At 50.2% G+C, this 70000-nt stretch overlaps 1 protein-coding gene across 1 annotated transcript; it reads left to right on the forward strand.

The window, feature by feature from the left end:
• Positions 1–11127: 11127 nt before the first annotated feature.
• On the forward strand, positions 11128–46602 carry CLPTM1 (CLPTM1 regulator of GABA type A receptor forward trafficking). The gene is made up of 13 exons (XM_048501721.1): positions 11128–11244; positions 18010–18128; positions 25037–25160; positions 25766–25924; positions 27950–28067; positions 31742–31827; positions 36216–36336; positions 38140–38384; positions 39279–39372; positions 39638–39828; positions 43148–43283; positions 43451–43618; positions 45752–46602. The coding sequence occupies exons 1-13, from the start codon at positions 11185–11187 to the stop codon at positions 46045–46047; spliced, it is 1917 nt and encodes a 638-aa protein (XP_048357678.1). The 5' UTR covers positions 11128–11184; the 3' UTR covers positions 46048–46602.
• Positions 46603–70000: the final 23398 nt, after the last annotated feature.

A 70000-nucleotide genomic window follows, 5' to 3' on the forward strand; every position in this document is an offset into this window, starting at 1 on the left:
GAAAGACGGTTTCATCAGCAGACAGTGACGCGTGCTCTAACAAACGATGCCAAGAAACATCACCTGCGGGTTTCTGCAGATCGAGTGCTTGCTACAGGCACAAGAAGCGGACAGCCCCACCCTCCGATCAGCTGCCCACTCTACCCTATAACCCCAATTCAGTGCACTCCTCCCAATAAACACCTCTTCCTTTTCCTTCCCCAGGCCATTTGGACTCCAGCTGATTCCTTCCAGAACCAGAGATCCACCCTCTCATGGATTCCCCACTTCCTACGATCAAAAAGCCACCCTGCTCATCTAGATTTCCAAGCTGTCTCCCAACACACGCTGGATTCCCGCGCCCAAGGGCAGGTGAACTGAGACGGCCCTCTTTCCGCGTTCCTGTCATATAAGTGAATTATTAATATATGCTAGCCGTACTCTCTGCTTTAAATAAATACCAGACGTATAGCAGTTCACACCAGTAAGAACTAATTCGCGAAAGATCCACACTCATGAAACATTTTGCTAGCCTGCGGATATCTATAGTTGTGTCTTTTGTAACCAGGACGGAAGGGAGCATACGAGATTTTTAGTCCGGTTCGGCAATCGGTTACCGGCTAGGGTTCTCTGCAAACTTTAATTTTAAACTTTAAAACCGTCCCACCTTCTTGGAATAGGTTTTAATTGGAGTTTCTGGACGCCTCTTGTTTATTTATTTATTTATTGTTATTCGCTGTTTTATATGAGTTTTTAAGAAGTTTTATTGATGATTAATAGGATGGAGCCTATGTATTGTATTGTGTATGATTTGCTCCTGCTTAATGTTTTCTTGAATTATGTTGTTCACCGCCCAGAGCCCTTCGGGGATCGGGCGGTATAGAAATTGAAGATATAAATAAAATTAAATTAAAATAAAATAATTATGGACAACAAGGCTATTCTTAAACACGTCTTCCTATAGAGGAAGTCTTCTTTTTCCCCCGAACAGGGCTTTCTTCAAAGAAAGGATCCTTAGAACTGCAACCCCAAACAAGTCACTTTCATAAAACAAGTAGCAACTGGTGTGACAAGCTCCCCCCCCCAAATCAAAGAAACAGCAAAATTCGACACATCTGGTGAGAGGCTTTTGACAAATCAAATAAAAATTAAATCAAGTGGGGGAGAGGGGGAATGGGCCTGACGACTCAGCCTCTCAAAAACATACCCCTCATTTTTAAAAATCCCGCACAGCTCCTCCATCTCCCCGATCTAGACCAGTGATGGTGAACCTATGGGACGGGTGCCAGAGGTGGCACTCGGAGCCCTCTCTGTGGGCACGTGCACACAGAGTTCGTCATTTGGGGGGGTGGAAAATCAACCCCCCCCACACACACACATCTAGGCTGGCCTGGGCCGCTGAGGACGATGGGCCTGGTGCCTGTGCTCCGGGTGGCTGCTGCCCGAGGCGGGCACAGAGGAGGCAGAGATGCTAGAGGGGCACAGAGTAGTGCGCGCGGGATTTGCTGGAGGCTAGAGCAGGCTGGCCCCTGCTTGAGCAGGTGGGGCGGAGAAAGAGGGAGCCAACCGGTTTTTTTCTAAACCAAAACCTCAGCATTCAGGTTAAATTGCCGGGTTGGCACTTTGAGATAAATAAGTGGGTTTGGGGTTGCAATTTGGGCACTCGGTCTCGAAAAGGTTCGCCATCACTGATCTAGACCAGGGGTAGGGAACCTGCGGCTCTCCAGATGTTCAGGAACTACAATTCCCATCAGCCCCTACCAGCATGGCCAATTGGCCATGCTGACAGAGGCTGATGGGAATTGTAGTTCCCGAACATCTGGAGAGCCGCAGGTTCCCTACCCCTGATCTAGACAAACGGTGTCCCTAACACACGTAAGCCCAGCCCAGCCTGGCCCTGCGCCCTTGATCCACGAACGCGTGAAAGTGCCTCGTGCCAAATCAGGTCATAAAGGGCAGCCTTGTTTACGTGGACTGGCAGCCGTTCTCCAGGGTCCCAGGTGAGACCCGTGCATGACCTGCCATCTGGTCCTCTTCACTGGACATGCCTAGAAGTTAAGCTGGGACCTTCCGGCTGCTCTGCCACTCAGCCAAGCCCAACCCCTTACAAACGATCACCTCAGGCTGCTGCCTGAGTCAGACCACTGATCTCTCACAGCCAGTATTGCCTGCTCGGACCAGTAGCTGCTCCCCAGGATCTCAAACAGAGGACTTTCCCATCACCTGCTCCCTCGTCCTTTTTAATTGGAGATGCCTGGGGTTGAACTGCAGGCAAAGAGGATGCTCAACCACAGACGTGGGGGGGGCCTCTCCTCAAGCCGGACAGGAACCAGTCCCAGCGTGGGCTCCCACTGTCAAAGCATATTAAGGGGGTGGGGCAGAGCTGTACCCACAACAACCTGCGAGTTGCATTTCCCACCTGCGCTCTCATCCGGCCCTTCCAAATCGCCTGATTGCCAGAGGCTCTGGTGACACCAGCAGTCCCCAAACAGCTGCTGCCCCCTCGGCCCTCCAGGTCCCGTCCTTTGCCGCCCCCCCCCCCCATGAACACACACACCTGTTTCTTGATAGCAGGTCTGCTGCAGAGCGCTGCCTTTGGGAAAAACGCTTGCCTTGCAAAGCAAAGGGGCTCTTTGCCTTGGCTCCCCGCTCCCCCCCCCCTCACAAACACACACTTGGGCTACACAAGAAGGGGAGGTTTTCCTGTTAAAAATTTGCCTTGCAAAGCAGAGCTTGACAGAGTGCTTTGCCTTGATGTGCCCCCCCCCCTCCGCCGCCAAGAAGTATGCTGCTTTTCCTTAAAACAATACCTCTGTCTTGCAAAGCAGCCAGCCCACCTGGACCCTGCAACCGCCTCCCCGCCCCACCCCGCTCGGTCACCCTCCTCCTCAACCCCACGTGCACCCCCTGCCCCCCAAGTTGCACAAGGGGGAGAGGGCTGCTGATTGTCCTTTAAAACTCACCAGTAAGGATGGAAGGACTTTCTCCCTGCCAGCAGCCCCCCCCCCCCCCCCCCCCAAATGCCTCCCCGCCCCCTTGAGGTTTCCATCGTCCCGGGGGGGGGGGGGCAGAGCCACCCCCTTTGGGAGTCCCGGCCTCGCACCCCCACCGTACCCCACCCCACCCCACCCCTGCAGGTCGCCCGTCCTTACCCATGGCGGGAAGGCGCAGCATCTCCTCCTCCGGCTCCTTCTCCGCCCGCCGCTGCCCTCCGGGGCTCCGCATCGCTCCCCCTCCGCCGGCCCCCCCAGGCGCCGACTCGGCCCTGCTCCCCCCTCCCCGCGGGGCCCTTGGAATTCCCCTGCCCGGCCGGCGGCTGCTTCCTGATTGGCCGCCGGCCGGGATGAGCTCATGGCCCGTAGAACGGGAAAGCCCCCGGACCAGCCGGCGAGGGGCGGGGCCGGGCTGCCAAGGGGCGGGGCCCGGCCGGCTAGCCTCAACACACCCAGGAAGGGGGGGAAAAGAACCCGAGCCGCCTTGAGTCGGGCCAGAGAGGGGTCTGAGTGGGGGGGTCCAGAGCCGGCGGTTCCTTTTTGGGCTCCAGCTAACTCTCCCCTTCGCAGCTGGCCCCCTTCCCTGGCAATCTGCGCCTCCTGTCCTCAAAGGTAGACTGCTTCTGACAAGGAGGCTCTGTTGAGCTAAGAGCTACAGAATACCGGGCTGACCTCCAGCGCCCTTTTTGCTGAGACTCGTGGATGGGAATGGCGGTAGACTGCTTCGGAAAAGGAGGCTCTGGTGAGCTAAGATCTGCAGAACACTGCCAGAGGCTTTTTCTGCTGAGACCAGGGACGTAGGTATAGATTTTTTATGGAGGGGGGTTCGGGGTGGGGCATGGCCACGCCTCCCCAAGCCCCAGGGCATGGCCACGCCTCCCCACCCGCCCCAGGGCATGGCCACGCCTCCCCAAGCCCCGTCCCTGGCCTAGCGCTTATAAAAGCAGCTCTCCGAGGTCGGGGATGGCAGACTCCCCTGCCCTGCCCTGCCCCTCCCCTCTGGGCTGAGGCATAGAGGGAAAATGGAGCCTGGTGCAAAATCTGAGCCCCCCCCCCCCCCCGGCAGCCGCTGTGATGAAGGAATCCACCCCCAAACAGCATCACTTTCAATGGTGTTTAAACTAGATCCACCTTAAAGGGAGAATCTGGGGTCCCTAGTTAAACAACATTGAAAGTGATGCTGTTTAGGGTTGGATTATCCCCCACCCTGAAACAAAGCATCACTTTCAATGTGGCGTAGTGGTTAAGAGCAGGTGCATTCTAATCTGGAGGTACCAGGTTTGATTCCCTGCTCTGCCACTTGAGCTGTGGAGGCTTCTCTGGGGAATTCAGATTAGCCTGTGCACTCCCACACATACCAGCTGGGTGACCTTGGGCTAGTCACAGCTTTTCGGAGGTCTCTCAGCCCCACCCACCTCACAGGGTGTTTGTTGTGAGGGGGGAAGGGCAAGGAGATTGTCAGCCCCTTTGAGTCTCCTACAGGAGAGAAAGGGGGGATATAAATCCAAACTCTTCTTCTTTTTCTAAACTGAGGACCTCAGATTCTCCCTTTAAATCTGGGGAAATCTGGGGGGTGCCTGCTGTCAGGGGTGCAATGGTTAAGCTAGAAGCACCAAACTTTCCGGGTATCTTTAGGAGTCTCTCCTAATGATACCACCCAGGTTTGGTGAAGTTTGGTTCAGGGGGTCCAAAGTTATGGACCCTCAAAGGTGTAGCCCCATCTCCTAAGCTCCCATTGGAAACAATGGGGGATGGGGGTACCCCCTTTGGGAGTCCATAGCATTGGACTCCCTGGACCAAACTTCACAAAACCTAGGTGGTATCAATAAGAGACTCTCCCGATGATCCCTCCCAGGTTGGGTGAAGTTTGGTTCAGGATGTCCAAAGTTATGGACCCTCAAAGGTGTAGCCCCATCTCCTAAGCTCCCATTGGAAACAATGGGGGATGGGGGCACCCCCTTTGGGAGTCCATAGCATTGGACTCCCTGGACCAAACTTCACAAAACCTAGGTGGTATCAATAAGAGACTCTCCCGATGATCTTCCTCCCAGAGTTTAGGAAGTTTGAGCCAGGGATGTCCAAAGGTATGGACCCTCAAAGGTGTAGTCCCCATCTTCTATTAGTTCCCGTGGGAAACAATGGAGGATGGGGCACCCCCTTTGGGAGTCCATAACTTTGGACCCCCTGAACCAAACCTCACCAAACCCGGGCAGTATCATCAGGAGAGTCCCCCAAACAATCCCTGAAAGTTAGGTGCTGCTAGCCCAAACAATGCGCCCCCTGCAGGCCAAAAACCGAAAAAGCACTAAAACGTTTTAAAAACCCACAAGCAGGTGGGCGGAGCTTCGGACATGAATGGGGGGGGTTCAAACCCGAGGAAACCCCCCCCCCATTACCTACGTGCATGGCTGAGACTTATGGATGGGACTTGCGCCTGCCAGTACTCAGAGGTAGACTGCTTCTGAAAAGGCGTCTCTATTGAGGCCTGCAAAATACTGACCCATCCTCCTACTGGGTTCTTTTTGTTAGGACTTAAGGATGGAACTTGGGAAAGAAAACATGGATTTTTAAAAATATTATATATTATATATATTAAATATTATATATTTGCTCATATATTATATGAGCAAAAATGGAAAACTTCAGCTATTCCAACAATTGACAAATGTTGGGTGAAGCTTAAGAATTAGCAGGAATGGCTGAGTTGTCGTCATTAAAGAAAAAAAATTGAATACGTTTTTGGGCATATTAGACACCTGTGACAGAATATATAAATAAAAAATAATAAATGAACTGGTGACTAATGGTTTTGAAGGATAATGGACTTTTAACATTAAGAATGAATAGAGAAAAGTATGATGTTGTATCAGTTTACAATTGTTTGCAAAGATATAACTCTGTTTATGTTACTAAGGGCCAGGAGTAGTGGTTCGCACAACTTTGGCAGAGCCAGCTGTTCAAATGGTGCTTGTAAACAACCAGTTGTTAAATTATTTGAATCCCATCACCGGAACCGGTTGCTAAATCATTTGAATCCCACCACTGGCCAGGAGATATATATCTTTACAACTAATACTCAATGGAAGTCCCTAAGATAAATATGCCTATCGATATTTGTAATTTCTGTAATTCTCTTTTGTTGTCAAAGTATTTTTAGGTACAAATAAAAACCTTTAAAAAACAGAATACTGTCCAGTACTTTTGATAGGGGTCTAACAGCATGTTATTTAACCATCTGATGTTATTTGAGAATGTAGATCCAATATGTACATAGGTAGTCCTTAGAATATGAGCTCCTAAATAAGAGGAGACTGCTATTGGCAACCATTGTAAGACCAACATTTGACGGGAGACTTGTGTATACAATCCTTCCTAGCAGATATTATTTCTGCATTATTGTAATATATGTGTAGTAATTGTGTGTGTGTGTGTGTGTGTGTGTGCAGAATCTGACCTCTGAAAAAGACCTTTGGGTCAAACTGCATCAGGTCATTCTTTTTAACTATGTGCTATTATTGTGTTTTTTAATTGTATTATTGGAGACGCAGCTCCCTGGATTTCTATTTCCATTGAATTTCCCCAATTTTAAATGAACGTAAACGTCGGTAATATTTCAAAAAGTATAATAAAATTACTTTGTAAAAAACAGTGGTATAAAATTATTTTGTATATTCTGAAGGTTCTAATATTCCCTCAGCTTTTCCCAACCCTTTGATTCCGGGCTTATTTGATGGGTTGGGTTTGTGTTTCCCTTTGTTTTGAGTCTGTTATTTACCTCCAAGCCGTGAACGACTGCAACCATTCCACGCACTCAGCGGGCATTAAAAGGGCAAGATGTTTTTGATCCTGACAACATTGCTTTGAGCTGTCATGGCTAAACACCATCAATAGATTCAGAACCCAAAGCTCAATTTATCGAGGTCCCCTTCAGGCTCGGCACGTCCACACAGCTTTCTCTTTAGTCAGACCACTGGTGGGTCATAGCTAGGATTGTTTGCTCCAGTTGGTAGGAGTTTTCCCAGATCTTGGGGCCAGTTTTGTCACACCACCCCCCTACTACCTCATTGTTTTAGATGGAGATGTTTGAACCCAGGACCTCCTGCAGACCAGATAGACAATCCTCCACCAAGTCTTGGTCCCATTTTACAGCACAAAATTTCCATCCTGCATGTCAGTGGTGGGATCCAAAAATTTTAGTAATAGGTTCCCATGGTGGTGGGATTCAAACAGTGGCGTAGCGCCAATGGGGCTGGGCGGGGCACGACGGGGGCTTGGCCGGGCATTCCGGGGGAGGGGCATTAATAATTTCTCTGTTACTGTAAAAAACTCTTACTGTAAAAAAAAAGTTCCTAATTTCCAGCTGGTATCTTTCTGTCCATAATTTAAACTCATTATAGCAAGTCCTATCGTCTGCTGCCAACAGAAACAACTACTTCTCCTCTAATTGACTGCCTGTCAAATACTTAATACTTTCAAATACTTAATTTTGTTTCTAGAAATCAAAAGAAGGACAATTTCCTTAAACAAGGAACTTTACCATATTACTAAAACATGTTTTTAAAACAGCCCAACAGGGGGAATTATCCCCCGTTTTCTACCTTCACTAACCAGCCACATAGGAAACAACAGGACTTTATGATTTTTTGACCTAATGGAATTTCTAACGGAAAAGCAGACCCAATTAGTAACCCCCTCTCGGCACACACCAATAATTAGTAACCCACTCTCGGGAACTGGTGAGAACCTGCTGGATCCCACCTCTGCTGCATGTTTATTTATTTAATGTATTTATAGGCTGCCTTTTTCAGGGAGATTTAAAGTGGATTGCACGGTAAATTGGTAACAGTCCACACAAAGAGACATCTGTATAGGTCAAGCCAGTTAATAGGAGTAATCTAATGAGTAATCTAATGAGTAATCTATGAAGACTAGGATTACTAAAACCTGAATCAGCAGAGGCTATTTGGTGGGATACAGAGGGCAGATGTAATAAAGAGCAGTGGTATTACATCAGTAAAAAACAGTGAAAGGTCAAATGGGGTAATGCCAGCGTACTGCAGTGGACTCTAATCTGGACAATTTTATTCCCTGCTACTCCTCCACATGATAACCATTTTTAAATATTGGAAGGGATGTCATGTTGAAGATGGAGCAAGCTTGTTTTCTGCTGCTCCAGAGACTCGGACATGGAGTAGGGCAGTGATGGCGAACCTTTTCGAGACCAAGTGCCCAAATTGCAACCCAAAACCCACTTATTTATCGCAAAGTGCCAACATGGCAATTTAACCTGAATACTGAGGTTTTAGTTTAGAAAAAAAATGGTTGGCTCCGAGGCGTGCAGTTACTCTGGAGTAAGCTTGGTGGTAGTCAGTGGCTTTGCTTTGAAGCAACTGCGCAACTCTTCCAACAGGTGAATCACAACTCTAGGAGGATTTACTCAGAAGCAAGCCCCATTGCCAGCAACCGAGCTTACTCTCAGGTAAAGGATCACGCTTTAGTTCTTTGCATGAAAATCAGTGAGGTTTAACAGCACTTAACAAGGTTACCTACACTGCTTCCCCAAAACTAGGTCTTAGGTTTAATGTTAATAATCGAGCCCAGCAGCCCAGGCCAGCCTAGATGTGGGGGCGGGGGGGGCACTTTGTTTGCGTGTGCCCACAGAGAGGGCGCTGAGTGCCACCTCTGGCACCTGTGCCATAGGTTCGCCATCACTGGAGTAGGATGTAGGGTGGTGAGAACCCCAAAAGATTGCAAAAAGCTCCAAGTGGACCTTTATAAATTAGGTGAGTGAGCTAAGAAATGGCAAATGCAGTTCAATGTAGCAAAATGTAAAGTGATGCACATAGGGGCAAAAAATCCGAACTTCACATACACGCTACAGGGGTCAGTGCTATCAGTCACAGACCAGGAAAGGGATTTGGGCGTCTTAGTTGATAGTTCCATGGGAATGTCAACTCAATGCATGGCAGCTGTGAAAAAGGCAAACTCTATGCTGGGGATAATTAGGAAAGGAATTGATAATAAAACTGCAAAGATTGTCTTGCCTTTATATAAAGCAGTGGTGCGACCGCATTTGGAGTCCTGTGTTCAGTTCTGGTCGCCACATCTCAAAAAGGATATTGAGGAGATAGAAAAAGTGCAGAGAAGGGCAACGAGGATGATTGAGAGATCGGAGCATCTTCTTTATGAGGAGAGGCTGCAGTGTTTGGGACTCTTTAGTTTGGAGAGGAGACATCTGAGGGGGGTATATGATTGAAGTCTATAAAATTAAGCAGGGGGTAGAAAATGTTGACATACATACAGCCCGGCAATCCCACAGCCCCTCAGTGATTCCGGCCATGAAAACCTTCAACAATACAAATGAACGCACATACAATAACTATGCCAGGACTCAAATCTAACTATTCTACTGCACACCATCCAGGCCACTCTCCAAAAGTATCTTTATCGGCAAAGAAATATGCAGGTGTTCCAGATACACAGAACTCTTTGCAAACTCAAGGCCCATTCCATAAGAGTAAGAGAAAAAAGTTAAGGGGGGGACACTTCCTCTTTAACCCCCCTGAGTTGGGAGGCCCAAATATCCACTCAGGGCCAATTAGCACCTCTCAGCCTACTCTGCAGGGTTGTCATGAGAGGGGAAACCACAACCCTAAGCTTTTTAGAGAAAGGACTGAGGTCGCAGAGATCTCCATGGGGTTAAAACGCAATAGAAGGATTTTGATTGAAGGCAATATCCTTTTATTAGGCAGGACTGAGGTCGCAGAGCTCTCCATGGGGTTAAAATGCAATAGAAGGATTTTTGAATCATGTTAAAAAAAAACAAAAAACCCTCAAAACATTCTAGATCTTTGCACCAGCATTCATCATCCATTACTTTGCAGATGGGGAAAGGGGAGAAGAAAACCCCAAAGGGCCTTACCCTGCTCTCCTCTTTCTCCGGGTGGGGTGGGGGGGTCTCGCTGTTCGGGATGGAAAAGTTCTTCCCGGGTTGCTTCGTCCTCCTCCTGCTCCTCCGCCGGTTCGGTTCGGAGCTTCCGCATTTCCCCGGCTGGTTTCTTTGCATAGGATCTGGAGTTGGTTGCAATTCCTGGAAAGGAAGGAAGCAGAGGGTCGGGATTGACGGGGGTTGGGGGGTTGGAGGGGGCCAGCAAGCCAGGGATGACCGGAACACGCAACCCCTTCCCCTCCTTTTTTGGCACCGGAAGCTACAGCTTCCGAAAAAGAAACTGGCCCCCAGGAGCAAAGGCATGGTTTAAATCCGCACGGACCTCGCTATGGTAGCGGTGCGGGGACGGCAAAGGGGAAAGGTAGCTGGCATCTGTTTGCATCCCCAGGGCATCCAGGCTGTACGAAGAGCCCTGCAGTGCAGGATCAGACCCCACGTCAGTGGGCTGCACAGTGTGGGCAGTCCAGGCGCACCCCCCCTCCCTGGAAGCCCATAGGCCAGGGATCTTCAGCATCTGGGGGGACATCCCTCCAGATGTTCATGGACTACGATTCCCATCAGCCCCTACCAGCCATAGGCCAGGGGTGTCCAGTTAAAAGGCGAGGGCTGGATTAGCACTCAAGGGACGGATTTGACTACCAGGTTTTGGACCAAGACTTTAACCAGTATACCATCCCGGGTCTCAATGGGGATAGCACTGGTCTATCTTGCAGGGCTGTTGTAAAGATGCCCGAGACTGTGAACGTGACTTACATTGGACACTGATGGGGTGCAACCAGCAGCAGAGTTACACCCTTCCAAACCCATTAACGCCCAGGAATCTGCGGTGCAACTCTTTTTGGTGCAAGAGTAACACCAATCACTCCTGAAAACTTATTCCCCACAAAACCTTGTTGGTCTCTGAGTAGCTGCAGGGCTGGAATCTACCCGTACAAATAAGATCCATATAGAATCTTATATATGTTATCACTAGCATCATGATTACAGAAATTGAAGGGGCGGGACGGATTACTTCGATTTATTAATCCGAGGTAATAGCCGCGGAGTATTGCCAGCGTCCAGATGTAGGAGCGAAGGACACAATTGGACTTGCGCAGGTGCTCGTGAATTTACGGTAACCCGGAAGCCTCGCTCGAGGGAAGCGAGCGACAAAAGGGGCGGGGCGGACGAGTGGATCACGTGTACCGCCAAAGGGCGGGGGGGAAACGACGCGAGCGGCCCGGCAAGTCTCGCGAGAGTTCCGCTAGGCAACGGCGCAGCAAGATGGCGGCGCGGGAGACGGAGGTGGTGGCGGTGGTGGCTCCCGGAGCTGGCCCCGAACAGGTAGCGGACGGCCGGTTTGGCCCTTTCCCTTTCTCCCCGCGGGAACTGCCCCTCGGCGCCTTCCTCCCTATCCCCGCCAGGAGGCTGCCGGGTCTCCTGTCACCTTCCTGCCCCAGCCCCGGGGGCATTTCCCCTCATGCCCCAGCCCCGCCCCTCGGGCCGGTCACATGATCCCCGTCGCCGGCCCCTATTGGTCCCCAGCGCCGGCTCTCCCCCCAGGGTTGCTTTCTCATTGGGAATGCCGGCACTTCTGTACGAGGCACCCCCCTTTTTCCCGATCCGCCTCCTAGTAAGACCTAGGCAGGGGATTGGGTTCCTCCGCTGGAGCCTAACAGCAACCTTGTGAGGTCGTGCGCAGAAGCAGGGTCGTGCGCAGAAGTTCGGGGGGGGGGGAAGCAGGGCCCTGCCTACCTCGCAGGGTTGTTGTTTCAGGCTCCAACGGAGGAGCCCAATCCTTTGCCTAGGTCTTGCTAGGAGGCGGATCGGAAAAAAGAGGGGGGTGCCTCGTACAGAAGTGCGGCGATCTGCGTCAGGGCCATGATGCGTGGTGGAATCCTGCCTTGGGAGTCGGGGGCGGGGGGGCAGGATGCCTGCAGCGGGGCCGGGGAAACAGCACAGAAGAGAGCCGCCTGACCGAGAAAGTGGAGGGACGGAACACGGGGTACATGGGTGATGCCTGGGGGAATTCTGTAGGGGAGGGAGTTGGTTGCTTGAAAGGTTGATGCTGAGCAGGAGAATGAACCAGGGAAAGGACTCTCTGGAGCAGGGGTCTACAATCTGCGGCTCTCCAGGTGTTCATGGACTACAATTGGCCATGGTGGCAGGGACTGATGGGAATTGTAGTCCATGAACATCTGGAGAGCCGCAGGTCACAGACCCCTACAAGTCTGTAGGGTGAGCTAGTTCTTGCCCTGGTTAGGGGGCAGAATACTGCCACCTATTATGTGCCAGGACAGAGATGACCATCCTGGGAAGAGCCAGTAAAATATCAAGTGTCCAAAAAGGATACATCATTCGCCATTCTGAGTCCCTGAAAGGGGACCACAGGTTCCATGTAGCTTCTGTTTTTCTGCCTATTTGGTTGGTTATTTCTCTTCCTGTTCCTTTTTCTTTCTTGCTCTTTTCTGAGCTCCACTTCGTGCTCTTGTACCTCCCTTGCCATGCCACCTCAGTATCTCACACTTTTGTCTGGGATGGGACTGTGGGTGAGCAGTAGCGCACCTACTGTGCATGCAGAAAGTCCCAGGTTTGATCACCGGCATCTCCAGATCAGGTGGCAGACTGTGTGAAATACCTCTGCCGGAGTACCCGGGAAGCTACCCCAAAGCCCTGATCCTGAAGGAGCAGTGAACTAAATCAGCATATAGCAGTGATGGCGAACCTTTTTGAGACCGAGTGCCCAAATTGCAACCCAAACCCCACTTATTTATCGCAAAGTGCCAACCCGGCAATTTAACCTGAATGCTGAGGTTTTAGTTTAGAAAAAAAACGGTTGGCTCCTTCTTCCTCTGCCCCACTTGCTTGAGCAGGGGCCAGCCTGCTCGAGCCCCCAGCAAGTCCCCTGCGCACCGCTCTGTGCCTCTCTAGCATCTTTGCCTCCTCTGCACCCCCACCCCCACCTCAGGCAGCAGCCACCCGGAGCACAGGCACCAGGTCCGCCAGCCAAGTCCTCCCTGCTCACCGCGATGCACACACATTGTGCTCAGTGGCCCAGGCCAGTCAAGATGTGTGTGGGGGTGTGTGATTTTCTGCCCCCACATGATGAACTCTGTATGCGCGTGCCCACAGAGAGGGCTCTGCGTGCCACCGCTCTGAGTGCCACCCGTGCCATAGGTTCGCCATCACTGGCATATAGTGATTTCATGGGTTATTATTATTTATTAAATTTATTAGACCGCCGACCCCCGAAGGGCTCTGTGTGCTCAGTTAACTGATTCCTCTTGATGCTTCTTTGCTTCCTTTGTCTGCATTAGGGCACTGTCCAGCCCTCCCTTAAACACTACTTAACATTCTGTTCTCTCTCTTTCTGGGGAATGTAGCCTTTGGACTCCTGTTAACTAAAGTATTCCTCTTCCTCCTTCATGCGTATAAAATCTCCCTTTGGACACCTGCCTGTATCGTCTTCCTCTATTTCTGAAGTCCCCCTTTCTAGGTGTGCTTTTTTTTACGAGGGAAGTTAATGCATCTGCACAAAACTTTTTTTCTACTAAAAGACACACACACACACACACACAAAACTCCAGGATGCCTTTAATCTTGCAGCACTGCTATTTACTTTTGTCTGATCAATACACACCCACAACCTATGTTCCTGGGAGTGTTGCAGACACCCCAACCTCAGAACTTGGTTCATTCCACAAGAAATTGTTTTCTCAACTACTAAAGCAGACCAGTTTTTTCTGCAGGTGTTCAACTACCCTTTAGTTAGCAATTGCAGAACTGTGAATGGGGCAGTGGGGGTGGGATTGGTGTAGGGTGAGATGTAAATAAATTAAACAGTTGAAGGCTATAGTGGTGGCGATGGCACTCCAGATGTTCATGAACTACAATTCCCATCATCCCCTGCCAGCATGGCCAGTTGGCTAATGGGAATTGTAGTCCATGAACATCTGGAGTGCCATAGGTTCGCAACCATGGCCTGCCTAAAACAGCCGTCTACACAGGATGCAGCTCTCTGTGACTGCATGAACCACTTCTCTGCTGCTGCTTCCTCCCTTCCTTTGCATCTGCTGGATGGGATTATTGTTTCTTAACACAACGTTGAATATGCTTGGGATATCCACTCCTGGTTCTTCGGAGCTACTAATTTTGGCCTTTGTATCTCTGCACAAGTATCCGGTGTGAGCATCTCTAAACATAGGGCAACTTCAGAACAGTTGGCACAGCTGAGCTCTGCATGGGTGGATATAGAGCACCCTAACAGTAACAAATGTGAGGAGTAGCTCTGTGTGTGGGTGGCTTTAGCTTTAGCCAAAAAGGAAAGGCAAATTTAATAAGGGGGGGGACCTGCATTTGCAGGGGGATTTTCCCAGGCACACCTGTTCTGTTCACCTTTTGGTGGAAAACTGCCCACACACTCCCTACCTTTTACCTCTGAATGCCATCTGTTGCTTAAAAACAGCAGATTTATTTCCCCCTTTGGGATTCCCCTGGACATAGATCACCTGGAACTATGATGTTACTTCCCCTTTATTCTCTGTTCCTCGCTTTGGACATTCTCACGTAAATGCCCTTTGGCTGATGTCCAGTAAAATAACGTCTGCTCAGGTTTGAGATGAAATTGCTGCCCAGATTTGAAATCTTGTAAGTTCTGAGTGCATGTTATCTTGAAGGTGAAACTAGGATATATACTATTCTTGAGGAAAGCATGCAAAGCTATAGTAATAAAAGTTGTGCGGTGAATGTCAAACCGTTCACATATTCTGCACTGGCTTTTGTTTGTGCCCATGTATTTGAAGGGTTTAAAAACTATGCCATCCTGAAAGGAGTTACACCCTCCTAATTTTAATGGGCGAACCCCATGGCTCTGCTTCAGATTGTGACATAAGGGGGAATGTTAAGTTCCATCAAGTTGCTTCTGAATCATGACTGGCCTATGATAACTGAGATTCTCATGGAGAATCCACACTTAACATTTGATTTATAACAACCCACTGCAAAGGTATCTGCCGCAAATTTCGCTTGGGTTTGGGAGTCGGATTTAGGGTTTCTTGTGTTAAACTGGGTTAGCAGTGCTGAACTGCTTCATGCTGGGACCAAATGCAGTCAACATAATTTCTCATGTGTTTCGTAGGGAGCAGCAGTGGCGTAGTGGTTAAGAGCAGGTGCATTCTCATCTGGAGGAACTGGGTTTGATTCCCCGCTCTGCCACTTGAGCTGTTGAGGTTTATCTGGGGAATTCAGATTAGCCTGTGCACTCCAACACACTCCAGCTGCGTGACCTTGGCCTAGTCACAGTTCTTCTGAGCTCTCTCAGCCCCACCTACCTCACAGGGTGTTTGTTGTGAGGGGGGAAGGGAAAGGAGTTTCCTTTGAGTCTCCTTACAGGAGAGAAAGGGGGTATATAAATCCAAACTCTTCTTCTTCTTCTAAAGCCCTGATCTGAATAGCCCAGGCTAGCTGAATCTCATCAGATCTTGGAAGCCAAACAGAATCAACCCCGGTTTGTAGTTGGATGGGAGACCTCCAAGGAATACCTGGATCACTGAGCAGAGGCAGACGGTTGCTAATGTTTGAACATCTGTTACTTTGAAGACCTTATGGAGTTGCCATAAGTCGGTTGTGACCTCATGTCAAAACAATGTGTTTTCCTTGTAAAATTGCACCAGTAATATATGCTAGAAGGGAAGGACAACCGCATGGTATAACCTGATCTCAGCAGATCTCGGAACCTAAGCGGGGTCAGTAGTTGGAAGGGAAGACCACCCAGGAAGACTCTGCAGGGGAAGGCAACGGCAAACCACCTCAGCTTCTCACTTGCCTTGAAAGCCCCTTGCTGGGGTTGCCAGAACTTGGATGCTAAGCAGGGTCGATAGTTGGAAGAGGAACCACCAAGGGAGACTCTGTAGAGGACGGCGACAGCAAACCACCTCTGCTTCTCACTTTTGCCAGATGTCAACTGCAATTTGGCCACATTTTTTGCACACAATATATTAGCACAGTGGTGGCGAACCTATGGCATGGGTGCCAGAGGTAGCACTCAGAGCCCTTTCTGTGGGCACGTGCAAACAGAGTCGTCCCCCCCCCCCCCACATCTAGGCTGGCCTGGGCCACTGGGCTCGATTATTAGCATTAAACCTAAGATCAAGTTTTGAGGAAGCAGTGTAGGTAACCCTGTTAAGCGCTGTTAAACCCCACTGATTTTCATGCAAAGAACTAAAGCGCAATCCTTTACCTGGGAGTACGCTCGGTTGCTGGCAATGGGGCTTGCTTCTGTGTAAACCCTCTTAGGGTCATGATTCACCCATTGGAAGAGTTGCACGGTTGCTTCAAAGCAAAGCCACCGACTACCTCCTGAGTAATGCATGCTGAAACCTCAGTATTCAGGTTAAATTGCCATGTTGGCACTTTGCGATAAATAAGTGGGTTTTGGGTTGCAATTTGGGCACTCGGTCTCGAAAAGGTTTGCCATCACTGTTAGCACATACGCAGTGTTTTTGTAATGGCTAAAAGCCCTTAATGTATATTCTAAGCAATTCAGCAGCAACATATCCTTGGGTTTCCAGTAAGCTTCTGACAAAGGGTCCCCACCAAAGTGTAAGTTCTGCATTTGAATTAGTGCTTTTTAACTTAAACATTCATGAATTGTCTCAGCTCAAGTAGTCTAGTTTGTGGGAAATGCCACATCATTTAGGTTAGTGAGCACATAAGCAAGCAAGTGCGCACTTGGAGATTTCCTCCCAAAATGAGCACACAGGAGACAACAGGGCAATTGGGGTTATGTAAATCAGGATGACTGCCAGACTTCATAATTTTGCTTAGAGGCTGAACCAAGCAGTCTGAATTGGCAGTGGTTACCCAAAACAGAGATCCTGGGATCACGCCAAATAGCTCAACGTCGGAACTGTGAATGACAGCATTTAAAAAGGGGGGGGGGGGCTCATGCTAGAGGTGATATGGAAATGACCAATGCCTCTGTGGCTTCTCAGGGGTTTGAACCTGGAATGCAGTTCTGGTCCTTCCTCCCCCACCCCCCACCCCAAAAAAAGGGGATGGTGTACCGCTGGAAAAAGGGCAGTGAAAATTGTCGAAGGTGTGACACATTTTCCTTCCGACAGGAAAACAGAAGCATTTGCGAGCTTCTTAGTCCAGGCAAAAATACATCCAAGGCTGTGTAAAATATAGGTTCATAAAAGTATGAATGGTGTTGAGAAAATAGTAACTTCCCTTCCCTGCCTCCCTAGTACGACTCAGTCACCTAATAAAACTGATCAGCAGTAGGTACGGGGGCAGATATATGAGAGAGAGAGCACGGTTTCTGCTTAACATAATTAACTTGCGTAAATCACGGCAGCAAGGTGCTTGAGACGGTCCTTATTTAAATGAAACAACTCATTTGACCCAGTGGCCTTGAGCGTTTGTTGGTTCTGAAGGGGCGTTCTACAACTTTGGGAAGGACAACAGTCCCATTAGGCATGGTAGCTCTAGAGCCGTGGTGGCGAACCTATGGCACTCCAGATGTCCATGGACTATAATGCCCATCAGCCCCAACCACCATGGCCAATTGTAGTTCATGAACATCTGGAGTGCAGAAGGTTCGCTACCACTGCTCTAGAGAGTAGAGACCTTCATAAGAACAGGGGTGGACTCTTCCCATCATGCTCCTGTGCTTTCCTGATATTTTTCACTGGCTGCTTTTGAGCTGGGTTAAAGTTACTCTTGGCCTGACCCAGAAGAGCTTTTCTTGTACTGTTGGCATTATAACCTTTGCCACGTCCCACGTACTGTGGCAGTGAGTTCACAGCCAAGGCGAGGTTTTGAACAAGGAACTTCTTGTGTGGCACTGCAGGCTCTTATCCAATATGCTGCCGCAGCTCCCCAAATCAGCGGTGTGCGGTGTTTTGTGTATTATCCCCATTGCTGTTTAAACGGTTTATCCGGAACAGGAAATAATTCACGTCTCCCTAAAGGCAAGTAAAAACCGGGGGACCTCATCTTGTCGGATCGCTCGGAATTAGATATGCAGTCGCAGCGTTTCTGCTTTGCACAATAAGCGGCTCCTACTGATACCCATCTTCCCCATTTTTCCCTCTTCCCCCATTGAAGCAAGTGACGAGCAACGGAACTGCTGGAGGAGGCGACGGAGTAGCCGAGACCCAGCAACCGAATCAGCCCCCGCAGCAAGCTCCAAATGCCTGGCAGGTTATCAAAGGGGTCTTGTTCAGGTAAGATCTCGAACTTTCCCGAGCTGTTGTCATTGTAGGCCTGTTAAAAACTGAGCCAGCTTGGTAAGAAGAGGGCGTGCGTGCGTGCGTGCGTGTGTGTGTGTGTGAGAGAGAGAGAGGGGGGGGGAAGAGGGATAGTTGGGTGTTACGCCATCACAGTTCGCCTGTAGAAGTCACCTTTTCAAGGTTTACATACCGTGGGTGTGTTTTGATAAAGACAGCAACAGTCACTGTAATGCGGCCATAGTAATATCCCGCACTGACGCAGGGCTCCAGGCTGTCCAAAGCTGATTATGAAGTTGGGGTGTCTCAATGTGGTGCCTTGTCATGTATTGTATCTTTCATTTGGGATGGATAGGCATAGACGTAGACATAGACAAGCCTTTATTGGCATACCAAATTACAATAAAACAATTGTCCATAAAAGACAGATAAATACAACAAACATTCAGAGTCTTATCAATAGCGTAGTCCAAATGAACTCATCAAAAGTGCCATACACCTCTCCACAGACCAGACTGAAGACCCACCAACAGAACCCAGGCATCACAACAACACAACAACATACAGTATCAACACTCCACTATAAAACACAGAGTTTGTTGGGGTGGCGCCAAACACAGAACAAGGGGTAGGGGACAAGGAAATGGGCGAACAATTGATCTGACTCCAATAGGTTGCCACAGCCTTCAATTGTCACACCATCTGGCAATCGATAACAAAACTACGACATCTCTCAATGAATCACCCACAAGTTATTTGACTTTGGGTGACTGTGAACCCACAGGTTACTGGCGGAGGTAGGCACTGTATACCAGTAGCAAATAGTTGATGTGACCAACATTGTTGTTGTTATGATGATAGCAATCTAATGCTTAGTATCCATCTAGAGTTGCGTCTATAATCTTTAAAAGATATTTTGGTACACTTTCGCAAAGGTAAGGATCAAGGTTATCTAAGGCCCCTTCCGCACACGCAAAATAATGTGTTTTCAAGCCATTTTCACAACTGTTTGCAAGTGGATTTTGCTATTCCGCACAGCTTCAAGGAGCACTGAAAGCAGTTTGAAAGTGCATTATTCTGCATGTGCGGAATGAGCCTACGATTAAAGGAATCCTAAGAGCATCAGTTAAATGATTGTACAGGAGTGAAGCAATGATGGGTTGGGTCATTCTGATCTTGGCAAATCTTGCACAATGAAATAGAATTGATAGAAGAAATAGAATGAATAGAAAATGAGCAAGTCAAGTAAAAGGCTGAGCGTCAACAGTCTCCCTGATGTTTATTTTGTACATGCAGGGAATCTTTCTGAACGTCGAGCATTTGGTGACGTGGCCCACACCGCATAGAGGAGTGTAGTTGAGATATAGTCGTACCCTTTCAGTTGCTGTTGGTGAGAACTTGGCCCATTAGGCCTGAATTTTTTGGAAGCACGTTTCTCCCCCGTTGGTCTACAGTGGCGTAAAATCACACAGTGCATGAAGCAGAGAATCCATGGGGCTGAAATTATCCCATGACCAAGTGCATTTGATACAGCATTCAGCCAAACGGCTGGCTTCTTTTAAGTGCATGCCAGACAATTCTACTCACTTATTCTTGGTTTGGGGTTTTTTTTTTTAAACCACATCTCAAATATCTGGGGCCGTTAATACATCTATTAGAGCCAGCTCCTTCGATGTCACTTAGAATGTGATATTTTGGTATATGGATAGCAGATGGCAAAGTTATGAGTTACACAACGAAAGAGGCCTGGTCTTTGGGTTTCGCTTCATGCTTGGCTTGAAGGAAAGGCTGGTGTGCGAAGAGAGTGGAAAGCTGTTGGCTCCGAGACACGCGTTGCTCAGGAGTAAACTTAGTGAAGCAACCGTTCTTCAAATGGGCGAATCACAATCCCAGGAGGTTTTACTCAGAAGCAAGCCCCATTGCCAGCAACCAAGCTTACTCCCAGGTAAAGGATCATGCCCAGGCCAGCCTAGATGTGTGTGTATGTGGGGGGGGGTGATTTTCCACCCACATGATGAACTTTGTGTGCGAGTGCCCACAGAGAGGGCTCTGAGTGCCACCTCTGGCACCTGTGCCATAGGTTCGCCACCACTGGGCTAGTCACAGTTTTCTCAGAACTCTCTCCGCCCCACCTGCCTCACAAGGGATCTGTTGTGGGGGAAGGAAAGGAAAGGAGTTTGTAAGCTCCCTTGGGTCTTCTTGCAGGAGAGAAAAAGTGGGGGTGGGGGTGGGGGTGGCGGGTATAAATCCAAACTCTTCTTCTTCTGTTGGCAGCAGAGGATAGGCCTCACAATAATGGGTATTGAATTATGAGCAGAAAGTTGCCAGGTGGATATTAGGGGAACATTTTTACAGTAAGCTCCCCTAAGAACATAAGAACAAGCCAGCTGGATCAGACCAAAGTCCATCTAGTCCAGCTCTCTGCTACTCGCAGTGGCCCACCAGGTGCCTTTGGGAGCTCACTGGCAGCCTTCTGGCAGCCTTCAAGCTCACTGGCAGCCTTCAAGCAGCGGCTGGATGAGCGCTTGTCAGGGATCCTCTTGGCTGATCCTGCATTGAATAGGCCAGGGGTCTGCAACCTGCAGCTCTCCAGATGTTCATGGGCTACAAATCCATGAAATTGTAGTCCATGAACATCTGGAGAGCCGCAGGTTGCAGACCTCTGGCCTAGATGTCCTGTATGGCCCCTTCCAGTTCTATAATATCAGTTATATATAACAGAAAAGCAGTGTTAATTCATACTGTGTATAATCTGAGAGATGACTGTATCTTATACACTTATGCCAGTATAGAAACACAATGTGAATTCGCACATTATTATAGGACAGTGGTGGCGAACCTTTGGGACTCCAGGTGTTGTGGACTACCAATTCCCATCAGCCCCTGCCAGCATGGCCAATTGGCAGGGGCTGATGGGAATTGTAGTCCATAACATCTGGAGTGCCAAAGGTTTGCCACCACGGTTATAGAATAAGGAATTCATATCGATAATAACATAGACAACCATCAAACTTTATATTTCTCACTTTACTTTTTTTATTGCATAGGCGTAAACAATTTAGGTTCTCAATATCGGTTCAAAAATTTGCCTTTTTCCACCCGGTTATTTATTTCGAGGTGTTTTGTCACCAATGTGGCTCTTTTGTTTTTGAAATCTGGCTTAACCAATTAATTATTTTCCGGCTTTGAACAGATTAAATGGATGCTTAAATTTACACGTGTTGCCTACCACACATGCCCCAGGGTTGTTCAGAGAGTTGTTGTGAGAATACATTACAGATGGGGAGAATGTTATAAACTGCTTTTGGAGAGAAAGGCAGTGAATAGATGAAGTTAAAAAAAAATCTCCGTCAAGATTACTGTTGGAGGATATTAAACGAAGGTGACTGTCTCCTGGGCATGAACTTCAAATAATAATAAAAAAGCCATTGTCTCGAGAGAAGAAAACGCATTTGTGTTTTCATTAAATTTCTGAAACAGGCCATCCTAGGTTTGTGAGTTCAGCTGATAATTCATGAGCCAGCAGAAGCCTGACAGCAGAGCAATTCTTGCTTCTCGGTCTGACGATTATCTTAAAACCATCATTTCAAGCACAGCCTACCCCGCGAGCAGGGAGACGCATCACTTCTTTGTGATACCAGCAGCGCTGAAATTCGCCAGACGCGGACAACCCAAGGTGGCAAGGCATTGGGGGGAAGGGGAGGGCTGCCTGCAAAATCTCGGAGACTTGTATTCTCAGCATAGGCAAAAAAATTTGCAGGTAGCCATGTCCATCTGTATGAAAATCCAGAGCCAGCGGTTGTCGTACTGTGCTTTTTACTCACCCCAGTTGAAGAATCACAGAGGTGGTGAATGAAAGTTCCTGGAGACGCGAAAGGTTGCTAATTAATTTAAGGTTGGATCCTGCGGACCTGAGTTGCAAACAGCGATTTCCTTTCCTTGAAGCAGGAAGTTCCTTTTAAGTCTGGGAAAGGTTTTTTGACTTGGGGGAAACTCACCAGCATTACCAACTGGGATCAATTGGGTCTAGCCGTTTTCAGTGTTGGCACTGATGAAAGGTAACTGCCCTTCTCGGACAGAAAAAAAAAATCTTGCCTCTGGTAACAACTAGATTACTGCACTGCACTCCGTGTGGGTGCCCTTGGAGATTGTCCAGAAGCTACAGTTGGTGCAGAATGCCACAGCCTGAGTGGTGACTGGAAAGTGTCATCGGGTCCATATCATTCTACTCTTGTTCCATCTACACTGGCTTCCAGTTTGCTTCTGTTGTCATTTTAAGATGTTGGTATTGACTTTTAAAGCCCTGCGCAGCCTGGAGTCAGCATGCCTTAAGGTCTGCCACCTGAATTTATCAATAGACTTCGGTCATCTGCTTCAGTTGCCCCATCACCCGAAGCTAGATAAGCAGCAACCCAAGGAAGGGCCTTCTCAGTTGTGGCACCAGAACGTTGCAACTCCCTCGCTAGGGAGCTTAATCTGTCTCCCTCTACCAGTATCTTTCACCAACAGGTGAAGGCGATGGATGGATGGATGGATGGATGGATGGATGGATGGATGGATGGATGGATGGATGGATGGATGGATGGATGGATGGATGGATATGGATGGATGGATGGATGGATGGATGGATGGATGGATGGATGGATGGATGGATGGATGGATGGATGGATGGATGGATGGATGGATGGATGGATGGATGGATGGATGGATGGATGGATGGATGGATGGATGGATTGGATGGATGGATGGATGGATGGATGGATGGATGGATGGATGGATGGATGGATGGATGGATGGATGGATGGATGGAGGGATGGAGGGATGGATGGAGGGATGGATGGATGGATGGATGGATGGATGGATGGATGGAGGGAGGGATGGATGGATGGATGGATGGATGGATGGATGGATGGATGGATGGATGGAGGGATGGATGGATGGATGGATGGATGGATGGATGGATGGATGGATGGATGGATGGATGGATGGATGGATGGAATGTTTCTCCAAAAATAAGACAGTGTCTTATATTAATTTTTGCTCCCAAGGATGCTCTATGTCTTATTTTCAGGGGGATGTCCTGGCACGGAGCTCTAAATGATTCTTGGTCCAAGCTAGCAAAACACTTTCATCTTTTCTTGATCCAGAGGGCAGCCTGGGGATCAGTGAGCACAAATCAGGGTGTAACTCATAGGAGACCTTGGTTCTGTACTTCGCTTAGCAATTTTAAAACGGCCAGGTTTACCTTGGCTAGGTTAGTTGTGTGTGTGTGTGTAGAAACCATACTTAAAGCATCTTGGTACAGGAGAGCCGCCCCCAAATGCAGAGCTGTTTGAAGAAACAACTGAGCTACCATGAGACAGCCGTTCATTCCCATCAGTCTTCAGAGGATCCTTACTTGCTGGGGGTTTTTTTTTCCCTTGTAACAAATCTTCCCAGCTAGACAACTGAAATTATAAAAAGATAAACAAATCTTTGGGAGGGGAAGCTGTGGGGAGCAGCTTTCTGGAGGAGAAATCCCTCACAGAGGGGCTTTCTGGCACACCCTGACCTTAAGAAAAAGAGAAATGGTGATCCGATTGCAGCTTCTGAGGAAGCTATTCAGACGTGCAAACGTTGGTGTTCTCAAACCCTAGGTTTACGAAGGATATTGTAGGTCATCTAATTTCAAGGGTGGTTAAAACATAGTGCGTGGGGGGCACATAAGTGCTACAGTAAGCCTCTGCTATGTTACCAAGACAAGCTGGAAAAGATCAGAGCCGTGCCTTCATGGTATGAGAACAGCACAACAGACAGTGCTTCTGGGCTAGCAAAAAGCCCGTGGTCGTGATAGGAGGAGGAAGGGAGTCTGTGTGGTAGAGGCCCCCGCTGGTGGAGGGCCTGCACATCAGGTGTTTACTTAGTGGGGGGAAAATAGTAGGGCATGCCTCAGTTTAAGCACAGAGTAGAAATCGTCCATTGATCTCCACTCTTTTTTTAGGGTAAGGGGGCACAGCAAACCACCGGCAATTCCTGTCTTGTTCAGTGCAGCCTGTTAGCAACCAGTCGGTGGGGTGGGAAATTTTCATCTGCCCAGCCTGTCCGTTACATAAAAACTTAAGAACAAGCCAGCTGGATCAGACCAGAGTCCATCTAGTCCAGCTCTCTGCTACTCGCAGTGGCCCACCAGGTGCCTTTGAGAGCTCACGTGCAGGATGTGACAGCAATGGCCTTCTGCTGCTGCTGCTCCCGAGCACCTGGTTTGCTAAGGCCTTTGCAATCTCAGATCAAAGAGGATCAAGGTTGGTAGCCATAAATCGACTTCTCCTCCATAAATCTATCCAAGCCCCTTTTAAAGCTACATCTAACCACTGCCACCATTGCAGCATAACGTTACCACCGCTGCCACCATTACAGCATAAGGTTATATCCCACCACTGCCACCATTACAGCTTAATGGGGTGCTGTGTGGTTTCCAGGCTGTCTGGCCGTGTTCTAGCAGCATTCTCTCCTGACATTTCGCCTGCATCTGTGGCTGGCATCTTCAGAGGATCTACAGCTTCAGAGGATCTACAGCTTCAGAGGATTTACAGCTTAATGTTACATCCCACCGCTGCCACCATTACAGCGTTCTATGGTGGGATGTAACGGACAGGCTGGGCAGATGAAAATTTCCCACCCCACCAACTGGTTGCTAACTCACACCCAGTAGAAGTCATGGGGGAACCCTGTGCTTCTGTTTCCAGCCAGGGAAAAGAGCATTGTAGAATTCTAATTGTGTGCTGGGGGGTGGGGGTGTAGCCAGTGCAGCTAACATTTCACCTGCTGTTTGCTTCTAAATATTCCTTTTGTTTGAAAAAGAGGGCCCCCCTCAAGAAGGTTGGCCTCATTCCATTAATTCCTCTCTTTCTCCATCCCTGATCCAGGATCTTTATCATTTGGGCCATCAGCAGTTGGTTCCGTCGTGGGCCGGCACCACAGGACCAAACCACCCCTGGCGGGGCACCTCGGTTGCCGAGCCGCAACCTTTTCGCTAAAGACACTTTAATGGTAAGCGTGGCTGGGACTTGGCTGGGCTGGCCCCGGCGTTGGCACCCAGGCATTATCTCAGCAGACGCAGGCCCTGTGCCCCAGCATTTGCAATTCTGTGTACGAATCACACCAAGCCGGCAAATGGGCACATTATTCCTCTTATTTGCTGGGCAGATTGTGCCGTGTGTTTGTGCTCTGTGTTCTGATTCCGCCGTGCAGGAAAGGAGATGGAATGTGCCACAGCTGTAAAAGTCCCACAGTTAACAACCCTTGACAGCTTTTTATGTAACAATTCCCGTGGATTTTCAGTGTTCAGTTGGCATTGCCCATCTCCAGTCATACACGTATGTCTTCCTCACCATAAGAACTAGAAACTTGACAGTCGTGGTTCTGTTTATAAATACAAATGCTGGGGTTCCGAATTGAGAAGGAACAGAGTCATCAGATTCCACATCTCCTGCGTGTGGTTTTCGTGCTTCCCGGGGCATTGCCGTTCACTCCCATCCTTAAGTTATAAAAAGATGGCGAAATTATGGGGGAGAGAAAGCAGAGGCCTGCGTTTGTTCCCTCCTTGGGCGTGGGCTGCTTGCTTTGGATTAAATCTCCTCTTCTTCTCCCCGCAGGATCTTTATGTCTACATCTCAGAGCATGAGCACTTTACAGATTTCAACGCCTCCGAGTCGTTGTTTTGGGAGAAGCGGGATCTTGTCTACGGGGACTGGAGCAGTGGCGAAAATTCGGACGGGTGCTATGAGCACCATGCCGACCTGAGCGTCCCTGAGGTGTGTGTGTGTGAGAGAGAGAGAGACATCTTCTGTTTCCCCAGCGTTGCCTAAGCAACCTCCCTTGTTGTGGATCTCGTTCTTCCTCCCCCTTATCCCCTTTGAGCAGTCCAGACCCTCTCCTGCAAGGAGCAGGAAATGCCCAGCCAGAGCAAGACCAGCAGGCTCCTCCTCTTCCTGTTCAGGGCTGCCCTTTGTCTGCCTTAGCAGCTGACACAGAGCAAAGCTGCCTCTCCAGCAAAGCCACTCCAACAGCCTCTTGGGATCAGCAGCTCCATAAGGAGGGAGCATGGATGCTCCTGGCCTCCAGTGGACAATGGACATATCCCCCCTCCCAGCGGCGGAGCACCAAGGAGACAGGGGGGTGCGTCGTGCACCGGGCGCACGCCTGGGGGTGGAAAATCGCCCCCGGCCCCTCCCCCTTTTCCCCGCCCCCCACAGCGCTCCCCCCGCAGCACACACCCCGCCCCCCTTCCCACACTCACCTACGTTCATTTTCTTTTTTTAGTATTTTTTGAGGCTGAAAAAAGCGGCCTATTTACAGTTCAGGCTAAAAACTGCTTGAGGAACTACAGTTCCTAGGAGACCTTGGGGCTCACAAGGTCTCCTGGGAAGCATAAGCATTTTATTGTCATTGTGCACGCACAACGAAATTTACAGCAGCATTCCTCGATGCACACAATTTCAGACTCATACCCCATCCTCACTTTCCCCTTCCTCCACCCATCCCTACACAGCCCCAAACACATCAACACGAAGCCACGGAGTTCAGCATCGCCACAGTTCTAGAGTAGAAGCTGTCTCTAAGCCTCTTTGTCCTCGTTTTGATAGACCTGTATCGTCTGCCGGATGGTCACAGTTCAGAAAGAGAGTGTGCTGGATGAGACGGGTCTCTCAGAATATTTTGGGCTTTCTTTAGGCTTCGGGAATTATAGAGTTCTTCCAAGGAGGGGAGAGGGCAGCCGATAATCCTCTGTGCAGTAGTGATCACCCTTTGGAGCGCCTTCCTATCTGCCACTGTGCAACTGGAGAACCATACACAGATGCAGTAGGTTAAGACACTCTCTATAGCGCAGTGGTAAAAGGACACCAGGAGTCCAAACAAGTATAGTTCGTCAGGCAGTTTTTTTCCCTGAACTGTGAAGAGGCTGCTTTTTTCAGCCTCAAAAAGTACTAGAAATAGAAAAGGAACGTAGGTAAGTGTGGGGAGGGGAAGGGGGGGCGGAAAAAACACACTGCGCACCGGGCGCAGTTTGGCCCAGCTACGCCTCTGCCCCTCCCCCCCCCCCCCCCCCCCCCACACACACCCTGGGCCCACACTGCTGCTAGTTGGGTCTGATTCTGAGGCCGAGCATGCAGGGCTTGTCTGGGACCTGGCATGTGCAGGTGTGGTCCCAGGAGGAGATGGTTGATGGAAGATGCAGAACTGCTGAGCTAAGGTGGATTCCACATGGGCCAAAAACAGCGGTGTGAAAATGGTGTGAAATGGTTTGCACACCGCTGTTTTTGGCCCCTGCGGAATCTGCCTAAGAGAAAGGCTTGGATGACACACAGCCTGAATATCCGACACCAACCTGAAAGTCGTTGGCTGTGATGGTCCACAGAGGCAGAGAGTGGCGTCCTTATCCCCGTGGCACATACGTGGCGCACTCCTCATGTGCCTGTTAGAGACAGTTTGAGAAGCGACCTTGTCCCCTTTAACCCTGAAAATGCCAGACTGGATAGAGTGGAGATTCGGATCCCCTTGGCAAGAGAAGGTAATGAACCCAGCCTTGTTCACTGGGAGGTTTCTCTAAAAGTTTGGGCTTTGGACGCACAAGTGGAATTTCCTGGAATTGGGGATTAGAGGGGAAGACAGAATGATTTCTGGGTTACATTTGGAGACGGCTTCAATGCTTATTTGTTCTCGTGGGCGGTGCTGCCCATTCTAGCCGCAGGCGGTGATACTCGACCTCCTTTTGCCGTATCCCCAACACCACCGCTAACTGTAGGACGGTTGCCCGTGTGGTGTATTTTTTTTTCCAGAGCGTCCAACACAACGGCTCCATCTACATCCACGTGTACTTCACGAAGAGCGGCCTCCATCCCGATCCAAAGCAGAAGAACTCCTACAAGCGACTCTCCACAGTGCACACGTCACGAAGTAAGCCTTTTCCAGGGCCAAATCCTGACCACTTCCCTCATCAGGAGGCTGTGGTCATTGGTCATGGGTCAAGATTTCTGAACATGCCGCTGTCACCTCTCCGCTGCCCCAGTGACTCCACTTCCAGGTCTTCTTGCTCCAGCCTGCCATTTTTCCTCCTCTTCTTCCCCCATCGGTGTCACTCGTCACCTCCTCCCCTTTTCCTTTAGTGTACAGGTGTCAAACTCACGGCCCTCCAGATTTTTATGGACTACAGTTCCCATCATCCCCTGTCAGCATCGTGCTGGCAGGGGATGATGGGAACTGTAGTCCATAACTAATATCTCCTCCATTGAAGGGTCGCCAGGTACTCCCTCACGACCGCCGCGGGGTGGGAGTGGGCTTACCAGCAGCGAAGAGAGGCCTGGGCAATTCGGAAACTTCGGTTTCGGCATGCATCAGAAGTGACATCATTTCAGCAGGGGGATGCTCTGGTATTTGGGCAGGAACTCTGTGGAAGGAGTCCTTTTCCCCGTAACGTTCTTACCCAAATAACAGAGCAGTGGTGGCGAACCTATGGCACGGGTGCCAGAGGTGGCACTCAGAGCCCTCTCTATGGGCATGTGCAAATGGAGTCGCCCCCCCTCCCCACACACACATCTAGGTTGGCCTGGGCTTCTCGATTATTAGCATTATTATTAGCATTACACCTAAGACCTAGTTTTGGGAAAGCAGTGTAGGTAACCCTGATAAGCCCTGTTAAACCCCACTGATTTTCATGCAAAGAACTAAAGCGCGATCCTTTACCTGGGAGCAAGCTCAGTTGCTGGCCATGGGGCTTGCTTCTGAGTAAACCCTCCTAGGGTCGTGATTCACCCGTTGGAAGAGTTGCACGGTTGCGTCAAAGCAGAGCCACCGACTACCACGAAGCTTACTCCCGAGCCAACCTCGGAGCCAACCATTTTTTTCTAAACTAAAACCTCAATATTCAGGTTAAATTGCTGTGTCGGCACTTTGCAATAAACAGGCTTTGGGTTGCAATTTGGGCACTCAGTGTTGAAAAGGTTCGCCATCACTGTAACAGAGTGACCATGTCACCGACACGTGATGGTACCAGTTCCAGCACAGGTCTAGACTTCCCTTTGCTGCTGATAAGCTCCCCCTCCCTCCCCCGCCACTAGCCAGCTGGTGAGTATTGGAGAAAGGGGTCCCAGGGCTGGCAAGCCAGCCCGCATTCCAGAAACCAAGGGGCTTAACAAGAGGCGCTTGATCCCCAGGGGAAGACAGCAGACGTCTTGCAGTTTGGGGTTTGTTTTTGTACATTGTGTGGCAAGTTTGTCCCCTTGTGTGGGGGGGAGGGGGGGCTGCAGCTGTAAACAAGCACTTGCTGAAGTTTCTGCCCGTTACAATTCCCCAACCCCGCACGTTCCCTACGTTGCCTCTCCCCGTGGCCCTGTTACACTTGGTGGTCTGTACAGATTCAACAACAACCACCTTTATTGGGCCTGTAAAATAAGCTCTAGAACAGGGGTAGGGAACCTGCGGCTCTTCTGCCCTTGCACTGTGGCTCCATGAGCTGAGTCGCTGGCCCCATCCTTGCCCACCCTGCAGGCAGCAGGGCGGGCGCACCAACTGCCCGCAGCTGGCTGGGCTGCGCCACGGGCTTCCTCTCTCGCCTGCCCTATTGGAGCAGGGCAGGCGCTTTCCCGGCGGCCGGTGAGGCCGAGCCACTGGCCCCATCCTTGCCCACCCTGCAGGCAGCAGGGCGGACGCATCCATGCGCTTCTCAGAATGAGCGGAGTAAAAGGTAAAAAACCCCAATCTATACAGTGTTATGTTTATTTTAAATGTCAAAAATTATTTGCGGCTCCAAGTGTTTTCTTTTCCCATGGAAAACGGGTCCACATGGCTCTTTGAGTGTTAAAGGTTCCCTACCCCTGCTCTAGAACGTTAACAGACATTTGTGATGTACACAGCAAGAATATGATCAAAACACAGACTGTATCTAGTATTAGACATTACTTACAGAGTTCCGTCACTTGCAAAAGAAATGTTGCTACTTTTTCCATGGATGTTGTGGGTTTTTTGAGTTGTATGGCCGTGTTCCTGGCATCTGGCAGCCACAGATGCAGGCAAAACATCAGGAGAGAATGCTACTGGAACACGGCCATGCAACCTAAACAAACCCACAACCTTCTAGTGATTCCGGCCATGAAAGCCTTTGAGAATACAAACAATCCATGCTTAAAATACATCGTGCAACGTGAACAGATTTTTCCATTTTGACTTACCCAGCTTATCTTGAGGACGTGGGAGGTTTTGAGAGAGTCTGGGAGACTGGAAAGCCGAGAGGGTTGTGAGGTTGAAGATAAGTTGCTTTGATGGGAAAAAAAAGTTTAGAAGAAGAAGAGTTTGGATTTATATCCCCCCTTTCTCACCTGCAGGAGACTCAAAGGGTCTTACAATCTCCTTGCCCTTCCCCCCTCACAACAAACACCCTGTGAGGTAGGTGGGGCTGAGAGAGCTCCGAGAAGCTGTGACTAGCCCAAGGTCACCCAGCTGGCAATAAGCCTCCACAGCTCAGGCAACGGAGCTGGGAATCAAACCTGGTTCCTCCAGATTAGATACACGAGCTCTTAACCTCCTACGCCACTGCTGCGTGGGTGCCCCACCAGGGCATGCCTCAAATTTTGGGTGCTGCTGGCCAGTATCAGGATAAGTAACCAAGAGGATACAACCGAGTACTTTGCAAATGGAAACGACATCACACATTTTGGCTTTCCTTCCTTTGTTGCTGGTGTTCAGTATATAATTTTTTTCTTGTCATTGCTTGTGTTTTGGTGAGGAGTATCTTGCCATTACATCTTCCAGCATAATCTTGCCATCTTGAAGGCTAGAAACTTGTGGTTTCAGAATACTTGTGCACAGGGCAGGATGACTCAATTCAATAACCTTTATTAGAAGAAGAGGAGGAGGAGGGGGAGGGGGGAGGAGGAGGAGGAGGAGTTTGGATTTATATCCCCCCTTTCTCTCCTGTAGGAGACTCAAAAGGGGCTTACAATCTCCTTGCCCTTCCCCCCTCACAACAAACACCCTGTGAGGTGGGTGGGGCTGAGAGAGCTCCGAAGAGCTGTGACTAGCCCAAGGTCACCCAGCTGGCGTGTGTGGGATTCCCCAGATAAGCCTCCACAGCTCAAGCGGCAGAGCTGGGAATCAAACCCGGTTCCTCCAGATCAGAGCACACCTGCTCTTAGCCACTGCTCTTAGCCACTACGCCACTATATTTAAAGGGGAGGAAAACAGAATAAAACCTAATCAGGTTAACTAAGTTTTGTTCAGGGCCAACGCAAGAAACTTTGCCACATCCTCGGTCCCTTTAGAACAACGATCGTTGAGGAGTATCTGAGTCTTAACCCTGTCGGAAAGAGCAGGATGACTCAAGGGAACCTCCATGCTCAGCAGCAGTAAAACTGAAGGCCAGCGGTACAAGGGAACATCAGGGGAAGGCCTTCACCCCTCTGTTCTGGTTGTTTACCCACTCTGTGAAAAGATGCTGAGCAAGATGTCTGATCCATTAGGGCACCTGTGAAGTTATGGCTCATTATATTATGCTGCTGTTGGCATGGCCCGTTGAGAGGGTTTAACACCATGCTTATTTCTGTCCTCTCTCTCACCACCGCCTTTCTTCCTTGCAGTGATAAATAAGTACAAGCGCAGACGGTTCCAGAAAACCAAGAACCTGCTAACAGGGGAGACAGAAGCGGATCCTGAAATGATCAAGGTAACGCCGGCTTCTCATAGCGAAATCTGGCTTTTGCTAAGAACATAAGAACACGCCAGCTGGATCAGACCAGAGTTCATCTAGTCCAGCACTCTGCTACTCGCAGTGGCCCACCAGGTGCCTTTGGGAGCTCACGTGCAGGATGTTCCTTTTCAGAGGAGGAGGAAGATGGATTTATAACCCACCTTTCTCTCCCATAAGGAGACTCAAAGGGGCTGACAATCTCCTTTCCCTTCCCCCACCCCACAACAAACACCCTATGAGGTGGGTGGGGCTGAGAGAGCTCCAAAGAGCTGTGACTAGCCCAAGGTCACCCAGCTGGCATGTGTTGGAGTGCACAAGCTAATCTAGTTCCCCAGATAAGCCTCCACAGCTCAAGCGGCAGAGCGGGGAATCAAACCCGGTTCTCCAGATCGGAGTGCACCTGCTCTTAACCACTACACCACTGCTGCTCTGTAACAGTAGGTTAAAGTGCTTTCCCTTCCCACTGAGAATAGTCCATGTGGCTTGTGGGTCTTTGCACCTGTGTTCTTTGTCCCTGTAATTCAGCCCCCCCTTCTCCCCCCCAATTACATATAGGTTGGGAGTCCAGGATTCTGCAGGATTTGAGCCTTTGACTAACTGGCTGCAGTGGGCCGTCGCCGCGTTTTCTCGTTGAACAGTGATTTCCATCATGCTTTTTGGCCGTTCTGGCTCCCTTATCCATCAGATGCCAAGAATTACCAGTCCTTTTTGGGGCGGGGCGGGATTGCAGGGCTGCCCACCGGCCTTTTTATTTATAGAGGTGAAAGATAATACAGGGCAGGTTTGGGAAAGGGAAGAAAAAATAATCCATTAAACCGTTCCAGCAAAAGCCAGTGTTATATTTAAATCGTGGTCTGAGAACGGCTGTTTGTGGTTTGCGGGGGAGAAGCTTTTGAAGCGATTAAGTGAGGCCTGCTTCCCAGAGCAACGGCCTGGCCGTCGTTGAAAGCAGGTTGCTGGAATCAGTAGACGAGGGGTGGCTAACCTACGGTGCTGCAGATGTTCATGGACTACAATTCCCATCAGCCCCTGCCAGCAAGGCCAATTGGCAGGGGCTGATGGGAATTGTAGTCCGTGAACACCTGGAGCATCATAGGTTGACCACCCCTGCGGCCTCAGCTTGATCCAGCTGGGCCTGTCTTCAGGGAGGGCCGACAGGGAAGAATTCCCTCCTGGCTCCATTCGGTTTCCTGGCACCCTGCTGGAGCTTTGAATCACGTAAGAATCATGCTCCTTGCTCTTATGTTGTCGAAGGCTTTCACGGCCGGAATCACTGGGGTGCTGTGTGGTTTCCTGGCTGTCTGGCCGTGTTCTAGCAGCATTCTCTCCTGACGTTTCACCTGCATCTGTGGCTGGCATCTTCAGAGGATCTTCAGAAGATGCCAGCCACAGATGCCGGTGAAACGTCAGGGGAGAATGCTGCTAGAACACGGACATACAGCCCGGAAACCACACAGCACCTCCTTGCTCTTGTTTGGCACTTAAAATTGTAGCAGCTCTATTAACACCACGACCACCCCTCATAACAGAAGGGGCACCTGTACAGTTGGTACGAATAAGCTCCGGGGTCCCTTCCAGCACACGCCCACGTCCCCTTCCGAGTGCATTACTGTGCTTTGCCAAGGATCCGCCGCAAGCCTGCAATTTCTGGTTGCGCTATAATTAGAGTGTGTCTTTTTGGCATCTCCGCATGTGTTCCAGACCGCAGCGCCAAGCGCAAAAAGGGGCCCTTGGACTGCAGTTTCAATTCAGAACGAGTTTAAAAATCTGAACGATGCCTGCGTGCAGCTGGACTCCCGCTGGGTCTGGCGTCAAAAACATCCCGATGCCGCAGCTCACTGTTGTGGAAGTCCCGTGCAATTTATTACAACCTGCCCTCTTTGCGAGGGATCGGGGAAGATGGCGGTCCTGATAAAACCTCTGCAGTTGATTAAAAAACATCAACAATACAGCCAAATGGCTATTGTTGCGGCTGGTGGGGTGTGAATACTGCACCAGTTCCTCATTTTGGAACCGGAGCACAAATGGGATATGTATTGTCGAAGGCTTTCACGGCCGGAATCCACTGGGGTGCTGTGTGATTTCCGGGGTGTATGGCTGTGTTCTAGCACGTGCTGCTAGAACACGGCCATACAGCCCGGAAACCACACAGCACCCCACCAATGGGATTAATTCAGACCCCTGTGAGCCAAGAGGTCTCCCCACTGAGGAGTCTTCTGCTGCTTCTCTGCCTGATTGATTGCCTCAGCCCGGCCCTTTTTCTGTCTGCCTCTGCTTCGGGTGGATGAGTCTGCCACGCCTCTGCATCTGGCCTAATCGGATTGTTCAGTCTGGAGGGAGTTCGGAAAACTATGTGCACTTGATGGAGGTTGCTAGTGGTGTCTCTGTGTGAGTTACTGTTCCGTGCCTGCTGGCGTCTTATTGGAAGGTTCTCTTAGAATTCTTAACCTTTTGCACCGTTAAAAAGAGTTTGGAGTGGGTGTTTTGGCAATCCCAAATTTTGCAATCTGCCTTACTACATGGCAGGTTTAATAACCTGGAAAAATCTAAAAGGTTGGGTAGCTGTAATTCTAAGGTAGTTGAAACATTGGCTCACCAGCTATTACATTGCACTAAATTTGCTAAAATTAGATCTAAATATGTCAATCTACACCCTCTCTTCCAATCTGAGTTAACAGATTCGATTAGATTATTTCTCTTGTTGAACAATTCTGATTCTGTTTTTTGTGAAGAGGTTGCAAGCTTTGTTACGGAAATAATCCAGAGCCAGTAATAATATGTATATATCTGAGGTTATCCTTTTTGCCTTTTAAAATTTTTATGTTTGCTGTGTTTTGTTACTGTTGTTCTATGTATGCCAATAAAGGCTTTGCTTTGCTTTGCTTTGCGATCCCAGATTTGGGGGGTGAAGTCATTGACTTGGAATGAGTCAAGTCGTTTTGGAACAGTAGTTTTGCTTACCCGTTGAGACCTGCAACAGCCAGCCGTTCCTCAGAGCTCTCCTTTTGGCTTACCTGAGTGGCATCTTTCCTGGGGCTTCCAAGTTTCTTTAGAAAGTGGGTGGATCTTCTGTTTGGCCACCGGCAATCCAGTTAGCTGTTACCTTTAAAAATAGGGGCGGCCAACCTATGGTGCTCCAGAGGTTCATGGACTACAATTCCCATCAGCCCCTGCCATCATGGACAATTGGAATTTTGGTCCATGAACAACTGGAGCACCACAGGTTGGCCACCCCTGGTTTAACATAAAGTTGTTCCAGCTGCAGCTGCCACCGCAGTGCTGGTTTTATTGAACCACTTCTCTTTCCTGGCGTATTTTTTAAAATGGCGCCTCCCCTGCACTCGAGCTTCCTGTGTGTGACTCCACCTCCTGCGGCAGCCATTTTGTGGCTGCGCCCGCCATCCTTTGTCAGGATCCCAAAAGTGCCCACAGGCTGAAAAACATTGAAGAAGAAGAGTTTGGATTTATATCCCCCCTTTCTCTCCTGCAGGAGACTCACTCTAACCCATGAGGCAGCTGAATGACCTTGGGCTAGTCACAGTTCTCTCTGAATTCTCTCAGCCCCACCTACCTTACAAAGTGTCTGTTCTGGGGAGAAGAAGGTTCTCAAAATATCTCACAAAAGTGAAAGAAACCTTAAATACGTAACAGTAAAACATGAATATTCACACCTTTAGAACAGCTTAGTGGATTTCAATTATAGAGTTATAGCAGTGTAAAACATCAGACTTTAAAAGCCATTTTTAAAATAGCAGAAACAATAATTAAGAAGATACAAGAGGCCAATATTATTATATTGGATTTCGTAGACCACCTCATCCCCAAAGGGAGGGGAGAGTGAGAGGTGGCATGCAAGGGAGGGGAGGGATGGGTCCCGGCATCCGGACATGGCCCACCCACCCTAGTGGAGGGAGGGGAGGGGTGGCATGCAAGGGAGGGGAGGGAGGAGGCCCAGCATCTGGACATGGCCCACCCACCCTAGCGGAGGGAGGGGAAGGAGGGGTGGCATGCAAGGGAAGAAAAGGGAGGGAGAGGAGGAAGTGTGGGATGGCATACAAGGGATGGGAGGGAAGGGGAGGGGGCCCGGCATCTGGACATGGCCCACCCACCCTAGTTGAGGGAGGGGGAAAGGGAGGGGTGGCATGCAAGGGAGGAGAGAGAGGGCGAGGGGGCCCGGCATCTGGACATGGCCCACCCACCCTAGCGGAGGGAGGGGGAGGGGGGTGGCATGCATGAACTCTTCTCCTATGCCACTGCTGCTCCATTGGGGATCCTTGGCTTACCTGAAGAGGCCTCACTGTCCCAGCGACCACTGCAGTAGGGTCTGGGAAAGTGTCCCACCCCCCTTTATGTTTTTCTTGCAGAGAGCTGAAGATTACGGTCCCGTGGAAGTGATATCCCACTGGCACCCGAACCTCACCATCAATATTGTGGATGACCACACGCCGTGGGTGAAGGGCAGCGTCCCCCCTCCTTTGGATCAGTGTAAGGACAGCTGAATGCTGCCTGGGGAACGGTGTCGGGTGGAGAAGGGACAGACTGAGAATGTTGACTTTTCCCTTGCCGTGACACAAGAAGAAAGTTTTCACTGACCCCTTTTTGGTTGCTTGGTAAAATCTTTTTATTTTAGCAACAGACATGGACAAAAACGATAAAGTGATGCACGGGGAAATCTAAGCAGTTGATCTGCAAAAGGTCTTTGATACGCAGCTCTGTCCTGTTTTATTAAGTAGTCAAATCTACATCCACCCCAGTTCTGTGCAGTGTCACTACCTGAATTCTTCCCTTGCTGATCAAGTTCTGTCATTTTAATTTATTCATTAGATTTCTTCGTTGCTGTTCTCTAAAAGGCTCCCGGCGATTGACAGTCTCAGGTTAAAACTTCCAGTTAAAACGGCACACATTACAATAAATACTTACAACTCCTTCTCTTAAACAACTCCCTATCTGAATCTACAAGTAATTACTTAAAACTATCACAGCCGTAGGACCAGAGGGGGGATACAGCAGGTTCTCACAGGTTCCCGAGAGTAGGTTACTAATTATTTGTGTGTGCCGAGAAGGGGTTACTAATTGGTGGTTTTGCCACGTGATTTTTGCCTTAGTTACGCCCCTCCTCTCAGCAGTAGCACGCAGAACTTGAAGCAGTCTAGCAGGAGGTGCACCGGCGTGCGTGGCAGCCTGCACCTGCGTGCGTTCGTTTCCCGCCCAAGGACCAGCGCAGCGGCTGCATCCTTGCCACAGACCCGCCCAGGAATGCCCCGCCCCCAGAATGCCCGCCCCCGACTTCATCGCGTGTCACCAGCCCCATTGGCGCTACGCCACTGTTTGAATCCCACCACCATGGGAACCTGTTACTAAAATTTTTGGATCCCACCACTGCGTAGGACTGCAATGCCCAGGTCTCTCCCACTTCCTCCAAATGTTTTGATTTAGGGCCGTGGTGGCGAACCTTTGGCACTCCAGATGTTATGGACTACAATTCCCATCATCCCCATCCCTTGTAATCTATAACATCTGGAGTGCCAAAGGTTCGCCACCACTGATTTAGGGGACTCCCAGCAACGGGTCAGCAAGTAAGGAAGAGAAAAAGAGCTTGTTTTAAGACAAACCAGAAGAGGGAGGGAAGGGTAAAAGGAAAAGGGGAGCAAGAGGAGGAGGAGGAGGAGGGAGAAGAGGAATATTGATGTATTATTGTAGTTGCCTCAAGTTAGAAGGACGTTTTGCAGCGGTCGGAGTTTTCAGAGCAGACTGCAGTCCGTGACGGTTTCAAATCATTGCCGTTCCAACAAACCTTTGTACGTTTTGGAATTAATACAGAATCAATGTTCCAGTAGCATTGAAACTCGTTCCTGTTCAGTTTTGCAGGTGGATGCTCACCTGCGCGTGTGTGCAGCTATCTGAAACCCACTTCAGCCTCGACTGGCAACTCCCGCAAAACCTTTTTAACACCATGTACTAGAGTTTACTGTCCCCGGGTGGTGTTTTTCAGAATTTTGATTTGTAGGTGAAGCTCTTGAGCAGCGGTCTCCGACCTGTGGCCCTCCAGATGTTCATGGTCTGTGATTCCCATCAGCTCTGCCAGTTGGTCTTGCTGGCAGGGGCTGATGGGAGTTGTAATCCATGGACGTCTGGAGGGCCGTTTGTTGGAGACCCCTGCTTTGAGCTTCAACCCTTCACTCCAAAGATAACGACAAATGCCAGAATGAAACAGCCATGTTCAATCAGAAACCTACACGGATCTCTTGCTTATTTCACATCATCTGTTGGGGATTTTCTTTGCCACAGATGTCAAGTTTGATGCAGTGAGTGGCGACTACTACCCTATCCTGTATTTCAACGACTACTGGAACCTGCAGAAAGACTACTTCCCCATCAACGAGACACTGGAGCGCTTGCCCCTCCGCCTCTCCTACTGCCCGCTGTCGCTGTGGCGCTGGCAGCTTTACGCTGCCCAGAGCACCAAGTCCCCCTGGAATTTCCTGGGCGAGGACCTGTACGAGCAGTCGGACGAGGAGCAGGACTCCGTGAAGGTGAGTGAGGAGCGTCAGGTAACCCCTGTCAAGGGTCCTCAAGCACCCAGAACTGCATCCAAGCAAGCATTGGTTGTTTCCGTGTTGGGTTATACCATGGGTCTGCAACCTGCAGCTCTCCAGATGTTCATGGAGCCACAGGTTGCAGACCCCTGGGTTATACACTGATCAATGTTCCCTGTAAGCCGCACAGCGGCATGGCGAGTATATTGGTGCCATGCAGATAAGGGGCCACCCAGCAGGGGGAGCTCTCACAGGCAACTGAATTCTGTGCAACATTTTGGAAGTTCTGCACAGCAACCAGGAATGTTCAGAGGGACTGTTGACCCCTGTGAATTTAAAAGAAGAAGAATTTGGATTTATACCCCACCTTTCTCTCCTGTAAGGAGACTCAAGGTGGCTTACAAGCTCCTTTCCTTTCCTCTCCTCACAACAGACACCTTGTGAGGTAGGTGGAACTGAGAGAGTTCTGAGAGAACTGTGACTAGCCCAAGGTCACCCAGCAGGAATGTGGGAGTGCGGAAACACATCTGGTTCACCAGATAAGCCTCCACCACTCAGGCAGAGGAGTGGGGAATCAAACCCGGTTCTCCAGAGTAGAATCCACCTGCTTGTCATAACTCCGCCTTCACCTCCTCTTACCTACACACAGTTCCCTCTGTATGTAAACAGAGCAGATGCTGGAATGACAGCATCCCATTCACCCATCTGATTTGGCCCCGATTCGGGCTAGGAATGAATGAGTTCTAGAAACTTGGGGCAGGGAACGGATCTGAGGTTTGGGAAAATGTGGAAGAATGGCAGGCTCCATGATTGAGGTGGGGGGGACATATATTTGGCAAGTACCTGACTCCTTTGACTCTGTCTCTCCCCCCCACCCCTTTCTTTTTAAAGGTTGCTCTTTTGGAAACGAATCCATACCTGCTAGCTTTGACCATTGTAGTTTCTATTGTGCACAGCATATTTGAATTCCTCGCTTTCAAAAATGGTACGTTCCAGAGCGTTGGAGATTTCTCTCCACCGCCCCTTCCTATTTTAAAAAATCTGCAACAGTTTAAGGTTGGAGCTGGGAGTGGGAAGGGGGGGGGGGAGCCGTAAGCGGGGTTTCCATCCCGTCGTCTTTGTGACACCTGCTGACCTAGTATGAATCCAGCTAGCAACCAGCTGTGGTCCTAGCAGAAAGGTGCTGGGCAGAGACGTTTGGAAGGGTCAGGATTGCCTTTTTCCTAACCTCGTTTCTCCTCCTTCCTCAGATATCCAGTTCTGGAACAGCAGGCAGTCTCTGGAGGGGCTTTCTGTCCGCTCCGTGTTCTTCGGCGTGTTCCAGTCGCTCGTGGTCCTGCTGTATATCCTGGACAATGAAACCAACTTTGTGGTGCAAGTCAGCGTCTTCATTGGGCTCCTCATTGACCTCTGGAAGATCACTAAGGTCATGGACGTCAGGGTAAGAGGCCCAGGAATATAGCATGTTAATGTGCCTCTTGTCTCCACAGTTCTGCCCTGCATACGTACAGAAGTGTTGTCGTCATGGCAGACTTATGGTAACCCCAGTAAGGGGCTTTCGAGGCATATGAAAAGCAGAGGTGGTTTGCAATTGCCGGCCTCTGCAGAGTCTTCCTTGGTGGCCTCCCCTCCAAGTACCAACCCTGCTTAGCTTTCGACTTATGGTAACTCCAGCCAGGGGCTTTTAACATAAGTGAGAAGCAGAGGTGGTTTGCCATTGCCTTGCTGTGCAAAGTTTTCCTTGATGGTTTCTCTACTAACCCTGCTTAGCTTCCGACATGATAACTCCAGCCAGGGGCTTTTAAGAAGTGAGAAGCAGTGGTGGTTTGCCATTGCCTTTTTGTGCAAAGTATTCTTTGATGGTTTCTCTTCTAACCCTGCTTAGCTTCCTAATATGGTAACCTCCAGCCAGGCTTAAGACAAGTGAGAGTGTGCTTGCCATTGCCTTCCTGTGCAAAGTCTTCCTTGATGGTTTCTCTTCTAACCCTGCTTAGCTTCCAACTTATGGTAACTCCAGCCAGGGGCTTTTAAGATAAGTGAGAAGCAGTGGTGGTTTGCCATTACCTTCCTGTGCAAAGTCTTCCTTGATGGTTTCTCTTCTAACCCTGCTTAGCTTCCACCTTATGGTAACTCCAGCCAGGGGCTTTTAAGATAAGTGAGAAGCAGAGGTGGTTTGCCATTGCCTTCCTGTGCAAAGTATTCCTTGATGGTTTCTCTTCTAACCCTGCTTAGCTTCTGACATGATAACTCCAGCCAGGGGCTTTTAAGATAAGTGAGAAGCAGAGGTGGTTTGCCATTGCCTTCCTGTGCAAAGTCTTCCTTGATGGTTTCTCTTCTAACCCTGCTTAGCTTCCGACATGATAACTCCAGTCAGTGGCTTTTAAGAAGCGAGAAGCAGTGGTGGTTTGCCATTGCCTTCTTGTGCAAAGTATTCTTTGATGGTTTCTCTTCTAACCCTGCTTAGCTTCCGACATGGTAACTCCAGCCAGGGGCTTTTAAGATAAGTGAGAAGCAGAGGTGGTTTGCCATTGCCTTCCTGTGCAAAGTATTCCTTGATGGTTTCTCTTCTAACCCTGCTTAGCTTCTGACATGATAACTCCAGCCAGGGGCTTTTAAGAAGTGAGAAGCAGAGGTGGTTTACCGTTGCCTTCCAGTGCAAAGTCTTCCTTGATGGTTTCTCTTCTAACCCTGCTTAGCTTCCAACTTATGGTAACTCCAGCCAGGGGCTTTCAAGGCATGTGAGAAGCAGAGGTGGTTTGCCATTGCCTTCCTGTGCAAAGTCTTCCTTGATGGTTTCTCTTCTAACCCTGCTTAGCTTCCGACTTATGGTGACTCCAGCCAGGGGCTTTTAAGATAAGTGAGAAGCAGAGGTGGTTTGCCATGGCCTTCCTGTGCAAAGTCTTCCTTGATGGTTTCTCTTCTAACCCTGCTTAGCTTCCGACTTATGGTAACTCCAGCCAGGGGCTTTTAAGATAAGTGAGAAGCAGTGGTGGTTTGCCATTACCTTCCTGTGCAAAGTCTTCCTTGATGGTTTCTCTTCTAACCCTGCTTAGCTTCCACCTTATGGTAACTCCAGCCAGGGGCTTTTAAGATAAGTGAGAAGCAGAGGTGGTTTGCCATTGCCTTCCTGTGCAAAGTATTCCTTGATGGTTTCTCTTCTAACCCTGCTTAGCTTCTGACATGATAACTCCAGCCAGGGGCTTTTAAGATAAGTGAGAAGCAGAGGTGGTTCCCCCCCCCCCCACCCCCCCCCCCCCCCACCCCCCCCCCCCCCCACCCCCCCCCCCCCCCACCCCCCCCCCCCCCCACCCCCCCCCCCCCCCACCCCCCCCCCCCCCCACCCCCCCCCCCCCCCACCCCCCCCCCCCCCCACCCCCCCCCCCCCCCACCCCCCCCCCCCCCCACCCCCCCCCCCCCCCACCCCCCCCCCCCCCCACCCCCCCCCCCCCCCACCCCCCCCCCCCCCCACCCCCCCCCCCCCCCACCCCCCCCCCCCCCCACCCCCCCCCCCCCCCACCCCCCCCCCCCCCCACCCCCCCCCCCCCCCACCCCCCCCCCCCCCCACCCCCCCCCCCCCCCACCCCCCCCCCCCCCCACCCCCCCCCCCCCCCACCCCCCCCCCCCCCCACCATGTAGTCCATAACATCTGGAGTGCCAAAGGTTCGCCACCACTGGTCTAGGAGCTTGGCCATTAGTCGGCTCCCTCCCAGATGCTGCCGCTGTTACGTCAGCGGCCTAGGATTGGGACTGACGCCACCAGAAAGCTGGCGTAAGTCCATTAAGTCCAGTGGGGCCTTCCCGGCAGCAGGGCCGCTTTTTCACATTGCAAGCCTTCCCACGCCACTGGCAAGCCTCCTTGGGAGCCACGGCCTGCGGCAAACCAGGCCCCCGGCCCCTGGGATGGGGCTGTAATACCCACACCCATTGTATGAGTTGAATACATTAGCTCCGCCAGCCTAGCTTTCCCTTCCTCCAAAGATTCCAATGCTTCCCAGCTTCTCTAGCGAAATGTCAGATACTGCCACACTGTGGAATATTGTATCAGACACAATGGCGACACACTGAAAACACCCACTCCGGCAACAATTCCCAGGAGAGGGCTTTTACCGCTGTGCTGTAGAGAGTGTCTTAACCTACTGCATCTGTTCCCCCCCCACCCCCCCCCCCGCCCCCCCCCCCCCCCCCCCACCCCCCCCCCCCCCCACCCCCCCCCCCCCCCACCCCCCCCCCCCCCCACCCCCCCCCCAAAAGGTTCGCCACCACAGGTCTAGGAGCTTGCTTTTTCCACGCGCCCCCAAAATCGCACGGCACATCCAGGCCTGAAGTTTGGCGAGAGGAAACAGGGGAAAGGAGCAGCGGCAACAGCAGGCTTTCGATTCATTTTTTAACCAATTGGCCCTGCTGGCAGGGGCTGATGGGATTTGTAGTCTGTGAACATCTGGAGAGCCGTAGGTTGCAGACCCCTGGGCTAGTCCCAGTTCTTCTGATCTCTCTCAGCCCCGCCTACTTCACAGGGTGTTTGTTGTGGGGGGGGGGAGATTGTGAGCCCCTTTACGACTCCTTATGGTTAAGAAAAGCGGGGTATAAATCCAAACTCCTCTCTTACTTCATCTGTGCCCGTGATTCAGGGAAATCGGCACCCCTGTCCCACTGAGGATGGGGGAGGGCAGAAAATGGGGACTTCCGGGAAGCCTTTTGGAAGCGAAATGCCCAGCAACCGCCCCTAAGAACCTGCCTCTTTCCCCCATTTGCTCCCGCAGATGGCTTTCCGGTATCTCTCGTGGATCCTCTTCCCGCTCCTGGGTTGCTATGCTGTGTATAGCCTCCTCTACATGGAACACAAAGGCTGGTACTCCTGGGTTCTCAGCATGCTGTACGGATTCCTCTTGACCTTCGGTGAGTGGCTGGTTTCCCTCTCCCAGGGTCTTTGGAGCCAGAGTCCTCCAAGAACCGGAGCCTCGTCCGCACCACCCATGCGGAGGCAGCCTCTTGCAAAGGGTGGGATTTCGCGGCCGTGGGGGAGTCCGGCCCGCCTCGTACTGACGCTCCCGGTTTCTTTCCAGGCTTCATCACCATGACGCCTCAGCTGTTCATTAACTACAAGCTGAAGTCGGTCGCTCACCTCCCCTGGAGGATGCTCACCTACAAAGCCCTCAACACCTTCATTGACGACCTCTTTGCCTTCGTCATCAAGATGCCCATGATGTACAGAATAGGCTGCCTTCGAGACGGTAATCCCCCCTTCTCCCGGCACCTCCCCACGGGCCCTCCCGTCCTCACACACGTGCCCCAGCACCGCAAAAAGCGGAATTTGCCACAGGCATAGGTGGCTTTTTTAAAAGTTATCATTAGAGGAGAGGCCCATCAGTGGCTACTGCCTATGGTGAATAAAGTGGACCTGCATGTTCAGAAACAATAGACTTCTGAATACCAGTGCCTGGTGGCCGGAGCGTATCTGCCTGGGGACACGGGGTAACCCATGTCCCTGGGCGCAAATAATCTGGTCACGTGAGGGGCGCAGAATCACACACCCCCATGTGGCTAGGGAGCAGCAGTGGCGTAGGAGGTTAAGAGCTCGTGTATCTAATCTGGAGGAACCGGGTTTGATTCCCAGCTCTGCCGCCTGAGCTGTGGAGGCTTATCTGGGGAATTCAGATTAGCCTGTACACTCCCACACACGCCAGCTGGGTGACCTTGGGCTAGTCACAGCTTCTCGGAGCTCTCTCAGCCCCACCTACCTCACAGGGTGTTTGTTGTGAGGGGGGAAGGGCAAGGAGATTGTAAGCCCCTTTGAGTCCTGCAGGAGAGAAAGTGGGGGATATAAATCCAAACTCTCTTCTTCTTCTTCCTCTTCTCTTCTTCCTCCTCTTCTTCTTCTTCTTCTTCCTCTTCTTCCTCTTCTCCTCCTCCTCCTCTCCTTGTCTGACTTGGACCGCCCTTGGGCCTGCCCACGTCGTCACGGCGACATGGGCGGGGCCGAGGGAGGCCCAAGTCATACCAGGCATGCTTCATCTGACTAGGGTCTCCCTTGGGCCCTCTCATGTCATGATAATGTGGGCGGGGCTACATGAGGGCGGGACTCTGCAACCCGTGGGGGGGCTCCGCGGCCCACAGGTTTTGTCCCTGGCGCCATTTTTTCCCCATTCTCCTCTGCCTGGAGGCCACAGAAGGGGAAAACCTTGCCCTCTATGCCCAGTTATTGGACTTCCACAGGAGCCGGTTGATTGCTGTGTGAGACAAGATGCTGGATTAGATGGACCACTGGTCTGATCCAGCAAGGTTCTTATGTTCGGATGTGGTGGGGGCTCCCAGTCCAACATTTTTCTTGTGATGCCAAAGTAAGAGTTGGGGAGGTGGAATTTTCAATGGAGTAAACTTTAAACAGAGGGGAGCTCCTGAGGAACTGGTCGACCACTGTGTAAGACCAGATGCTGACTAGATGGACCGCTGGTCTGATCCAGCAGGGCTCTGCTTAAATTCCTATGAAGACCTCGGCCTCTATGCCCAGAAGAACTAGTTGGCCACTGTGTGAGACCGGATGCTGGACTAGATGACCCCTCACTGGTCTGATCCTGCAGGGCTCTTCTGATGTTCTGGTGAAGTCCTTGACCTCTACACCCTGTGGTTGAACATCCAGAGGAAGAGGTTGGCCATTGTGTTATAGAGGTTGCTGGACCAGATGGACCACTGGTCTGATCCAGCAGGGCTCTTCTGATTTTCATATCAGGGGAAGACCTTGGCCATTATGCCCCACCATTGGCCTTTTGGAGTAACTGGTTGGCCACTGTGTGAGGCAGCAGGGCTCTTCTGATCCACCAGGGCTCTTCTGATGTTCTGGTGAAGCCCTTGACCTCTACACCCTGTGGTTGAACTTCCAGAGGAAGAGGTTGGCCATTGTGTTATAGAGGTTGCTGGACCAGATGGACCACTGGTCTGATCCAGCAGGGCTCTTCTGATGTTCTTATGAAGCCCTCGGCCCCTATGTCCTGTTGTTGGCCCTCCATAGGAACTGGTTGGCCACCACGTGAGACAGGATGCTGGACTAGATGGACCACTAGTCTGATCCAGCAGGTCTCTTCTGATGTTCTTATGAAGACCTCGGCCTCTATGCCCAGAGAAACTAGTTGGCCACTGTGTGAGACATGATGCTAGACTAGCTGGACAGCTGGTCTGATCCAACAAGGATCTTCTTAGCAAGACCTAAGTCTCTATGCCCTGTTGTTTGACCTCCAGAGGAACTGGTTGGCCATCCTGGTTGGCCAGGATGCTGTACTAGATGGACTGCTCGTCTGATCCAGCAGGGCTCTTCTGACGCTCTTCCCTTCTGAATGTTGGTATTCTCTCCTTCCCTCTTTTCCCCTCAGATGTCGTTTTCTTCATTTACCTCTACCAGCGGTGGATCTACCGGGTGGATCTAAGCCGTGTCAACGAGTTCGGGATCAGCGGGGAGACACAAGCATCTCGGACATCACAAAGCACGGATCAGCAAGACGGTGCCCCCGTGCTGCCGGCCATCACGGAAGGGGCCGCCAACGGAGCACCCCCAGCAGTGACAGAGGGAGCGGCCGATCAGGAGCCCTCGGCTGGCTCAACAGGCTTGCCAGACGGTGTTCCCCAAGCGCCACCCTCGAAAACAGCAGAAGAGAAGAAGAAAGATTAACCTGCTCTAACTTCAACTTTTTTAACATCCCTAACTTGACTCTCTCACTGTTGGATAATGGACAGATGGCAAAGGGGCGGTGGGGGGAGAGGAGGGGACGGGGGCAGCAAAAGTGCTTCGGTCCACCTGGGTCCAGAGCTTTTTATTTTATATTCCAGTAAACTTGTGGGGAGGGGAAGGGGAGGGAGGATGGTCAAGATTGGGGGCGGGGAGAGAAAGAGAGCCCCCGTGATGTTAATGACGTTCAATGTGACAAGCTGTATTCCCTGGGAGAGAAACCTCACCCCCACCCACCCCTCCGTAAATCTCTGTGTTTAAAGCAAAACCTCCACCAGTAATAATTGTGATCTCCATTCCATTGTGCTGGTATTTAGGACAACGCTATTAAGGAGTTCCTCCTCCGAGTCGTGTCTCCGTTTCATAAAAGAGAGCTGATTATCCGAACAAAAACAAACAACCCCCCCCCCCAACCACCACGATAGTATCATTTCTCATCATTACATCCTGATAACGGACTTTGGATTTAATAAATGGATATGGGTGTTTAAGTTAAAACATGAATCGGAAGCCTGCTCCTGCCGCCGCTCCTTTCCCCTGTTTCCTCTCGCCAAGCGTCAGGCCTGGATGCGCCGTGCGATTTTGGGGGCACGTGGAAAAAGCAAGCTCCTAGACCCCTTGGTTGCCCAGACGCCTTCACTCTAGTCCAGGGGTCTGCAACATGCGGCTCTCCAGATGTTCATGGACTACAAATCCCACCAGCCCCTGCCAGCATGGCCAATTGGCCATGGACTACAAATGGACTACAAATCCCACCAGCCCCTGCCAGCATGGCCAATTGGCCATGGACTACAAATGGACTACAAATCCCAATTGGCCATGCTGGCAGCGGCTGATGGGAATTGTAGTCCATGAACATCTGGAGAGCCGCACGTTGCAGACCCTGGACTAGTCTACATTGCCCAGTTCAATCCTTCTGCCAAAATACCTGCATTGGTTTCTGTATAAGAAAGGTTTCGGTGTTCTCGCTCCACATGACTCTTCATTGTCTAGGTTTGAATCGCGTCTTTACCTTTTCCAGCAGTGGCGTAGTGGTTAAGAGCAGGTGTACTCTAATCTGGAGGAACCGGGTTTGATTCCCCGCTCTGCCGCCTGAGCTGTGGAGGCTTATCTGGGGAATTCAGATTAGCCCGTGCACTCCAACACACGCCAACTGGGTGACCTTGGGCTAGTCTCAGTTCTCTCAGAACTCTCTCAGCCCCACGTACCTCACAGGGTGTTTGTTGTGGGGGGGGGGAGTTTTTAAGACCCTTGAGTTTATAGGAGAGAGGGCGGGGATATAAATCTAACTCTTCTTCCTCCTGGGAGGTCAGGTGCCACTTATTCTGTGGCTCATTTCAAGGGCCTTTCCCTGTATTGGCCGTTGTGGGTCTTCCGGTCTACATGGCCGTGGTCTGGTAGTTTTTGCTCCTAACATTTCACCCCCATCTGTGGCTGGCATCTTCAGAGGCGTGTCACAGGGAGAGATGTTTCCCTCCATGGCGCAGGAACCCATCTCTCTATGGCATTCCTCTGAAGAGGCCAGCCCTAGATTCAGGTGAAAAGGTAGAGGAGCAACACCCGTCAGACCGCAGCCACCTAGCCCAGAAAACCCACAAACAGCCAGTTGATTCTGACCATGAAAGCCTTTGGACTTCCAACTGCGCAACATCGTTTTTGGCAGTCGTCAAAATCGTGCAGGGCTCCAAGGGCAGACTGTCCTTTGGTGGAACATTGCGTCACTTGCCGGCTTTGGTTTCCCCAACTTTATGTGGGGCAAGACGGGACATTTTCCCTCCCCCCCCCCCCGCCCCCGCTTTATGTTAAGGTGTGACCCCAATGGGACAGGAGTAATTTCCAGCCATCGTTGCTATCAAGGAAACGTTCGCAGTGGCGTTTCTGCCTAGGGACAGGGGGTACCCTATGTCCCCGGGCGCCCCCCATTTGGTCACGTGGGCGCCACCATTTCAGGGTCGTTTGAGTGATTTTTAAATTTTTTAGTGTTTTTTACGTTTTGGCCTGCAGGGGCGCATTTTTAAGGCTAGCAACACCAAATTTTCAGGGTGCCATCCAGAGACTGCCCTGATGATACCACCCAAGTTTGGTGATGTTTGGTTCAAAGGAAGCAAAGTTAGGGACCCCCAAATGGAATGCCCCCATCCCCATTGTTTTCAATGGGAGTTAACAGGAGATGGGGGCTACCCATTTGAGGGACCATAACTTTGGTCCCCCTGAACCTAACTTCACCAAACTTGGGTGGCATCATAAGAATAGTTAACCAGATGATACCCTGAAATTTTTATGGTCACTAGCTTTCAAAAAAATACACCTCTTACAGGCACCCCAAGAAAGTTGCCCAAGATTCTTTCATGTTTTGCAGTGACTTTGCTCCATTGTAGCCAATGGGGGAATTTCCTGGAGATGTGTGTGTAGGCAGGCTGCACATTTTTTTTTTGAGAAGACAGAGGCACCAGACTTTCAAGGTGGCTCAGGAGGCCCTCCTGGTAATAGCATCCAGGCATAGAGACTCTTTGCTTCTGAGGGTTCCAGATTTTTATGGGCCCCCAAAGGCTTATTTTGTTTCCATGCTCCAGATGGCTCTGTAGTAGAGGTTTCAATGGGAGGCACTGTGGTAGGGTCTTGCTCTGGGTAGGGGCATTTCCTGCAGGGCTGCTGGTGTGAGTTTCCTGAAAGGAACCAACCAAATTTGCTAAAATGCTGTGGGCACCAAGTTGAAGGTGAACCTGATGCCCACAGCATTCAGCCATCCCAGGCAAACTTTAGTGCCCCACTCAGAGCAAGACCACTACCACATTGCCACCTGTTGAAACCTCTACCACAGCGCCAGCTGGGCATAACAGAAAGCCCCATTGAAGTCTATGGTGGGAAAAATAATGTTTCCCACCATAGAACTTGCTGAAGAGCCTGGCAGATTCTGGGGAATTTCTGAGTGTGTAAGCACTGACCACACATTTTTTAAGATAGAGGCGCCAGACTTTCAAGGTGGCTCCAAGAGGCCTTGGGTAATAGCATCCAAGCTTGGTGAGCTTTGCTTCTGGAGTGGGGCGAGTTGAGAGAGTTCTGAGAGAACTCAGCTCGCAGGCTTCATGGGCAGGAGCATGGAACCAAAATAAGCCTTTTGGGGGCCCATAAAATTGAACCCTCAGAAGCAAAGGTCTCTATGCCTGGATGCTTTTACCAGGAGGGCTTCCTGGAGCCACCTTGAAAGTCTGGTGCCTCTATCTTCAGAAATGTGCAGCCTGCCTCAGAAATTCCCCATTGGCTACAATGGAGTAAAGTCACTGCAAAACAAAGAATCTTGGGCAACTTTCTTGGGGTGCCTGTAAGGGGTGTATTTTTAAAGCTAGTGACACCAAAATTTCAGGGTATCATCTGGTAACTATTCTTATGATGCCACCCAAGTTTGGTGAAGTTATGTTCAGGGAGACCAAAGTTATGGTCCCTCAAATGGGTAGCCCCCATCTACTGTTAGCTCCCATTGAAAACAATGGGGATGGGGGCATTCCATTTGGGCGTCCATAACTTTGCTTCCCCTGAACATAACTTCACCAAACTTGGGTGGTATCATCAGGGCAGTCTCTGGATGATACCCTGAAATCATGGTGCTGTTAGCTTTAAAAATGCCCTCCCTGCAGGCCAAAAAAACACCAAAAATACCCCACCCAAAGCCCAAATACCTTGCATTCACATTTGTTCATATTTGGGCAGGACATAATTGGACACTTTTTGTCCAAATGTGCCCAAATTTGCCCAGATTCTGGCTGAATCTGGTATTTGTTTCATCTAAATCTCCAACCCTCAAAAGTGATGTTGTTTCAGGGTGGGGGAGAATCCACCCCCAAACAGCATCACTTTCAATTTTGTTTTAACCGGAGACCCCAGATTCTCCCTTTAAGGTGGATTTAAAAGAAGAATCTGAGCTCCCTAGTTTAAGCACCATTGAAAGTAATGCTGTTTGGGGGTGGATTCCACTGGAGGTGTTTTGTGAGAGATGATGCTGACATTTGTTTGGTAAACGTTTTGCTGGGGGTGGTTTGTGAGAGGTTTACATGCTTAATACCCACTTGCACTGGCTTGGAGTTGTTTCTCAGGCTAACAACCTACCTCATAGGGTTGTTGTGATTAGGAAATTAGGAAAAGAGTTGGTGGGGAGAGAGCCATGTATGTTTTGCTGGGAGTGGGAGGTGTTTTGTGAGCTGGTGCAAAAAATAATTGTTTGTTCATGGTGGGGGAGGGTGGCTGCCCATTCGCCCGGCGAGGGGGGCACCAAACTCAGGTTTTGTCCCCGGGCTCCAGTTTGCCTAGGTTCGCCCCTGAACGTTCGTGTGGAGAGACTGCAGCAAATGCGTATTTGCAAGTGCTGACCTCAATGCTGGGTTACCAGATTCTTTAAGCTTGGCTGTTTTGTACCCATGTGCCATGCATAGAGCAAGGAGAGACACAGTCACCGTGTGCCAGTCGCCAGTTGCACAGTTCCACAATCACCCCTTTGGGGATCAGGAAGGGCTTTTTCTATAGGTCAGATTGGTAAGGAATCCTGGAGGTTTTCTGACTTCCTCTTAAGACCGAGTGCCCAAACTGCAACCCAAAACCCACTTATTTATCGCAAAGTGCCAACACGGCAATTTAACCCGAATACTGAGGTTTGTATGTTTGAAGCCAGAAAAAAACCGGTTCGGCTCCGATGCGTCTTGCGTTACTCGAGGGAGTAAAAGCTTGATGTGGTAGTCGAGTGGCTTTGCTTTGAAGCAACCGTGCAACTCTTCCAACGGGTGAATCACGACCCTAGGAGGGTTTACTCAGAAGCAAGCCCCATTGCCAGCAACCGAGCTTACTCCCAGGTAAAGGATCGCGCTTTAGTTCTTTGCATGAAAATCAGTGGGGTTTAACAGCACTTAACAGGGTTACCTGCACTGCTTCCCCAAAACTAGGTCTTAGGTTTAATGCTAATAATCGAGCCTAGCGGCCCGGCCCAGCCTAAATGGGGGGGACACTCTGTTTTTGCGTGGCCACCGAGAGGGCTCTGAGTGCCACCTCTGACACCCGTACCATAGGTTCGCCACCACTGTCTTAGGCATACAGCGGGGACCGCTGGCAAAACGGGAAAAGGAGGCGGTAGTTCTGAATGTCTTGCATTCTGCAGGGGGTTGGGCTAGATGACCCTTGAAGCGTCCTCCTTTCTGCCTTTCTACATTCCTAAAACTAGCCCAGCCTGAGATTAGAATAGCTGCCTCAGTCATGGATTTGACCTTTCCCCTTACACTGAAACGCAGGAAATTGTTCTAAAAAATAATGGCAGTCATGCCTCAGGAATGCACTTTGCAACAGCTTCTCCTTCAGTGCACTGGGGCTGGCCTGTCTCTCTACAGTCGGGGTGGCCCAACCTATGGTGCTCTAGATGTTCGTGAACTACAATTCCCATCAGCCCCTGCCAGCATGGCCTGGTGGGAATTGTAGTCCATGAACATCTGGAGCACCATAGGTTGGCCACCCCTGCTCTACAGCTTTACCTTGGAAAAGAGGCTATCGCTACAGCCCTGCCCCTGCTGGGTGCCTGACCCAATCAGACAGTACGGCAGCTCTCAGTGCCCAGACGGAGTATGTGTGCTCCTTTCTTTGCTTGTGTGAATCTCCCTCTGTCACCCCTGGAAAAAGTGTGACCTCGGTAACAGGGTTGGGTTAGCAGAGGAGCCTGTTACGCTGGGTTCCAAGTCCCAAATGCTGCAGCGTGCCTCCCCTCTGCGGATGGTTAAACAAAGGTGTGTGTGTGTATTTCCTGGAGTGGCGTCATTCCGATTGTCAGCTGAGGAGCCGCAAAGCCGGTCCTCCTAGAAATCGTGCCAATTGGCAAGCCTGTTTGGTCCGTGGACCTATATGTTTGCTGGCAGGTCTCTGAGTTAACCCTACACGTGATAAATGTTCTTTAAGGCAGGCAGACAGCGTCAGCCCAGGTGATCGGTATGTGGAGCTTTTTCCAAATTACCGTTGTTTGAATGCTTCCCCGTGGGCAGGAGTCGCCTATGCAAGGTGAACAGCATTAGTCCCCAGCCCCACAACCGTGGGCACCATGGTGCCCACCAGTAAATGGACCTCTTGCCCAGCAGGGTTTCTGGTTGGCCGCTAGAGATGTGATTGGCTGCGCAAATTAAAAATAGTGTCACTTCCTCTGTAGCGGACACAGGATTGATTTTTATTTTTTTTCTCACTCCTCTTTCCTAGTATATATATTTTTTTCAATTTCAAATACCTTTAATGGCATATAAATAGTTTAACATTAACATTGCAAGATAACAACAGCTACAACTTCTGGCGAGTTAAAATAACACCATTTTAAAATGTAGCCACCGCTTCCAACAGCTCGTAGTTGTGGCTGTTTAAAAGATATATAACCTGTTTATCTGTAATGCCTTCACTTCCATACAGGAAGGGGATTATGTACTTCTTCCTATCTATCTCAAAAAAATATATATTTTAAATTAACACACTTCTCCCCTGCACTTGGACTTCCTGTCTCGTGCAGAGGCGGAGCTACCAGGGGACAGGGGAGTACGAGTTGCACCGGGCGCATGCCTGGGGCGGAAAATCACCATGCCGCGGTGGCGCGCCCCCCCCCCTTACCTTATTGAAACAGGGCAGGCTGGCGACGCAGCCTGTTCATGCTGAAAACGGCCTGGTGGGAACTACACTTCCCAGGAGACCTTGCAAGCCTGAAGAGAACCGGCTGTTTCTCCAGCCTGCACTGTTTCACTAAGGTAAGTGTGGGGTGTTGGGGGGAGGGGGCAGGGCGGAAAACACACCAGGCACCAGGCTCAGTGTGGCCCGGCTACGCCTCTGTTCTTGTGGCAGCCATTTTGTAGCTCTGCCCACCACCCTGGCTCAAAATTCCCAAGTTGCCCAAAGGCACTGAAAGGTTGAGGATTCCTGGGGTAGAAGATTGGATCCTTTGGGGTCTGCATTTGTACCAGTGATGGCATTTTGGCCCAAGGAGCTTTTCCCCTTTTTCCAAAGGTTCAGGCATCAGGGGAAGTTTGCTTGGACAGTGTTTTGCTCCACAGGTAGCAAAACAAAAAGATCCCGCTTCTTTGGGTGCCATCAGACCTTGTCTGTGTTAATTTTTCTGCAACAAGCTCTCCTTGTTGATCTCCCAGCAGGGACTACCTGATACCTGGGTTTTCATGTGCTTGGGTTGATGTCCTGTTCAATACAGGTGAGCTGTGTCTTCTTGTTTCCCCTTCCTGGCCCAATCGGGCATTGTTGAAAAAGATGCCCGACCTTTCCCAAAGGGTAAAATAGACAGTGAAGACGGAATTGTTACAGTTGGAAGGTACCAATAGTGCCGTTCCTTCCGAGACACTCCCTTGAACTCTGGTGAATCCACTGCCGGCACTCGGGACCTCCAGAGAACCTCTAGCAGGGGTCTGCAACCTGTGGCTCTCCAGATGTTCATGGACTCCAATTGGCCATGCTGGCAGGGGCTGATGGGAATTGTAGTCCCTGAACATCTGGAGAGCCGCAGGTTGCAGACCCCTGCTCTAGACTGAGCTGCTGAGAAGACTCTCTTCCAGTGCTGGACTAGACCCATAACAAAATTACTGATCAACCTGAGACTAAGGCCCCTTCCGCACACGCAGAATAATGCGTTTTCAAACCACTTTCACAACTGTTTGCAAGTGGGTTTTGCTATTCCGCACAGCTTCAAAGAACATTGGAAGCAGTTTGAAAGTGCATTATTCTGCATGTGTGGAAGGAGCCTAAGAGAAATACCTCAGGGGAAATAGATGGTACTTTATTAAAAGGTTTCTTGTAAGAAGAGAGGGGGGGAAAGAGGAAGGGTGGTTGGGTTCAAAACAGGGTGGACAATGGCAAAAAAGTACAAGAAAAGCGCGCACAGAAGCAACAACGAAGATATTCAAATGAACAGCAATACAGTTGAACTAAGCTAAATATATTTCCAATGCTGTAGCTGGTTCCCCTGAGCACGTGCAGAGTTCCTCGCAGTAACAAGAAGTCAAAGGGGTCCTTAACCCTTACCCAACTTCTCATGGATCTAGTTTCCACAGAAAGCTGAAGACCTGGGGAAATCCCAAATGTTCAGATATTTATGCGAAATGGTGTTGGACTGAAGCCAAGACTGACAAGCGGATTTCTCCAGTCCGACACGGATCCCCCTGATCTCTGAGGTCAGAGGCCACTTTTACCAACCCCATAGTCCTGCCTCCACCAAGCACCAGATAATGGCTCTGACCAACTTTTGAAATAGATGCCCCTAATTTCCCAAAGAGTATTGTCGGAAAGGGGAAAACAGGATACGATGCAGCGGTTTCAAAAGACCCGTGGGTTCAAACCTCACCCAACCCGAACCCTGTGTTTTTGTTAGTAGTTGCGTATCCCTGGGCCTGGCTCTGCTGTCACACAAAACGGGGACAGGGTGTGGGTTTGGCTGCCCAGCATGCTCAGAGTTTCCCGCAATTGCAGCAAAGGAAAACATCTGGAGCCGCCAGGCAGCAGCTGGGCGTCTAGCCGCAGGCTGGTTTGGAAAGGGCCTTTATCTCAGCGGCCAAGGCCCTGAAAGCATTGGAAAGGGCACAGTGGGGGAAAGCAAGCCGGCTGGGCGGTTGCTCTTAGAGCAGGGGTCTGCAACCTGCGGCTCTCCAGATGTTCATGGACTACAATTCCCATCAGCCCCTGCCACCATGGTGGCAGGGGCTGATGGGAATTGTAGTCCATGAACATCTGGAGAGCCGCAGGTTGCAGACCCCTGTCTTAGAGCATCCAGGCTAGGGAGGGCCCCAGATAACCCTGGCTCTGGGGCACAAGTGGATGATGATGAAACCTTTAATGGCATATATATAAATTATACAATGGAAATTAAAATTGGCTGGTAAAAAAGTGGGGGGAAAAACAAGCACCATGAGAGCTGGAATATTAAGCCACTGAATTGGGATTGAGTCTGCTAAGCATTTGGGAACGTTCAGTGATGACAACACACAAGAATCTAGCAGTTTGTTCGATGGTAAGAGTTGAGTTGCTGTCGAACAAGAACAAAGTTTTGACCGCATCTGTAGTGTTGCCTAGAGCAGCTAAGAGAGGGTTAAGTAGTCTTTCCCGCTCCACAGCATATAAAGGGCAATATAATAGAACATGATGGACAGTTTCTTCAAGACCAGGATTGCAGGTGCAAGATCTATCAGAGGATGGAAGATGGTGCTCTCTGTTGTATCGTCTGGTAGAAGGAAGAACATTGCATCTGGCTAAGGTGACAGCGCGTCTCAGAGTGGGCTCACGTAGGAGATGTAGATAGTTAGCAGGAGTGGGAAAACGAGGCAAAATATGCAGACGGATTGGAGGGCAGGTTTTATTTGCTTGGAGGCACAAGTGGTTATGGCCACCTGCGGCTGGTCCGTGCCCTTCGGAAAGCCCCACAGCGCAGGAGCCGGGAGGCCAACGCTTGTTTTCTTGACCTCGGAATTTGGCGATTCAGCATAAGGTCTGGTGGGAGCCCGCAGGGAAGCGGTGGAGACTGTCTGGATGGCTGCGCAGCTGGTAGGACGTTAGGCGATGCGTGGCAGAGGCTACTCCTCCGGCTTTTTATATTCATATATTACATTTTTACCCTGCCAGTCTCCCAAAGGACAGGGCGGCTCACATGTAAAAATGTATAAAACAATACAATAATATAAACATTTTAAAAAAACCAATCCCAACAGGATGGCACAGGAAAAAAAACTACATGGGGACAGAGAAGAAGAAGAGAAGAAGAAGAGTTTGGATTTATATCCCCCCTTTCTCTCCTGCAGGAGACTCAAAGGGGCTGACAATCTCCTTGCCCTTGCTCCCTCACAACAAACACCCTGTGAGGTGGGTGGGGCTGAGAGAGTTCCGGAAAGCTGTGACTAGCCCAAGGTCACCCAGCTGGCGTGTGTGGGAGTGCACAGGCTAATCTGAATTCCCCAGATAAGCCTCCACAGTTCAGGCAGCAGAGCGGGGAATCAAACCCGGTTCCTCCAGATTAGATACACAAGCTCTTAACCTCCTACGCCACTGCTGCTCCTGGAAGGCAGATGTGCACGCCGTAACCAGACGAGGACCATGAAATGATATTTAGGAAAAGGGCTGCCCGGCTGGCCCGGTGTCATTCCCCATTCAGACAATAAATCACTTGATTGGTTCAAGGCTTTTACTGAAGACATGTCAGGAACGTAGAAAGAGAGTTCTGGCGAAAACTGCACCAAACTGTTGATCATATGAGTGTAAGGTCCCCTCCCCCACACGAGAAGCAGACAGTGTCAAGATCGAGGGATGTGATTGTACCCCTCTATTCTGCAATGGTTAGACCTCACCTGGAATATTGTGTACAGTTCTGGGCACTGCAGTTCAGGAGAGAAGAAGAGTTTTGGATTTATATCCCCCCTTTCTCTCCTGTAGGAGACTCAAAGGGGCTTACAATCTCCTTGCCCTTCCCCCCTCACAACAAACACCCTGTGAGGTAGGTGGGGCTGAGAGAGGTACGAGAAGCTGTGACTAGCCCAAGGTCACCCAGCTAGCGTGTGTGGGAGTGTACAGGCTAATCTGAATTCCCCAGATAAGCCTCCACAGCTCAGACGGCAGAGCTGGGAATCAAACCCGGTTTCTCCAGATCAGAGTGCACCTGCTCTTAGCCACTGCTCTTAGCCACTACGCCACTGCTGCTCCAATAGGAGGGCTATTGACCGGCTGGAACGGGTCCAGAGGAGGGCAACCAAAATGGTAAAGGGTCTGGAGTCCATGCCCTACGAAGAGAGGCTTAGGGAGCTGGGGATGTTTAGTCTGGAGAAGCGTAGGTGGGGTGACATGATTGCCATGTTTAAATATTTGAAGGGATGTCATGTCGAAGAGAGAGCAAGCTTGTTTTCTGCTGCCTCAGAGACTAGGACACGGAGCAATGGATTCAAGGTGAAGGAAAAGAGATTCCACCTAAGCATTAGGAAGAACATCCTGACCATCAGGACTGTTCGACAGTGGAATTCACTGCCTCGGAGAGTGGTGGAGTCTCCTTCTTTGGAGGTTTTTAAACAAAGGCTGGATCAGCATATATGTGGGTGTTTTGATTGTGTGTTCCTGCATTGCAGGGGGTTGGACTTGATGGCCCTTGTGGTCTCTTCCAACTCTATGATTCTATGATTTTCATTGTCCGGCCTGGAGCCTCTTCCCAGCCGCAGAACTCCAAGGTCACAGCTAGAAGTGATAATACTGCACCTGCAAAAGCAAAAGCAATGTCCCCCCAATGGCACCATCATGACACCTGGCTGAAAAAGCCCAGCGGAACAACTCTGTTTTACAAGCCCTGCAGAACAGAGAGCGTTCCGCTCGGCCAGGGCCGTAAAAGACAATCCAAAAGACCACCTAGGCGCCCCCAGGACAGTGAGGATAGTTTTGATGGAGCTTTGACATCAAACAGGGGGCCCTAACGTTAGAAGCATCAACCCACTCATTCACCCCCATGGGAAAGGGAGAGAGGGAGAGGGAGAGGGAGAGGGAGAGGGAGGGAGGGGGAGAGGGAGGGAGGGAGAGAGGGAGGGAGGGAGGGAGGGAGAGGGAGAGGGAGAGGGAGGGAGGGAGAGGGAGGGAGGGAGGGAGAGGGAGAGAGGGAGGGAGGGAGGGAGAGAGGGAGGGAGAGAGGGAGGGAGGGAGGGAGGGAGAGGGAGGGAGGGAGGGAGGGAGAGGGGGAGGGAGAGGGAGAGGGAGAGGGAGAGGGAGGGAGGGAGAGGGAGGGAGGGAGGGAGGGAGGGAGGGAGGGTGGTGGTGGTGTGTGTGTGTAATGCCATCAAATCACAGCTAGCAACCCCAGCAAGGGGCTTTCAAGGCAACTGAGAAGCAGAGGTGGTTTGCCATTGCCGGCCTCTGCAGAGTCTTCCTTGGTGGTCCCCCTTCCAAGTACCGACCCTCTGACTTAGCTTCCTTGACTTCTACGGCTGCACCCTGCAGCAGGCTGCAAGGAACAACTGAGAAGCAAGGAGGTGGTTTACACATTGCCGCCTCTCTGCAGAGTCTTCCTTGGTGGTCCCCCTTCCAAGTACTCACCGACTCCTAGCTTAGCTTCTGACTCTTTACGCATGGCGACCCTGGCAGCAAGGGGCTTTCAAGGCAGAGTGAGGAAGCAGAGGGGTGGTTTGCACATTGCCGGCCTCTGCAGGAGTCTCTCCTTGAGTGGTCCCCCTTCCAAGTACCGACTCCTGCTTAGCTTCTGGACTTCACGGGCTGCACTCCCAGCAAAGGGGCTTTCAAGGCAAAGTGGGAGAAGCAGAGGGTGGTTTGCCAAATTGCCTGGGCTCTCTGCAGGGAAGTCTTCCTTGGTGGTCCCCCTTCCAAAGTGTACCGAACCCTGGCTTAGCTTCTTGGACTTTCTACTTGTACAGCTGCCCAGCAAGGGGCTTTCAAGGCAAGTGAGAAGCAGAGGTGGTTTGCCATTGCCGGCCTCTGCAGAGTCTTCCTTGGTGGTCCCCCTTCCAAGTACCGACCCTGCTTAGCTTCTGACTTACGGCGACCCCAGCAAGGGGCTTTCAAGGCAAGTGAGAAGCAGAGGTGGTTTGCCATTGCCGGCCTCTGCAGAGTCTTCCTTGGTGGTCCCCCTTCCAAGTACCGACCCTGCTTAGCTTCTGACTCCCACGGCTATGGCTCCCAGCAAGGGGGGGGCTTTCTCAAGGCAAGAGTGAGAGGAAAGCAGAGGTGGTTTGCCATTGTCGGGCCTCCTGCAGGAGTCTTCCCTTGGTGGTCCCCCCCTTCCAAGTACCGGGTAATCTCCTGCTTCTTAGCTTCTTCCTGACTTCACGGGCCACCCCAGCAAAAGGGGCTTTCAAGGCAAGTGAGAAGCAGAGGTGGTTTGCCATTGCCGGCCTCTGCAGAGTCTTCCTTGGTGGTCCCCCTTCCAAGTACCGACCCTGCTTAGCTTCTGACTTCATCAGCTGACCCCACAGCAAGAAGTGGGCTAGTTCTCAAGGCAAGTGCGAGAAGCAGGAGGTGGTTTGCCATTGCAGGTCCCTCTGGGAGTCTTCCTGGTGGTAGTCTCTTCAGATTTACCGACCCTGCTTAGCTTCTGACTTACGGCGACCCCAGCAAGGGGCTTTCAAGGCAACTGAGAAGCAGAGGTGGTTTGCCATTGCCGGCCTCTGCAGAGTCTTCCTTGGTGGTCCCCCTTCCAAGTACCGACCCTGCTTAGCTTCTGACTTAACGGCGACCCCAGCAAGGGGCTTTCAAGGCAAGTGAGAAGCAGAGGTGGTTTGCCATTGCTGGCCTCTGCAGAGTCTTCCTTGGTGGTTTCCCTCCCAAGTAGGGACCCTGTTTCACTTTTGAGATCTGATGAGAGCAGGCTAGACCACACTGCCTTCCCTCCCTCCCAGCCTGAAGAGCCATTTACCTGTTCCTAGGGTAGATCCCAAATCCCTGTTTCTGCACCAGGGGCAAACGGCATCATGACCAGCTGGTATCTTTTCTCTTCAGCCTTTGGCAGTCTCCTCGTATTCCTGTTGGGGATGAATTGGAAGTAAGTAAATCTCCAGTCCTCCAGATGGATGTGAAAAAGACTCCACAAATCTGTTTCATATTTCTGTCGAGAGGAAATAGATTAGCCAGGGGGTGGTAAAAATAGGAACAGGATGCTGGTCGGGATTGGCTTTTGGGTAAGGCAGGCTAAAAACGCTTTCCTGGTTTTTTCCCCCCCTTAAGATCTGATGTCTTGTTGGCGTGCGGTGTTACAGTGCCCTTCCACAGAGGATACCTACATTCTATGGCAGAACGTGACTCCCCCCTGGACTTTCTCTAGCCCAGGGGTCGGCAACCTTTACCACGCAAAGAGCCATTTGGACCCGTTTTCCACACCCCCGAAGATCTACTGAGCCGAAGTTCGGCCCCCTCCATGGAGCAGCAGTGGCGTAGAAGGTTAATCTAATCTGGAGGAACCGGGTTTGATTCCCAGCTCTGCCGCCTGAGCTGTGGAGGCTTATCTGGGGAATTCAGATTATCCTGTACACTCCCACACACGCTAGCTGAGTGACCTTGGGCTAGTCACAGCTTCTCAGAGCTCTCTCAGCCCCACCTACCTCACAGGGTGTTTGTTGTGAGGGTGGAAGGGCAAGGAGATTGTAAGCCCCTTTGAGTCTCCTGCAGGAGAGAAAGGGGGGATCCTCCTCCTCCTCCATCCTCCTCCTCATCATCATCATCATGTTTTTCAGCCTATGGGCACTTTTGGGATCCTGACAAAGGATGGCGGGCGCAGCCACAAAATGGCTGCTGCAGGAGGTGGAGTCGGCAACCTTTACCACGCAAAGAGCCATTTGGACCCGTTTTCCACACCCCCGAAGATCTACTGAGCCGAAGTTTGGCCCCCTCCATGGAGCAGCAGTGGCGTAGGAGGTTAATCTAATCTGGAGGAACCGGGTTTGATTCCCAGCTCTGCCGCCTGAGCTGTGGAGGCTTATCTGGGGAATTCAGATTAGCCTGTACACTCCCACACACGCTAGCTGAGTGACCTTGGGCAAGTCACAGCTTCTCAGAGCTCTCTCAGCCCGCCCACCTCACAGGGTGTTTGTTGTGAGGGGGGAAGGGCAAGGAGATTGTCAGCCCCTTTGAGTCTCCTGCAGGAGAGAAAGGGGGGATATAAATCCAAACTCTTCTTCTTCTTCTTTCCTTCCAGTGCTGCTCTGAAGTGCTGGAGGGACATGCCCACGCTACCCTCTGACCTCTAGGCCATGCAGAGCCGCAATATAAGGCTGAAAGAGCCGCATGCGGCTCCGGAGCCGCAGGTTGCAGACCCCTGCTCTAGCCCCATCTCCTGGCCCTAATCTGGATCTGGTCACAGCCCAGAGACAAGATCCCAGTCCCTGGGCCTAGAAACAGTCCGTTAAGACAGGGGTGGGCAATTATTTTTTCCATGGGGCCGCATAAGAAACAGAAAATATTGTGGAGGGCCGGGCCAAAAGGCAGGGGGGCGAGGCGCTTTTGAAAGCCCCGCAGAAGCCGGCAGCCAAGGCAACCGGTTTCTGCGGGGCTTTCCAAGGCGCCTCGCTCCCCAGCATGGCAGGGGGGCCAGTCACGGTCATCCGGCAGGCCGGATGTGGCCCGCGGGCCGTATAATGCCCAGGTCTGTGTTAAGACAAGGGTGTTTCTGGGCTGCTGCAGAGTGTTTCAGCTGAAATGGTGGGTCCGGCGTCACTTCTTTGTGCGCCCAGCTACCTGAAAGGGGAAACATTTCCTGGTTGGAGTGAGACTTCCAAGCCAACTCCTGCTTACTCGTTTTATTTAATAGTAATGTCAGTGTTTAAGCTGAAGTCGGGGAGAATTCCTGCTGTTTGTTTGCAGCACTCTGCCGTTTTATCCTCAGAGGAGAAGGTAGCAAAGCAGAGATGCAAATTCCTGTATGATATAGGCAGTGGTGGGATCCAAAAATTTTAGTAACAGGTTCCCATGGTGGTGGGATTCAAACTGTGGCGTAGCGCCAATGGGGCTGGGCGGGGCACGATGGGGGCGTGGCTGGGCATTCCTGGGCGAGTCTTGTGGCAAGGATGTAGCCGCTGTGCTGGTCCTTGGACGGGAAACGAATGCACACAGGCGCAGGCTGCCACGCACGCCGGTGCACCTCCTGCTAGACTGCTTCAAGTTCTGCGCGCTACTGCTGAGGAGCAGAGGAGGGGCGTAACTAAGGCAAAAATCCCGTGGCAAAATCACCCATTAGTAACCCCCTCTCGGCACACGCAAATAATTAGTAACCTACTCTTGGGAACCTGTGAGAACCTGCTGGATCCCACCTCTGGTTATCGGACTCTGACAATCTTGCTAACGATGATTAGAGAAGCAGCGGCTTTTAAAAAGGAAAGTTAATTTCTAATCCTGTTGGTTGCCGGAAACAACGACGAGACTTGTGGTCCCTGAAAGTCTTAAGATTAATGATAAGAATAAGCCTTTGGGGGCTACAGTCTTGATTGGACACTGAAAGGGAAAGGGAAGAAAACACGGAGAAGGCAATAAATTAATTTTGTAGGTGCCCTAATATTTGCTACAATACTAAGCGTCACCACCAGGGGGGTTCTGGTAACCTTGGAAATAACATCAGCAGAGAATGAAGGAAGAAATCAAAATATGCCATTTTTCACAATCTTTTAAGGAAGCCACAAAAGACCATTCGGCCCACATCCTGACTCACGTAATCCCCGCTTGCCCATGATACTCACTAAGTGGACTTGGACCAGTCACGCTTAACCTAGCCTACCTCGCACAGTTGTTATGAGGGTATAATGGAGGGAGAGGCGCGGTTGCGCCTCAGATAAAGGACGGGATATAAATGAAACTGAGATAAGAGTCTGTATTGCAAAAGGGTGGTGGATTTATTTGAGGATGGACTTGACTCTGGAATCTCACCGCTTGGGGCATAAGGAGGCAAACTGTAGCCCTGGGCAAAACCTGAGTTGGATGCCCTCCCCATGGGCGGCCACTCCACCATGACCAATTTTTTTTCCCACCAGGACATTGGTGCCTGCAGGGGGTGCATTTTTGACATATCAGCACCAACATTTCAGCGTATCATCAGGAGACTGTCCTTATGCTACCCCCCAAGTTTGGTGAGGTTTGGTTCAAGGAGTCCAAAGTTATGGACTCCCAAAAGGGGTGCCCCATCCCCCATTGTTTCCAATGGGAGCTAATAGGAGATGGGGGCTACAGTTTTGAGGGTCCATAACTTTGGCCCCCCCTGAATCAAACTGCACCAAACCTGGGGGGTATCATCGGGACAGTCTCCTGATGAGACCCTGAAAGTTTTGAGACTGTGCCTTCAGAAATGTCCCCCCCCCCAGCCTGCAACCCCCATTGACAGCAATACAGAAAACTCAATGCAGAACAAAGATTCTTGGGGAAATTTCTGGGATGTTCCTGCAGGGGGTGCATTTTTGGATGTATCTGCACCAAAATTTCAGTGTATCGTCTGGAAACTGTCCTGATGGGACCCCCCAAGTTTGGTGCAGTTTGGTTTAGGGGATCCAAAGTTATGGACCCTCAAAGGGGGTGCCCCATCCCCCATTCTTTGCTAAGGAGAATTACTACCCGCGTTTTCCCCAAAATAAGACAGGGTCTTATATTAATTTTTGCACCAAAAGACGTGTTAGGGCTTATTTTCAGAGGATGTCTTATTTACACACACACACACACACACACACACACACACACACACACACACTTTTGGATTAGGGCTTATATTTCAAGCAACCTCCAAAAATCCCAAAAAATCATGCTAGGGGTTATTTCCGGGGTAGGTCTTATTTTCAGGGAAACAGGGTACTTAGAAGGAGTGAAAATTCAGCCTGAGCCACTTAGCAGGTTGATCTATTTCCCAAACCCATCTCCTTCTCATTTCCCTGAAGAACCCAGAACATGTTCCCTCTGGGCTAAGGTTGCCAACTCAAGCTTGAAAAATACCTGGAGATTTTGGGGTGGGGCCTGAGGTAGGCGGGGTTTGGGAAGGAGGGAGGGGTATAATGCCATAGAGTCCACTGTCCAAACCAGCCATTTTAAGAACATAAGATTAGAACATAAGAAAGAGCCTGCTGGATCAGACCAGCGTCCATCTAGTTCAGCACTCTGCTACTCGCAGTGGCCCACCAGGTGCCTTTGGGAGCTCACATGCAGGATGTGAAAGCAATGGCCTTCTGCTGCTGCTGCTGCTCCTGAGCACCTGGTCTGCTGAGGCATTTGCAATCTCAGATCAAGGAGGATCAAGATTGGTCGACTTCTCCTCCATAAATCTGTCCAAGCCCTTTTTAAAGCCATCCAGGCTAGTGGCCATCACCACCTCCTGTGGCAGCATATTCCAAACACCGATCACACGTTGCGTGAAGAAGTGTTTCCTTTTATTAGTCCTAATTCTTCCTCCCAGCATTTTCAATGAATGCCCCCTGGTGAACTAATCTCTGCTGTCAGTTGTCATCCTGTGAGATGTCCAGCTACTACCTGGAGGTTGGCAACCCCATCGTCAATTTCTCCCACCCCTCACCCCCCAGCAAAGAGACACAGAAGCCAGGATGTTCTTTTCTTATCTTTGCTGTCTCAAGGAAACCTTGGCAGAGGAGCCGTCTTGCATTTCCCATATCGGCTCTGTTCACAATCCCACCAGACAAATGCCCTTGCTGTATCTAATGTATGAAACTTTCAACAAAAAACCAACCAACCAGGGAAAAGGTCTTATAAGAACGTCTCCCCTCTCAGCTTTTGCCAGTGATCCTCCCAACCAGAGGTGGGATCCAGCAGGTTCTCACCAGTTCCCGAGAGTGGGTTACTAGTTATTTGTGTGTGCCGAGAGGGGGTTACTAATTGGGTCTGCTTTTCCGTTAGAAATTCCATTAGGTCCAAAAATCACAAAGTCCTGTTGTTTCCTATGTGGCTGGTTAGCGAAGGTAGAAAACGGGATAATTCTCCCTGTTGGGCTGTTTTAAAAACATTTTAGTAATATGGTAAAGTTCCTTGTTTAAGGAAAGTATCCTTCTTTTGATTTCTAGAAACAAAATGAAGTATTTGAAAGTATTAAGTATTTGACAGGCAGTCAATTAGAGGAGAAGTAGTTTTTTCTGCTGGCAGTAGACGATAGGACTTGCGATACTGAGTTTAAATTATGGACAGAAAGATACCAGCTGGAAATTAGGAACTTTTTTCTTACAGTAAGAGTTTTTTACAGTAGCAGATAAATTATTAATGCCCCTCCCCCAGAATGCCCGGCCACGCCCCGTCGTGCCCCGCCGAACCCCATTGGCGCTCCGCCACTGTTTGAATCCCACCACCATGGGAACCTGTTACTAAAATTTTTGGATCCCACCACTGCTCCCAACAGATGCCTGGTTTGAACAGGAAGGATGGGTCATTGGCAACCAAGAGTGGTGTTTTGGTTAACTATTATTTTATTTATTTGTTAGAGCAATCCTCTTCTCCACCTTGAAAGTTCCTGCCATAGTTCTGTCTAAGGTGAATTGGTCCTTGGACCATTTTGTGGTCATTCTGGGTTTTTTTTTAAAAAAAAGCTTCTCCCTACATATGCTGGGTTCCTGCATTGCAAGGGATTGGACTTGATTGCCCTTGTGTAAGCTGACCAGCCGTCCCGCTTTGGGCGGGACATTCACGCCTTGAAAGAACTTGTCCCGCATCCCACGAGTTTTCCCCAATGTCCCAGGTTTTGGAAGGCTGCCGCACTGCCTTCTGAGGTGCAAGGCAGTGCGGCAGCCTCCCGCGCGGCCGCAGGAGCACACTGCCTTTTGGGGCGCTGCCGTTTCCCGCCCTGTCACAGGGTGGGAAACGGCAGCGCCCCAGAAGGCAGTGCGCTCCTGCGGCTGCGCAAGTGTGTGTGTGCGCGCACGGGGGGCCGCCCACCCGTCCCGGTTCACGAAGGTGACCATCTGGTCACCTTACCCTTGTGATCTCTTCCAACTCTATGATTCTATGAATTCGCGCCCAGGATATACTTACCCAATAGGGCAACAACTGTATGATTCTATTAAGAGAGTCAGCTTAAGAAAATCTTAACTACGAATGATAAAAAACAACTATTTTTTCCTTAAATATCTTTTTTTAGCATATAAGCTTTACACAAACGTTGACAGAAGTAAACAGAAGGCCACGTTCTCAATGAAACATCGATAAAATGTAGTCAAAAATGCCACCTCTGGATTGATAGGTGTCAAACTCGCGGCCCTCCAGATTTTACGGACTACAGTTCCCATCATCCCCCGCCAACATGATGCTGGCAGGGAATGATGGGAACTGTAGTCCATAAAACCTGGAGGGCCGCAAGTTTGACACCTATTTCAAATGTTCTTCTTCAAGTTTGACAGACTGCAACATAATATAATGCAGTAAAGGTAAGGATAGCACATCAATAATTTAATTCTTCTTTTTCCGTTTAGTCGTGTCCGACTCTTGGATACTCAATTAGAAATTATTATTGACAGTATGTCTATTCTTACTTGCTAAATAACAGAAGTTAAAATTATTCCTTTTAGGATATAAGCAGGGTCAGTTTTTAAAAAACCTCTTTTAAGCTCTTCAAAATGACAGAGTTCTTTTAATATAAAACAAACATTTTATGATGAAAAATATTGTCAATAATATTTTCTAATTCAGTTATGTACACTCATTACCTCTACTGCATTATATTATGTTATAGTTCAGTGATGGCGAACCTTTTCGAGACCGAGTGCCCAAATTGCAACCCAAACCCACTTATTTCTCACAAAGTGCCAACACGGCAATTTAACCTGAATACTGAGGTTTTAGTTTATAAAAAAATGGTTGGCTCCGAGGCGTGTGTTACTCAGGAGTAAGCTTGGTGGTAGTCGGTGGCTTTGCTTTGAAGCAACTGTGCAACTCTTCCAACGGGTGAATCACAACCCTAGGAGCGTTTACTCAGAACAAGCCCCATTGCCAGCAACCAAGCTTACTCCCAGGTAAAGGATCGTGCTTTAGTTCTTCACATGAAAATCAGTGGGGTTTAACAACGCTTAACAGGGTTACCTACACTGCTTCCCCAAAACTAGGTCTTAGGTTTAATGCTAATAATTGAGCCCAGCAGCCCAGACCAGCCTAGATGTGTTGAGGGGGGGGGGGCAACTCTGTTTGCACGTGCCCACAGAGGGGGCTCTGAGTGCCACCTCTGGCACCCGTGCCATAGGTTCGCCACCACTGTAGTTAATCAAACTTGAAGAAAAACCTTTGAAACGCTACATCAATCCGGAGGGGGCATATTTAACTACATTTTATCGATGCCTCACTGAGAGCATCGCCTTCTGTTTACTTTTGTGTAAAGCTTATATTTATTTTTCATTTTTATTTGTATCACACCTTTCCCAAAAGGGCTCAGGGGGGGCACAAAACGGTGACTTCTGATGTTTAAGAAAAACAGTTGTTACCTTATCATTCGTAAAGATTTTCTTAAGTTGATTCTCTTAATCGAATCACACAGTTATTGCCCTATTGGGTAAGGTACGTCCTGGGTGTGGATTCTTATTAGAAGTCACCTGGATGTTGGCAGCCCAAGTGTGTGGGGCCCTGGACTTCTGGCCCCCAATGCCGTCAATCTGTCCTTTTTTCTCTGGGCAAACAACCCTCCCCCTCCTCAACTCTGGCAAAGAACCAGAACGTGTGAGAAAAGGCCTTTCATAACTCCCGTTGATAGTGTGTTGGGGGGGGGGGGGTCTCTGCTAAGCCTGCTTGTTTACTTGAGCTACTGGAGATTGTGGAGTGAGTTAACCATTACCAGTCTTTACGAGTGAGCCAGGAAACACATTTGATGGACCCAACCCACCAGATCCTAGAACTGATTTAGAGTTATGGAGGCTTTCTGGGATTGGGAAGGGGGGATTTCAAGCCCCTCCCACCCCTTCCCAAGGAGTTTGCAAAAATTCAAACGCAAAGTGAACAGCATCCGGCAAAATCTATATCAGTGGGCTTGGAGTGGGGGGGTTGTTTGAAAAATGAGATTATTCCAAGACAATCCACCCAATTTCTTTCCACTTTTAACCCATCTTTCCAACTGCCCTGTGAATCCAGCGGGTCCCCTTCTTTGTATTATCCTCACCTTTCTCTGGTAGGTAACCCCATACCACATCTTGTGAAATAACTTATCTGGTCATTCTGAAGATGAAGCTGATCAAGACAAAAGGAAACAGGGAAGGAACAGATAAAAGGCGAAAGTACAACAAACAAAGGCAAGCGTTTTGGGCACTATAAAGAGGGACACATTTTTACTCAACTGTAAACATCTGGAGGTTTGAGTCCTCTTCCTGTCCAGACCCACAGGTATCAAACTCGTGGCCCGCCAGATGTTATGGACTGCAGTTCCCATCATCCCCTGCCAGCTGGCAGGGGATGATGGGAACTGTAGCCCATAACATCTGGTGGGCTGCGAGTTTGACACCTGTAAGGCATGAGGTGAATCCTCAATATAGAAGCGAAGAAGTAGAGTTTGGATCTATACCTCGCTTTTCCCTCCCGTGTAGAGTCTCAAAGCAGCTTAGAAGCTTCTTCCTTTCCTCTCCCTACAACAGACACCTTGTGAGGCTGAGAGAGTTCTGAGAGAACTGTGACTGGCCCAAGGTCACCCAGAAGGCTTCATGTGCAGGAGTGGAAAAACAAATCCAGCTCTCCAGATAGCAGTCCGCCGCTCACGTGGAGGAGTGAGGAATCAAACCTGGTTCGCCAGAGTCCACTACCCCTCGCTGCCATAAAGCACACAGACACCCAAAATCAAGATTATGAAATGTGCAAACGGCAGCAGGGTCAAAGGGTCGTGAAATGTGGGAAGTCCAGGGTATGATACAATTTTGGAAAATGCAAATATAGTCAAGAAAAGGGCATGTTGGGGTCACTCCACTTTCGGGACAGCTTTTAACGTCACACCCTTCATTCCTCACACTCTGCAGGCTTTTGGCTTTTCTGCATACAGCTTGTTTTCTCCGGAAGTCTGCCCGCTGAAGATGCACTTCATGCACCTGATGAAGTTGGCTCTAATTCACAAATGCTGAGGCCGGGATAAAAATGTGTTACCGCTTCCAGAGCCGCAAGATTCCCGCCTGCCCGTTTTGGGCAGCAACGGATGAACACTGCTTATCACGGACTAGAAGATATCAGACAAAATGGTTTAGTTGCTCTTAACCTGAGTGTAAATACCCCCACTTCTCCAATGGGCTGGGAGTAGAATTGTTTTGCTTTCCAAGTCTCCTCCATACAAATCTGGATTCTCGCAAGATGGGCCACGTCTGCTCGTCTTATCAGCTCAGCCCTCTCAAAGAGCTACAAGAGAAGGACCCGCCTCTGAGTCCGAAGGACTTGCGGGATCCCAGAATTGCCATCAACATTTGCCCCAGTAATCCCAGTCCCAGTTCATCTAGCGGGGTGATTCATGTCAGTCGCCTGCAGGGGTGACCAATCTATGGTGCTCCAGATGTTCATGGACTACAACTCCCATCAGCCCCTGAAAGCATGGCCAATTGGCCATGGGAATTGTAGTCCATGAAAATCTAGAGAACCACAGTTTGCAGACCTCTGGGCTAGTTGAAGGCTTCCAACTTCCAAGTGGAGCCTGCCGGTCTCAGGGAATTATAATTGATCCCCAAGCCACAGAGATTCACTTTTCAGGGATGAAAGGAGAGTGTCACGGTTGGCACCTAGTTGATTGAGATGCCTTCCTAGCTCAATATAGTGTTACAAAATGTACTGCCAGTGATTCCTACCTCAATGTAATCACTATAAGATATATATAACCACCCTGCTATATGTTACAACTGCTGTAAGGGGACATTCTTTCTTTGAGCTATTCTTTATGGCTTTACACTCTATGTAGATAACTAGGCTTACCCCTGACACCTTCTGCTTCCATGGAAAACAGGATGTTTCCATTGCTACTGTAACCACAAGAGACCCGTGAGTAAGGCTATCAACTGTGGGTTGGGAAGTGCTTAGAGATGAGGGGGGCGACCTGGGGAGTATGGGTCTTGGCAGGGAAGTGTATAATTCCATAGACCCCCACCCTACAAAGCAGCCATTTCCTGCAAGCAAACTGAGCCCTTTTGCCTGAAGATCAGTTGTAATGGGAGCAGCTACAACTTGGAGGTTGGCTCTGCTAGTCAACACACAGGGCACAGAGACCTTTCCCCAACGTTGGCCGCTGGCACTGGGGTTCAAGGGTTGACTGCCTCTGAACATGGCAGCTCGCCTTAACCACCATGGCTAGTAGCCACGGATAGGCCCGTCTTCCAGCTTAAAGGTGCCCACAGGACTTTTCTTTCATTTTCAGTCCAGAGGCTGCATCCGGCTTCCTCCCCACTCCCTTCGCCGCGATCCTCTTCTCATTCACACTGGATGGGGTGGGGGGGAAAGTTCCCCCCAAGTAGCA

Source organism: Sphaerodactylus townsendi, linkage group LG06 (genome assembly GCF_021028975.2).
Source record: "Sphaerodactylus townsendi isolate TG3544 linkage group LG06, MPM_Stown_v2.3, whole genome shotgun sequence".
NCBI classification, from domain to species: domain Eukaryota; kingdom Metazoa; phylum Chordata; class Lepidosauria; order Squamata; family Sphaerodactylidae; genus Sphaerodactylus; species Sphaerodactylus townsendi.

Excerpts from the sequence above, each read along its gene's own strand:
- CLPTM1 (XM_048501721.1), top strand. The coding sequence starts at position 11,185 with ATGGCGGCGCGGGAGACGGAGGTGGTGGCGGTGGTGGCTCCCGGAGCT. Across the intron at positions 39,373-39,637 it reads ATTCCTCGCTTTCAAAAATG|ATATCCAGTTCTGGAACAGC; the intron begins GTACGTTCCAGA and ends CTCCTTCCTCAG. Across the intron at positions 43,284-43,450 it reads CGGATTCCTCTTGACCTTCG|GCTTCATCACCATGACGCCT; the intron begins GTGAGTGGCTGG and ends GTTTCTTTCCAG.